The sequence below is a fragment of the Trichomycterus rosablanca genome, chromosome 10, assembly GCF_030014385.1.
Source record: "Trichomycterus rosablanca isolate fTriRos1 chromosome 10, fTriRos1.hap1, whole genome shotgun sequence".
In the NCBI taxonomy this organism is placed as follows: domain Eukaryota; kingdom Metazoa; phylum Chordata; class Actinopteri; order Siluriformes; family Trichomycteridae; genus Trichomycterus; species Trichomycterus rosablanca.
In genome coordinates this window covers 31,241,350-31,301,161 of record NC_085997.1, presented here as the reverse complement: position 1 = coordinate 31,301,161, position 59,812 = coordinate 31,241,350, and the positions used below count along the sequence as shown (strand labels likewise).

At 39.4% G+C, this 59,812-nt stretch overlaps 2 protein-coding genes across 2 annotated transcripts; both read right to left on the bottom strand.

Annotated features, from left to right (window-relative positions):
* Positions 1 to 8,022: 8,022 nt before the first annotated feature.
* mrtfba (myocardin related transcription factor Ba) lies at positions 8,023 to 39,965 on the bottom strand. The gene is made up of 16 exons (XM_063003154.1): positions 39,836 to 39,965; positions 28,056 to 28,294; positions 23,030 to 23,095; positions 22,497 to 22,552; positions 21,568 to 21,643; positions 20,177 to 20,338; positions 18,296 to 18,462; positions 18,073 to 18,210; positions 17,727 to 17,977; positions 16,277 to 16,436; positions 13,580 to 14,335; positions 12,446 to 12,565; positions 10,452 to 10,619; positions 10,216 to 10,350; positions 10,071 to 10,131; positions 8,023 to 8,893 (listed from the first exon to the last, which is right to left on the bottom strand). Exons 2-16 carry the CDS (start codon positions 28,189 to 28,191, stop codon positions 8,400 to 8,402), a joined length of 2,946 nt encoding a protein of 981 aa, XP_062859224.1. The 5' UTR covers positions 28,192 to 28,294; positions 39,836 to 39,965; the 3' UTR covers positions 8,023 to 8,399.
* Positions 39,966 to 42,575: 2,610 nt separating this feature from the next.
* On the bottom strand, positions 42,576 to 55,313 carry ercc4 (excision repair cross-complementation group 4). Its single transcript, XM_063003806.1, has 11 exons — positions 54,987 to 55,313; positions 51,791 to 51,971; positions 49,441 to 49,636; positions 48,641 to 48,848; positions 48,207 to 48,387; positions 47,373 to 47,495; positions 46,402 to 46,509; positions 45,741 to 46,308; positions 45,544 to 45,636; positions 45,323 to 45,435; positions 42,576 to 43,529 (listed from the first exon to the last, which is right to left on the bottom strand). The coding sequence occupies exons 1-11, from the start codon at positions 55,161 to 55,163 to the stop codon at positions 42,787 to 42,789; spliced, it is 2,691 nt and encodes an 896-aa protein (XP_062859876.1). The 5' UTR covers positions 55,164 to 55,313; the 3' UTR covers positions 42,576 to 42,786.
* Positions 55,314 to 59,812: the final 4,499 nt, after the last annotated feature.

Genomic DNA, 59,812 nt, shown 5'->3' with positions numbered 1-59,812 from the left:
AATCAATAAGTTGTGGACAAGTGGGGAATTAATGGGTGGCATAAATCATGAGAATGGGATCTTAATGCTTGACTTATACAGTTAGGCCTCTACAGTGACTGTTATGCTGTTAAGGGCATGGTTTGGGTTTTCTTTGAGTAACGAGTCAATCAAAGACATTCAGACAGATCACCTGATCAGTATGATGGAGAAGTTGTAGTCGAGCTGTTGCTTAAGGTCCCAGGACAACAATACCATCATCCACAGAACACTAAGTCTTTAATAAGTTAGAAAATGTATTAAATCTACACTTTACTTAATACCTCTGGGAGACTGTTGACTGAGAATACACGGCACTCCTTACCACCTTCATCAAAACATCAATTAAGGGAGCAGCTTTTGGAAGAATGAAATGCCATCTTCAGAGACATAAATCATGTCATGGCATAATGAAGCTGTTCTACAGGATTGTGGTGGCACAATAACACACTTCATGTGTTCAGAAAAGAAAAACATTCGCTTGTTCACAGAGGAAATATGAGAATATGTTAAATATGTCTAAATAAATGCAATTTTAAACTATCATGTTTTTCAATAATCTAAAATCATACAGTTTGATAAAAATATGATAAAATATGAAAGTGGGGCATTTAATTTGATTCAATAACAGCCGCTCAGGTGGCACAGTGGTAAAACACATACTGAACACCAGAGCTGGGATCTCGAATACATCGTATCGAATCTCAGCTCTGCCTGTCGGCTTGGCTGAGCGGCCACATAAACAACGATTGGCCAGTTGTTCAAATAGGGGAGGGATATTAAAGCCGGATAGGATCTCTCTCTCATAACTAATGCAATTACGACCTCTGCTGGCTGATTGATGCCGCCTGCACAGAGATGAGAAAAGAGTGCTGTCAGGGTGTGTCTCTCCATACACAGTGCTGATCCGCATTGCACTCGTCAAAGTGTACGTTACAAAATGCATACGGCTGCTGCCCACGTGTCGAAGGGGGCGTGGGTTAGCGTCGTTCTCCTCAATCAGAGCGGGGATAGGCATTGGTGGAGAGGAAGCGTGACACAATTGGACGCGCTAAAAGGGAGAAAAAGGGAAAATGCATAAACAAAATCTATATAATTTGAATCAATAACAGCAAGAAGATGAAACGTGGCACCAGACAAAGTGTATATTTGGAGAAGTATTATAAATAGGCTGAACCCAGCATTAATAAAGAGTTTTCATCATTTGCAACTTCATTAAACTTACCAAATATTCTTGATAATCTGCAACCTAGAGGAATAAAATTATGATTATTGGTCAATACAAAATAATAAACTGCATTTATGTTTTCATAATCTTTGTAAGACATGTCTCAAGTCCAGCTTTTAGTAACAAGCTAAAAAGCTTGGGTACAATTTTAGTTCTAGTGGTTACAAAGTGAATTACAGCAGCAGTAAAATTATGTTTACACCCTGTATACATGTTCCAACCTCAGTTCCTTTATCCTTGAAATCCGAACTTGTACGGTACAAAAGATTAACAGTGGCCCTAATACAAATCCCTGCTTTGTGTTTTTATTGTTATTCACTTACTGTCCCAACTTTTTTTCTTTGAGATGATTTTTATTTAGCAAGGCATTTTGCCATGTTTTCATATGTGAGCAGCAAAAATTAGGGTAAAAATGAAAAGCTGTAAAGGAATGTTTTAAGTTCAGCTCTGTGTTTTTTTTTTAGCTTTTTTAATGCATGCACCATGTTACACTGATTTTTCCACCTTATTTGTAACAGTAAGCGCGGTGACATTTTGACCAGTGCCTCTTTAACAACTGATATGTTTGGGCATTGCACTTCATTTTTTTTATATGTTATTAAAAAACATAAGTAAAGTGAAAACTGTAACATATTTTTATGTTTATATGTGATTATAGGTTTATGTTTTTTACTTTTTATTATTTTTGAGCATAATTCACTGCATGACTGAAATTATGTCAACACCTTTACTAATTATTGGGTTTGGCTTGTTGGATACACCCATCACTAAGAGTTACATAAGAACAATAATACAACCATGGAAATATCATAGACAAACACTACGAGTGGTTGGTGCTTTTAATGATGTTAAATGTGGCACTGTCATAGTAGAATGCTGCAGTTACTACAGACTGTACAAGGAAACCATCTATGTGTGTTTAATAAAGTGGCCAGTAATTCTATGCAGTGTTTAAAAATGCCAGTAACACTACCGCACCCGACACACACACACACAGGTCAGAGGTGCTTCTAAGGTAGTCCTGTTTCATTCACTGACCTAGGAGAAAACCAAACCGTACATAGCAACAGATGGGCTATGGTCAGTAATTGTACACCTGCTTATACTGCACCTAGTAAAATGCCTGTAAGTAGTAGTGTTTGTGTTGCACACTACTACTGGACATTCCAGTAAAGAGCAAGTTTAGCGGTTTTAGTAAACATGAATTGCTTTAAGTAGAGGTGCTAAACTTAAGGATACAGCAATGTCACCTTTATAAACAATCACTAAATGGGTCACACTGAATGTGACTGACCTCCAATGTGACACTGTCATAACACAACCTGTCCAGCATCAGTAGGCTTTTACAAGCTTACAAAACAGAAATAGTGTGTGTACTGTATATAATTGTTGATAGTTGCCCTCACTGTTTGCTTTACAATGTTTTGTTGTAATGTACATGTATTTACACGTTTACTGATTAAATAAATCATGTTGCATTCTTTACTGAGCTGTAAACAAATATTTGATGACGAAACAATAAAACTCATAGACTTTTCCAGTTTTCATGTCATTCATCAGGTATATTTAAGAGATTCTGAAACATCCTCTACAACAGTATGTTTACAATACAGCAAAGTAAACTTACACATAACAGCGTATGTTTAGTCATATTTTTAAAACTATTCACAAAATAGAGCTCGTGGATGCGCTAAACATGTATAAAAATATGTATTACATCCATTCAAATATATACACAATGTGCAAAACGTATGGCATTACATATGATGAGTGCTCCTTCATTCGAAGGATGTAAAGAAAGTGGTAGCCAACAAGAGGTTTAATCCCCTAGTTTTATCACCACTGACACTTTACACTTACAATGTTGCTAAAAAGTTTTACATTTGAAAATCAAGTCCAGCAGTATAAAATGGGACCAGCCGAATGGTCAAATGAGATCAACAAACCATTGAGCAAAACAACGAGATTACTATAACACGGAATAATAGGTTGGCTCCACAAGACCACTTGATTAAAAGAAAAAAAATGTGAATCTTCACTTCTCTGTTTAAAAATTTTCAAATAGAATCGATCGGTCAGCTGCCTAGTTACTGAGCTCCATACAGATTTACCGCCATGTGCTTCCACTGCTCAGTCTAGCAGAACGAGTGTTAATGCAAACAGTTACAAGATAAAACCAAGTCAGTTTACTAAGATTTAGCACAAACAGTATGCAGTACAGTACTGTAATAGCGTTAAAGGTTGTACTTATTGCTTTGCCCTTCCTGTGTCTACATTCCAATCTAAATTGTACTGACACGCTTTCAAAGCAAACTTTTATATACAGCACACGTTGTTCAGTTCTAGCATACTGCATATTCTAAGTTTATTTTTTCAACCAGCCAACAAGTCTCGAATGGCATTGCTCATTATTTATTTGGCTTCTTTGGTAAATATTTTATTAAGTTGCAATTTGCTCTAAATGTGACGTCAGAGAAGCATATAGTCAGAAATTTCATGGTAGCCTATTTCTAAACTGCAAACTATTTGTGTAAATATGACAACATACTGGGGCTGTCATGGTAGTGATTTTCTATGATTCTAGTAAACCATAAAAATGACTATAAAATCAAAACCGTATTCAGTTTAGCGTCTGTTTGAAGCAGTTTTACTTTTTGTATGCACTTACAAACTGACAGTGAATTCTTATAATTCTTCTAAGTTACATCACCAAAAGAAAATGGAATATAGTGGAAGCAGCATCTTATTTGTTTTATTGCACCTGTGTTTAGACAAAAAGCAGTACATGATCATCTTTGTTCTTACTGGTCGGTAAACCAGTTTCCATTTTCCTTGATGTAGCACTGAATTATTTTATTTCCTGCCATGTGTGCATGTAAATGTGTGTATGTGTGAGAGCATCGTGAGTGTGTGCATGCAGCACGGAAAAGGGCAAAAAAACTACACCTTGTCCACATACTGATTATCACGGTTCAAGTGTTCTGTGTTCATGAGTATTTTTGCCGTTGATACGAACCGCTCTTTGCTTGAATAAGCAATACAGTAGAAAATGAATAATAGGGTAAAAATCCTACTGACTGTTATGAAAATATAACTGTTGGTTACCATGACAGCCCGATAAAACAGTACAGTAGACCCTTAACTTACGAACATTTTAACTTAAGAACAGCCCTTCGGAAGCAATTAAATTCGTAAGTTAAACCTATTTTTTTTCCTTAAGAAATAATGTAAATAGAATTAATCTGTGCCAGACCTTTAAAACAACCCCCGTACCTAACCTTTTTAATGACTTAAATGGTCTTAAATGGTACATTTTCCATTAAATCTTAAATTATAGAATAGAGTAGAATTTTGTAAAGGTTTTGCAATACAAATGTGAATATTTGTCATGCTAATAAAGCACTTTTGAATTGAATTGAATAGACATTACTGTAATAAAGAATAATAAACAATAATACACAGTAGTACTGTACATAAAAACACACATAACATTTCCATACAGTACGTGTGCTGTACCATACACCATAATAAATGTTCTTCTTTTTGTTCTAAAATGTATTTTGTTCGCGTGCGAATTTTGGTTCGTAATCCGAAATTTGTTTGTACACTAAGTTGAAAAAAAAAATTGCTCGTAACCCAAAATGTTCGTATGGTAAACGGTTCGTTAGTCAAGGGTCTACTGTACTTTAATTTTCCAATTATTCTACTCAACATATTCTTAAAAAAAGGTGTTTCCAGATCTACTACCTACAGTCTACGTGATGAGACCTGTATTTGGCATCATTTATTCATTAAAGAAACCACAACATGTTTAGTACAGACAACAGTACAAAGCCCTGAAGCAGGAGTAAACCAAAACCTTGGGTATATGTCACTTTGTTCAGAGATCAGATACAGAGACAATAACCACTAATAAAATCCTACTTCTATATACCATGCATCTGTGAAGGTGCTCAGTTAAAAAATGATTGTTTTGCCATGATGAAACGTTCATCACTGCAGCAAAAAGTGCCATACATACACGATAAAATCAATCAATCAAATGCACATACAGAGATATTTAAAGCAAATTCAGACAGGTTGTCGAGTCAGTGGTCAAATGATTGCCTCTTATGACGGAGGTTGACAATATGTGATTCATTCGAACACGATGTAATAAAGGCAACTTTTCTATCAGAGATACAGAAACCAAGTTATAAACCAGCATTTTTGTACAAGCCACTTAATAATCAGCACAACTCTACAATCAGTTTTAAAATATTCTGGATAAATGCTTGAAAAGCCAGTGCAAGTTACACGTGAACTACAATCAATCAAACAGTTTAATTAAAATCCTTTAAGCCAATGAACACCGCATGCTTCCTTTTTTCAACTGCATGCGGATTTCACCTAGGCTGCCATTTTAGCTTTTGGGTTTCTTTTTTTTTTGCTCTTTGTACTGTGCAGGGCTGTACAAGGGCGGGGCACAGTAACACATCAACAAACAGAAACACAAAGACGTTCAAATTCACACTCACATTCAAACACACCCAAACAATAACGTGCCACAGACAAAACGACAGAGAGACGTCATTAAAAAGTGCAGACAGAAGGGTGGAACTCACGCTCACTACTGAGGGTCATAAAGGAACAGAGACGTGAACCCATACTACTGCGGAGAAACATGAACAATCCAGAACTGAACCTCTGCTCTCCGACTGAACTGATATGAAGCTGCCAACAACTGTTCGACATGCAGTGCCTTTACCGATAGCAAAACGTGAAGCTAAATTATTTTAACAGCCTGAAAAAAGAAAGACGGCAGATCTCCTGGTCCACTTAGAAACGCATGAGCAAAGTGTTCATACAGGAACATCTCGGAAACTCAGAAACAATTATTAAAGAAGGAATAATCTATACAACAAAACCTTTAACGGTAAAAGAAACAAGACGTCTATACACATTATAGTGCCCTGTTTGGCAGAATGAAGGTGCACTGTTTTCTGTTGATTCCCTATAAGATTGACATCAAGACTCCAGCTTCTGATCCACAGCACTGAGTTTGGCAGTACTGTTATTTACCACACCCGATTTAACACCTAAACTGACACCTAAACGGGCTTAAGGTGGCCCATGTGGAAAAACAAACTTCTGTAGTGCATCAGCACCAGAGTCTGACACCCCACCCTATAAGCACTAGGTCCTATAAAGGGTTCTTTCATACCCCCAAGAAATATGTACACTTGGCATCAGTTCTATCTATCTATATAGTTCTATCTATATGACCTTCTGTCAATATATAGTACATTTAAGCCCTGTGAGTTCTGGTGTGACCGATTAACCAGCTTTTCCTAAATGTACTCACTGATGTCAGGTGCTTTACACACTCACACACACACTCATGCACAGTAATACTTGCATTAAAAACAAAGTTTGGTTTAAAAAGAGCCAGAACGTTGGGCTTAGGAAAAAGTCCACCCTAAAACTTTCAATATGTTTATATGGATTTTTTTATGTTATTTTGATGTTTAATGCTGTGAGAAGTTAGCAGTCATGTGCTGCTGTTACTTAAAGGCAAACGTTACTAGAACAGGCAACTATCAGCTAATACATTGTCATGCATTATTTTTTATCCAAACATATTAATTCAGAAATGTGAAGTGTGTTAAGATCACGTTATGAGTGCAAAGTGTATGTCTTAAAAACAATTATAATGTTAGGTTGCAACTAATCATATGTTGGAGAAATTGGAAAATTGAAAAAATGCTGGAATTTTATCCAACATCAGGTAGCAGTAGTGTGTTTATACAAAAAAAAAAAAAAAACAATAGTATTCCAAACTAAATGTAAAGTTATTTATCTTCATTAGCTGTTTTATTCCAATTAGCGTCATGGTGGGTCCAAATCATCTTGGAAAAACTAAATACAAGATGCCACAAATAACTGCAGCATATCATACACCAACCCATCTAATCACCTAAGTGCAATTTAGAGGAGCCACTGCACTTACTGTCATCATGTTGTAAGATGGGAGGAAAGTGGAAGCCCAGATGAAACCCAGTAGGATTACCCAGAGGCCAAAACCAAACCCAGTAGGTCAGGATCCTAGTACTGTGCAGCATCAGCTTTAATTGGTATGCCACAGTGGCACTTGGAACAGGAACTAATACAGCAGCTATGATGAAATCTACGTCAGTTTTCATACTTCCAGGTGTTCAAATGTCTAACTTAGAATTCCAGCACAGGGGGAAACATGATTTTTTAAGGTTTAGTCATGAATGGCATTGTGGGTAAAAGGATACATTTAACAAATAAAAATAGATCATCTAAATAAAGGTAAAATACCAATAAACTAATGAAGTCGGGTTAATTTGAGGTGTTAAACTTGTAAAGATAATATTGTAAAAGAAACTACATTAGGGTGGATTTTTTCTTGAATGGTAGCTAAAACTACCTTTTTTGATTAATAAAATTTAAAGATCTGCTCACTGATGAGTTTATGGGGAAAAGTAAGAAATTCTGGTGTCCTTGCACCAATATTGTGCAAACAAAGCTAACATTTGACTACCTAATCGGGAGCCAGGATGTCCTGAATAGAACGTCCGACAATGTTTCCTGACCCTAAAACGATATGTTCCTTATAAGCAGAAAATACATTTGCAGACAGAACCTTTCCATTTTAAAGGTCATGATTTGAACTAAATAATTGGCCACTTTGCTATTTCAAGATCAAAAGAGTGCACAGAACTGAGTTAATGGCACACAACCATAAAGAGAGGTACATCGAATTTGTGCTATTAAATAGAATTTCCTCTTCTAAATGGCACAGAAAACAGAACACAGCCTGCATTGCATTTATAAGCAACCTATTTAAGGTTCTTTGTTCTGATAGCACCATACTAGGCCATAAACCTGATGATGAATAACAGCTCCAGCTAGGTACAGCAAAAAAAAAAAAGCACTCACGTCTTCTTTTGAGTGATAATGTGATGTTGGAATGGGAAAAATAAAGGCTGCATCTTTCCTGTGCAGTCTTCAGACAAGACAGTCTGAAAACTATGCGATCCCATATCTACACTTCACCAGGATCAAACCAGTCCATTCACACTCCCAGAAACCCATTAACTGTGTGAGCAGTAACACACACAGTAAAAAACGAGTGTGTACAGTGCTCTCAGTCCCAGTGCAGCTGCAGGTCATGTGTGTCGAGGAAATCCGTGGCCATGCCTAGCGGGTTGAGGGGACCGATAGGCCCTGGTATGGTCAGGTCCAGCCACTCCATGGTTTCCAGGGGTGTGTCCTGCAGGCTAAAGGAGGACGAGGAAGAGGAAGCCACAGGTGGCTCGTTGAAGCCCAGATCAGACGTGTCCATGGGGGAGTGAGGCTGGTCCAGCAGCTGGTTGTGAAGCTCTTGCAAAAGCCTTAGAGTCCTCTGCTCAGGCTCAGCCTCGTTCACCAGTGTACCTTCTAGTAGAGCCTCCAGCTGGTTGTCTGTGGCCAGTGAGGCCAGACTGGGCATGGGCTCCACCATCAGTGCAGGTGGGGGTGCCATCTGCACCTGGGCAGGTGGCCGAGAGAGGGCTGTGTTGACAGGTAAAGTGGTAATGCTAGCAGTGACTGGCATCATCTTGGGCACAGCAGGCTCTGGTTGAGTGAATGGAGTAATCTCTGCAGGGGCAAATGAGATTTAAAAAAAAGGACAAATACACTGATGACTAATAAACACTTTAACAGTAAATCTCACTACTCAATATCATGAAAAAGCAGAACAGGGTTAGATTTTTTGTAGCCCAAAGTTACTATGGGTTAGATATTGTAGTTTACATGAATACACTAATATGTATTGGTAAAAGAGCAAACCATTTAGAAAGGACCAAAATCAGTGCTCGGCTTGAGCGGTGTGGTAAAACGTCATGCAAACATGAGACAAATCTGCATTTGTGGAATAACAAATTCAGATTCTCTCTGAAAGCTCCACATCTCCTGTTTCACTTTTAAAGTTGTGTTATAGCTCGAGGTTCTGAGAAATTGTAAGAATCAGCTTTTGAGAAAGTCTAAAACGCTTATCATTAAATAAATAATGTAACTATGTATTCAAAGAACAACATAGAAACACCAAACGTTCTCTCCACTAATTAAGAAGCATAGGGAAACAATAAAGCAGGTAAAGTGCAGGTTTTATTGTATTTTTGATTGATTTCTGCCTGTTTTTAATTGTATTTCAGTGTTTTTATATTATATTTGTGTTATTTTCAGTCTATAAGTGTCAACAACAACCCCATTATTTAACATTAGCCTTAAATATATGCAGTTCTAAGGGACCATGGAACGCATTAACAGGTTTTCCAAACATCCTTATGGGAAAAAATACCTTAAAACTCAACACCACTCTCAGAACCAATTAACGTTGAGTTTTAAGGTACCACTGTATTTATACACTGGTAACCAAGTGAAAAAACTTTCAAGAGCCTACTAAATTGTGGGTTATTTAAACCTGTTGGTTCAAGTGTTTTGTTAGAGGTACACAAAAAAGGTAATGACATAGTACTTTGTACTCAAGTACTTTGAACTGACAGGATGTTTGGCTTTTGTAAAATATTTTTCTGTTCTTTTATGTTATGGAAAATAAAAGTTTCAATTCCAGATTGGGAATTGTCTGCCGCTTACACAACCCCTGATCTGATCAAGGAGAGCCAGATCATCACCCCCCCCCCCCCCCCCCCCAACATGTGTCCAATTTGCAGACGCTTCTTATAACCTGCCAGTTTTGGGTTCCCACACAGATCAGATACTTAGAAATTATTAAATTGATTACGTGTTTTAACGTGACACAAAAAGGCCTCACCTCCACTTTCAATAAGAATATCAAACAGATCGTCCATCTGCTGACTGGACGTTGATGGAACCTGAAACACAATTAAATCAAGCGTCAGTGTCAGTAACAGCAACAGATGGACACTAAAGCATGTAAAGAAGGTATGAAAGAAGACCTGTGTAGTGGCAGAAGCCTGCAGAATGCGGGCCTGTTTAACAGCATCCTCGTATGGCGGTGGCTCTCGGCTCTTGGGTGCATGATTATATGGAGAAGACTGCAGAATAAAGGCTGGTGGGACCTGGGTGGGAGACTTAGACAAAAACCAGAATTTTAGGCACAATGCATGAGAAAACGACAGAAAAAAGACAGCAAAGCCAGGGCATGTCACGTTCGAAAAGCTATTTCTTTTACCTTGTTCAGAGGGCCGTTGGTGAGTGAGGATGCGATGGGTGCGGTCTGTGTACAAAGCTTGTCCTCTGGGGAACTGCCCACAAAACAGTGAGGAATTTCAAGGCCTCCCTGCTTTTCACTGGCACCGTACTGAAACCCAGCCCCAGCAGTGCTACTCATAGACATAGTCTGCAAAAAAACAGTCAGTTATCATATATTACAAATACAAAGAGAATATCTTAAAAAGTTACAGACAGGGTTTTTGTAATTTAGGTACTCATCTGTCCCTTAATTGACATGCCTAAAACCGAAATCAAATATCTTTCATCTTTAAGATGAGCCAGTTTAACAGCAACATTAAAGGGTTCTCTATAAAGCTGGCTCATCTTAAAGATGAAAGATATTTGATTTCAGTTTTAGGCATGTCAATCAAGGGACAGATGAGTCCCTAAATTACATGAATGAAATGCACAAATTGGAACTGCACAAAGTGGAACTGCACAACATGGAACCGGCAAAATGTTTAAAGTATTAAGGGCCATCAGCATTCATTTTCTCTATATTATTTTTCAGTCTAACCAGTTTTCTACACTAATTTTTCCAGGTTTACACCAGGTTCCTATCAAAGTTTACCAGGATTAACTGGGTGCTAGAAAACATATGCAAACAAACAAACTCTAATGCAAGAATTTTACAAAGTACAACTGTCAAACTACTTGTTTCATTTCATTACAATTTAAGCATGATGTATTGAATTTTTATATATTTTGCATGGGTTGTTACTAAAAGCATCACTGGCCTGTTACTAAAAGCATCACTGGCCTGTTATTTCTTCAAGCTCCAGTTACACACACAGCTGAGAAACAGACTCATGCCAAGAGCAGGGCTTAACTTGCTCTCTGTGCTCCAGCACCAGCACTCTCCTCCTGATATTACTCGGGTAATCCTAGCTCAGTAGCCGAGGCCAAGATGAGCCAGCTACACCAGACACCAAGCACTATGTGGAACAGAAGCATCATCAGCTGTCTATCTACTGTAGCCAGACCAGGACAGTGATCCTGAAACCACCAGGTGCCTTATTGTCTTGATTGCTTTTTTGACACTAAGCCACTTGCATTTACAACCTTACTTTCCATTTGGTTAATCAATACTGACACTTACTTAATAGAGGTGTTCAAAGCATTCAAAAATATTCAAAAATAAGATGTTTTACTCCTTGGGGTGATTCCAATCAGCCCCTTTCCATACTCAAAACACAAGTTAATACTGGGATGCCTTAAGTAATGACATACATTGTCTTCATGCCAACCAGTGGCAGATTACTAAAGAGTGCTCTTACATACAAAGAAACACACTATGTTAATAGTATTCCAACACTATATGTATCTGCATCAGACAGACAATGGGAGATACTGCTGCAGCAGCAAAAAGGTAAGTCCCCCTCACACCTTCCTAAATCCACTACCTGGCTGGTGGCACCGCTGACACTCAACATTTACATTTTAGGCACTTAACAGGAACCTTTATCCAAAATGACTTACAGTACTCTGACAGTATACAGTCTGAGCAAATGAGGGTTAAGGCCCTTGCTCAAGGGCCCAACAGCAGCAACCTGGCAGTGGTGGGGCTTGAACCAGCTACCTTCTGATTACTAGTCCTGTTCTTTAACTGCTAGGCTAAACTGCCCTTTGGTTCTTCGGTCTCTTCAAATATGTGCATGAAAGTTTTAACTATGCACCTAAAATCATGTGATTATGATAATATGTGATATGTCAGCATCAGACATTACAAAAAATAGGATTAAAAAGTTGAATTCAGTTTAATGATAAAAGCCTATGACTGTGTGTACAAACATAGAGCAGCAATGTGTGTTCTTAAATTGTACTGTGCAATTTTATCCATTTGTTCCCAAAATTAATTTAAACTTTAAAAAGCCAGTTACACCGATTTAGAATCAAGATGAAGAGTTTACATTATACATATGTATTCATATATTTGTATACATATAAACACACCTGCACTATATGGTTGTGATTGATGAGTTGTGATGAGGAGTTTTCTGCTTTGGCAGGCTGCAGCTGAGGGGTCGGGATTAATCCTTGGCCTTGAGGAGAGACAGCTGCCTGAAAGACTGGCTGTCAAACAGAAATCAGATATAAGTAACACACAGAGAGAGAGAGAGAGAGAGAGAGAGAGAGAGAAAAAACCTCTGAACAATCCCTAGCCAGGTATCCTTTTCAGAACAGCATTCTGTTTCATGATGGGAAGGTCAGCGTGTTAACAATATGGACAACAAGCCAGGTCAAAGTAAAAACAAAACAAAATAACACATACAAATACAGAAGTCGAGTGTCCTCTGAATCAGCATAAGTGACACAGCTACTGTCATGTCAAGACAAGGGTTGACTGTTCAAAGTTAACCGACTGCAGTGCTTCATGAACTGCATGTTTATAATGAAACTTAGGGATCAAGGGGGTCAAGCATTTGTCCAAATGTTTGTGCGGAAAGTATTAGCCGCATAGCTCTTTTTAGTCCAAATGTTTTACTCATACCGTTGGAAAGTTATTCTGCAACTCCGAGTGGCTACTGAACTCTCTTTGAACTTCCTAACCACTCGTCTCACAGCACATCTTGTACGCACACACGTTCAAAAACTTAGTTTCATAAACCTTCCACTCACAGATTATTAAACCAATTGCATTTCCTCACTTGAGTTTTCTCCTTGTTTGTTTAATTTATGTGTTTTAGCATTCAGGTGGCACAGAAGTCCAGCGCAGCCCTGAGGTTCTCAGGAGAATGTTCAAAGCCGTTTTTGAGGAAGGGAAGTTCTGATTTGCATTTCTTCCCTGTGGCAGTGGATTCGCAATTGTGAATTTCTACATGACAAGATTACTAGACTAGATAAGATAAACTAGAAACTTCTGCTTTGTTTGTAGCGTTAGCAACATTTCACAGGAAGACGACATGCGTTACATTTTAATATATGTTTAAGTATGTTTCCCAACACTGGACAGAGCTAACTAGAAACTGTAAACACAAACACTCACAACAGTGACACAACAGTGTTATAAAACACAGATGGTTTTTCGTTCATACGTAAGACAACTAATAAATATGGACACAGAAGCACATTTGGAATTCAGACTACCTGTAGTTTGACGTTAGTATTGGTAAATTGGATGGTAGTGGCATTATTGGGCAAGGACACGGGCAGGAAGATCTGCGTGCCAGCGTGCTGTGCGGTGAGGAGGGTCTGTTGCTGCCTGATGACCTGCGGCATGCCCTGGTTACTGAATATGAACTGTGCCAGAGGGGCGGCAGTCACTGAAGCAGTAGGGCTCTTCAGTAAAGAAGTGCTATTTGACGTCACTTTGCAGTTGGGCGTGACCATGCTCTCAGTCTTTACAGTTGACAGCAGGGTAGATTGACTGGTGCTGCTGGGATTTTCCACAGTCAGAGAACTATGTGCACTCCTCTTCTCTACCTGCAGCTGCATCTTTAGCTTCTCTACCAGCCGTTGCTCTTGCTCCAGCTTTTTCAGTAGCTCTGCAATTTGACGCTCTTTTTCGTGCAACCTTCTGTCTTGCTCTTCTGGACCGGTCATCAGCTGAACAAAGCTAAGTCCTCGGACTTCTGACTGACTGTCCATGGTGGTCTCATCTCGGATTTGGACCTCTGAGGGCTTAGGGGAGACAGGCGGTGTTGAGCTCTGGGTGTCTGAGGGCTGTTGCATCGGGGAAATGGATGAGGTTGTGCTGGATACCTCCATAGGTCCACTACAGGTCTGTGAGTTCGGGATGAAAGTCGAGTTCTCGTGGTAAGGCTTCAGCCGCTCAATCAAATCTGTTTTGGTTCCAGACACAGGAAGCCCACGCAGCTTCAGCTCCATTTTTAGCTCAGCCACCTAAAAGTGGAAACAAGAGCCTGATTAAAAAATAACCTGGTAAACAATGTTATTTAATTTATTTAAGAAGAGTAACAATGTGCTGATGTTTGTTTATTTGGATTTTTAACATTATGTTTTACACCCTTCAGTTACATCCATGACAGGAACGGTAGTTACTGGTTACACAAGATTCATCATTTCACAAAGTTATATCGAACACAGTCCTGGACAATTTTGTACCTCCAATTCACCTCACCTGCATGTCTTTGGACTGTGGGAGGAAACTGGAGCTCCTGGAGTAAACCCACGCAGACACGTTGAAAACATTGAAACTACACACAGAAAGGTCCCGGACCACCCCACCTGGGGATCGAACCCAAGACCTTCTTGCTGTGAGGCAAAAGTGCCGCCGTAACGTGCTGATTACGGCGGCACTTTCGCCCCACCTTAATTTGACCATTTGGTTGTGTGCAAAAGGTGCAAGTGCAAAAGTGCAAGTGCAAAAGATTGGGCTGTCAAGGTGGGTGTGATATTGGTAATACCTTCACAACTGCCAGTGTGGTTGTTGCCAGTCATTATTCCACTATCACTAATCTAACTGTGTAAACAAAAACAACCAAATGGGGCAAAATACGACCACAGTAACATGGAAAACTGTGCAAACTATGGTATGAGGACACACTTCCTAATTCTTGACTTCAGGTGTTTCAGTGATACCCAACAATCAATTGCTTTACTGCAAAAGTTTAAGAAAGGCCAGCATGAATAGACTCCTATTCGGGAAATAATTTGCAGACAGCCCTGACCTCAACCCCACTGAATAACTTGGGGATAAATTGCAATGTTGAAAAATCCAGGGAACGAAAAAACTTTTGCTTTGTTTGTAGTGTTAGCTACATTTCACAGAAAGATGACACAGGCTACATTTTAGTAGAGTAATCTTTAGATTACTACATTTTACAGTACTTTGACCAACACCGGGCAGAGCAAACTAGAACCTAAACACAACAGTGACACAGCAGTGTTATAAAACACAGATGGTACTGATTAAAATGGGCCTAGAAGCACTCTTGGAAACTAGACTACTTGTGATCTGACCTTAGTTTTGGTAAATTGAATGGTAGTGACAGGGACATGGCCAGGTCAGCCCCAACTGATGTCAACCCCACTGAATAACTCTGGGATCAATCGGAAAGATTGCAAGCCATGATCTTTATTGGCCAACATCAGTGCCTGATGGGGCGAAAGCCACATAAATACCATCAAATTTACCAATACTAATGTTAGACCACAGGTAGTCTAGTTTCCAAATGTGCTTCTAGGCCCATTTTAATCAGTACCTTCTGTGTGTTATAACACTGCTGTGTCACTGTTGTGAGTGTTTGTGTTTACAGTTTCTAGTTTGCTCTGCCCAGTGTTCGGTAAGATACTTTAAAATGTAGTAATCTAAAGATTACTCTACTAAAATGTAGCTTGTGTCGTCTTTCTGTGAAATGTAGCTAACACTACAAACAAACATCATCATACTTAGCAAAGATAAAACCTGAACACAAACAGGCTGATATAAATGCACAATTGTAAATTAGTTATAACAACATAAAATAAAATGAATCTTGCTTAAAAAAATCTGTTAAATCTTGGAGTTCATGATCTAAAAATGTATACAATTAATGTGGAATGGTAAGGGTTGATTTTGAGTTTACAACAATGCAGCCTGAAAACACAAATTTGGAAAACAATTACAAACGGTGGCTGCTAAGATACAAAGTTAATTTTTCTATGGTTCCACAGTCACTATTAATAATGCTTTCATTTCTTCATAGTTTATCACAAAAGCTACCTCTCCTGTAAGATTGGCCTCTTTTGCACTCATGTTTATAGTACCTGAGGCTTTAACATAATAATGGACTGCATTATTTAGACAACACCAGACAGCACCAAGCACACTGAGCTGATCACCTTCATCTCTTCCAGGTTGGCAGGCAGGGTGCCCGCTTTGCGGTTGGACAGGGTATTGTTAGGGCGCAAGGAAGCAGCTGTAGGCAGAGACAACACAATGGAAGCAGGACGACTCTGGGTGCTGTTGATGGCGACTGTAGTATTGCTGTTCTGTCCTGTTCTGATGGGTGGGTAAGGGGAGGGGCAGGAGAGGAAAATATGTTAACAACATGGCGGAAATAATTTCCTTTAGACTCTTCATTCACAATAAACACACCTGGTTGTGAACAATGCACGTCAAGCAGGCTTAAGTAAAACAGGCCGGGTTAAATAAATCTGGCACATTTTCGGCATGAGATGAAAAAGGAAGCTGGGAGGATTGACATTGACTTCCTGCCATTGATAAGTATTACCAAACAGGATTTGTTATTGGAAACTAGGTAATGGGCCTGAAACCTGCTGGCTTTCACAGTAAACGTTCCAAGACCTCCTGAAAACAAAAAGCATTTGTCTACACATCAAACTTTTTAAACAAATACTTTATTTATTTTACTAACTGTTTTATCCTGATCAGGGCTGGGTTAGGTCATGAGATGCTCTACATGTAGACCATCCAGAGCATTCTCTCTGGATTTTCCCTTTTATTTCTCCCAATCTAGTCATTTTAAATTCCCAATTGTGATTCTTCTGACACTTGCACAACCCTTGACCTAGGCAAGAAGAGTCAGATCACCACATGCTCCCTCCAACACGTTGTTTCTCCACCAGCTCCATGGGACCAGGCCTCTCGGCAATCTTCTCATTGAGGTCATCAGCTAGCCAAGCTTTCTTCAACTTTAGCTGTGTAGCCTGTAGTTATGGCTCTGCCACAGTTTCTGCCAAAATTCAACCAGCAAGATTCAATTAGCATATTACACCAAATATCCCCAGCAACAAGTAACTGTTTTATCCTGATCAGGGCTGGGTCAGGTCATGAGATGCTCTACATGTAGACCATCCAGAGCCTTTTCTCTGGATTTTCCCTTTTATTTCTCCCAATCTAGTCATTTTAAATTCCCAGTTGTGATTCTTCTGACACTTGCACAACCCTTGACCTGAGCAAGGAGAGTCAGATCACCACACGCTAGCTCCAACATGTTGGATTGCATATAGCACCAACAGCATGCAGAAACCCTGTCTGAACTTCTGATGTGGATGCCTGACCAGTTTAGTGGTTCTGCTGCGATTATACAGGTGAATTGAAACACTAGACTTAGACTAGACCACTGTGACAGCAGTGCACCCCTTGTGAGACCATAGTGAATGATGAATTGTTCATTGTAAGTTTTCCTATAATCAGAAGAAAACTAAATGCAAGTGTGAGAGACCCAGTGATTTAAAAGTTTTAAAAGTTGATTATAATTACTACAGAAGTACAATACAAATAAAATTAGATTTAAACAATGGTGGACAGGATGTGAGCAGAGCATACTTGAGTGGAGCAGGCAGAATGGTTTGGTAGTTGTAGTGCTGCTGTTGCTGCTGGCTGAGGATCTGTAGCTGAAGGAAGAGCTGCTGCTGCTGCAGTAACCTGGCGTAGGAGGAGTCCATCAGTGCTTCACTTTGTTCTTGTTTCTGATCTGGAGGAATGTACTGATGATACTTCAGCTTTTTTACTCTGGGTTTGGCATCTTTGCTCTTTTTACTTCGACTCCTATCACCAGGGATCTTGGGCTGGCTTTGCTGTAAAAAAACAACAACATCCCACCCCAAATAAACCAATTAATATTCATGCATGGCTGTGTAAAGAAATAAACTGTTCAATTAGACTGGCTTACCTTGACAAGTGTGGGTCCAGGTTTGGAGGGAGGGGCAGTGATCTGCTGAGGCTGTGGAGCAGGGGGGCTGACAGACAGTTCATTAGTGGAATAAGGCTTGAGAAAATCCCCCGTAGCCTGGACGAAGGGAAGGCAGTGCTGCAAAGAGCAAGCAGGGATTGAAAAATTAAGCCCATGTGAATCATATATTCGCAAAGAATCAAAAGAAGAAATAAACAAACACCTGTATTAAGTTGTTGGGCAGTGGTAAGGTGGATTCCATGGCCTTGGGCTCCCCAGGAGAGGCTGCAGAACCATGGGACTCCTGACTGCCTGGCTGCTCTGGTGAAAACGCATCGCCGCTGTCTTCATCAAACATATCCATTGTTTTGGGGAACTGCATCTGGCCATCTTAATCAACAAACAAAAATCTTTTAAATTCCAAGCAGCCATATAGGAAAAAGCATTTAAGCGATGAGCATTAGGACCACCATCCAAAATGTGCATGACAATGCTTAATTTGAAACATGTGTGCATGTCACATTCAGGAATACATTAAATGTTGGTTTGATAGGTAATAGTAGTTCACGTATGAAACGTAGCAGATATGATCAGCATAAAAACCTGAGTAACTCTGATAGACAACTGGGTGGCCAAGAATGTTGTCAGAGGACATGAAGACTGTGGCGTCTGGTATGGATCAACAGAAAGGCTACTGTGACTCAAATTGCAGATCATGTTAATACTGGTGATGAGGTGAATGTGTCAGCACACAATGCATCGAACCCTTCTGTGTATGGGGCTGCGCAGTCACAGGCCTGTTATAGTGTCCATGTTTTGCTGGGGTAGAGCAGTGGCCTAATGCACAAACCCACCACCAATGAGATTAGAGTTTTGAATCTCAGCTGTGCTATCAACCAACCGGCCAGGTGCCTACACGGATACGACTGGCTGTGTCTGTTGGTAGGGATGGTCAAAGAGATTCCTTCCTACTGCTGCCTCTGCTGGCGCCTGCACAGTGAATAAAGGACAGCAGTGCGTGATTCTCCATACTGCTCTCTGTGTTAACCCACGCCAAGTGACCATGCTAACTCCAGATTTATCCAAGATCATGTGGACGGAGCATAAGTGCATTGTTTAGATCACCTCACAACCTACAAAAGTGGAAGACCCAGCCGGTAAAATCCTAGTAGCAGATACGACAGGATATCTGTAGATGTCTTGACAGGTCAGAGCAGATCATGTTGGGCCCTAATGTTGGTCCTAATGTTTCGGCTCATCTTTCTTACCTGAGTTTTGACATGAGGTTCCATGAGACCTTGAGTTTGTTGGTTTGTACGATTCCTAATGCCATGTCAGCTGCTGTGGCTATTATCAAGGCTGAATAAAAGGTTCTATCTCTAAAAAGTCAAAGCTTGTTTCTTTATAGGTATTCATGCATAGACTTTATATGGATTAAGGTGTTGTTTGATTAACTGTGACCCCCACAGTTACTCAAACAACACCTTAATCCATATAAAGTCTATTCAGACTTTAAAGTTCAGTTGATTATTTTTTCATATCTTATATGGTCCTATTGCTTCTAAGAATTTAAGCAGTTTTTGGGGCGACCGAGGTGAAGATTTCTTTGTAGATGTTTGTATTGTAAAATTTTGTTCTGTAGTCGTTAATTTTTTTGGCATGCATAAAGAATGCTTTTAACAGAGGTTCTTGCTCCACAGAGGGAGCAAGTGGGCGCCTGGTCTCCCTTTAGCAGGTAGGTAAAAGTAAGTTTGGTGTGTCCTATACGGCGTCTTGTGTAAATAATTTGTTAACATTGTTTTTTGGGGTATTTAATTCTTTCTGTTTTTATAGTAGGATGGATCTCCCAGAGTTTATTGGTGATAAACGTTTCCCATACTTTTTCACAAACCTCTGTGGTGTATGCTTTTATGGCTGGTCTGAGATCAGATGGTGGGTAAAGACATTGTTGTAATTAGGATGTTATGCTTGCTTTGATGTCAAGTCCGAGACTTAATTTATAACTAGGACTATAAAAACACACTTTTAATGCATTTTTGACTAAAAAACTAAAGGTGGTAAACAAAGTCAAAAACACCTTTATTATATCATAGTTGTAATTTACCAATGATTGCTTCTTTGACACTTGAAGCCACGGGCAGGATGTTCTTCTCCACCAGCTCCATGGGACCAGGCCGCTGGGCGATCTTCTCGTTGAGGTCATCAGCTAGCCGAGCTCTCTTCAACTTTAGCTGTGTAGCCTGTAGTGATGGCTCTGCCACAGTTTCTGCCAAAATTCAACCAGCGAGATTTAATATGCATATTACACCAAATATACAGTCATCAGCAACCAGTAAAACAGTGAATCTTAACATAAACAACTATAAAAAAACAACACTGTGCATTTGCAGCCTATTTACTGTGAGGCTCGGCGCATATTGTCACTTACCGTAGCGTTTAAGCCTTTTAAATGATACGTGACAAAACTGACTATATACATACTGACTGACAGTGGTAATAGTTTATTCACATGTAGTTTCGCATGAAGTGTATTTGTGTTAATCCAAGTGTGACTTAAATTATATAGAAGAGCTACGGAAAAGTGATTCCAGGATGAGGAAACCTGCTATCTAAAACGCAAACCCAGTCTCCACATTTCAGAACTGGCGGCACGGTGGCTCAAAGCACTGTCGCCTCACAGCTAAAAGGTCCTGGGTTCGATTTCCAGGTGGAGCAGTCTGGGTCCTTTCTGTGTGGAGTTTGCTTGTTCTCCCCGTGTCTGCATGAGTTTTCTCCGGGAGCTCCGGTTTCCTCTCACAGTCCAAAGACATGCAGGTGAGGTGAACTGGAGATACTAAATTGTCCATGACTGTGTTTGACATTAAACTTGTGTACTAATGAATCTTGTATAACGAGTAACAAGCTGTCCTGTAATGAATGTAACCAAAGTGTGTAAAACATGATGTTAAAATCCTAATAAATAAATAAACATTTTACAGCTCACTATTCGCCATGCTGCATTTTCCCCCTCACAATGTCATGGTTCTAATTGAAAGTGGAACCCATCAGTTTTTTTGTGAAACAGTGAGAATTAGTTGTTTTCTTTGCCGTGTCTGGCCTTCACTTCTGTTTACTTCATATAAACAATTTACATCTGTTTTTTGCATTTCTTTTATCCAATTTCTTACTACAATTCCTCTGCAGTCTAAAAAAACTCCTACGCCAGTCAAAGAAGGCCAGAGACTAGCACCCACCCCCTCAGATGTGTGTAAAATCTGTTACACCGGCCAGACAGCAGGGGACGCTGTTACAACATGACCAAGAAACCTAATACCTTTCCTCCCTCAGACAGAGCCAATCGTGTCTATTGAGTTTAAGTTATATGTGTTTACTCATAATAATTCAATATCAAACTTAAGTTTAACGAGTTCGCATAAACTCTGTAGTTTTCTGTTAGACTACAAAATATCCCAAACAGGAAATATGATTGAACAATATGATTTGAAAAACTCTTACCTTGCAAGATGTGCATGCGGACTAGCTCAGCCCTTTCTGGGCGGCTCCGGATCTTGTGCTTTAGGAAATTCTCAGTCTGTGGAGACAGATACATTCATATTGACTTTATATTCTATATTCACTATATTCACTTTCGCTCCCCGAGTCAGCTTAGTTGCTATGGTAACAACATAGGTGTGCCTAGGATAAATAATGTGGAGGAGCTTGCTACCAATATGGATATTCCTGAATGAATTGTGTTTTTCAAGTGAACAGTGTACTGGACTATTAATCAAAAGGTCACTGGTTCTGCGCCCAGGTGGCGCAGCGGAATATTCCACTAACACACCAGTGCCGAGATTCTGAACTCCTTGGTTCGAAACTCAGCGTTGCCACCAGTCGGCTGAATGCCATCTAGCAGGCATAATTGGCAGCAGACAAGTTTCTGCTAGGGAGGGATGACCAGACTATGTGGGTGGGGTCTTCAAATGCTGTGTAAGGACCCTGATTAGCAGGCAGAGAGGCGCCTGTGCAGAAAGCAAGGGTAAAAAAGGGTTCCACTAAGGGCTGAGCAATATGCCCACCTCAACTGCAACTGGGGATCCCCCAGCAGCATAAGACAAATTGACTACACTAAACTGGGGCAAAAATTTGAGAAAATGCATAAATAAAATTGAAAAAGGTCACTGCCAGGCTGCCACTGTTGGGCCCTTGAGCAAGACCCTTAAACCTTAATTGCTTAGACAGCATACTGTCACAGTACAGTCGCTTTGGATAAAAGCATCTGCTAAATGCTGAAAATGAAATGAAAATAAGCTGCATGTTTAAGCATCTAGCCGCTCCATGTGACTGATTCATACAAGAAGCCCTAGAACCCTGTTTAAGATAAAAGGGTTGAAGAAGTTAAGAGGCTCATCATAGGGAGTATTGTAAAATAATGCTGCTCTTACCCTGGCTCTCTCCAGGCTCCGAATCTGCTCATGAAATGCCGCTGGGCTCTTGAGAGCTGTAGAAAGTGTAACAGAGAGGTACTGAGAGATTTTACCAGTTTCACCAAAGCAGAAACACAAACAGGTAAGACTGAGGCATTATGATTAGTGGTGGATTAAAAACACTTCAGAATTAAAACAGTTGTGCATTAGGGCAGATATTTAAAGTGTGTGTATTTTTGAAAACTTTTGAGTGGATTTATAAAAGCCTGAAATAAAATTAATGTAACATGATAGATGCTAAATTAGTGCACATCAGCTTTTTGTAGTGATGATAAAGAGATGATAAAGAGATCAAATCGGAGCACTTTAAAGGAAAGGACTGCCGATAAAAGGAACAAATGCTCATTAATTCTTCCAATTCTTTTTAAAACAATAAAGGTGACATTTTAACAATGAACACGTTGCATAATCTACTCTGACATTCCAACACATTTAGCAGCATGCAGTTCAGTAGGCAAGCAGTATGGCTTAAGGGTACAGGCAGTACTCACGTGGCATGATGCCCTGGTCAACGAGCTGCTCACGGGTGCGCCGCTGCTGCAGCCGCAACTGAAGAACTGTTAGAGAGAGAAACAGAAGTTATTCTTCTTAACAACAACCTGCCATATTCATTACATCCATATCATACACTCCAAACATTACGAATAATCAAGCTTTTCACCTGGACACTTTCTTTCTTTCACGTGTCCATGCGTGCACACACACACACACGCACACGCACACAAGCAGGGGAAAATCCAACCTACCAAAACAAACCCCACAAACTTCCCTCTTTACAAAACCACTGATGCATTGCTGTAAAACTCCCAGTTAAATACAATGTAGTATTGTATTTAATGTATTTCTGTTTTAGTTTAGCCATTTTCAATTCCCCTGATTGTTATGCCTCCGCTGCTTTCACCACCTCCAACCCCCATCAACATGAGTCGGCCGCTGCTTTTCACCTGCCAGTCACACGGATAGCCATATAGGACATGGAAAGATATGGTATGCTGCTCTGTGATTTTCCCACCCCTTGTGCAGGCGTTTTGAGCAGTCAGCAGAGGTCATATTTGTAGCAGTAATAAAAAAAAAAAACCAGTCAACCTGTACAACCTTCCTCAGGCACAGCCAACTGTCTGCCCCGCCAAGTTGATAGCACAAAATGGTACTATAGGCCAGCAAGACTGGATTGGATTCGCTACTGCTGGCTATTGCTGATATTGAAAGGCTAAAATTCTGCGATGGAGCAGAATCCAATATGACTGTGACCAGGAAAAAGCAGTTGAAAATGTGCTTCCGTGCGCTAAATTATGACCATATAGTACTGTTTACTACTACTGACTAAAGGGTCCGGACCATTAATTAGTGATTCGTGTTAATGAAAAATAAATGCCAACCCAATAATCAAACAGAGACAAGCAGGTACGGACTATCAAGTTCATTTGTTAGGGCCAATGAGATAATAATTACGCTGTTAATTTGGTAAACACCGTTTTATCTCCCATTGATTAACCAAATAGAAAAAAATATTTTCACTGACTTCAACTGCTAATCATAATTAATGAAGAACATGACTATTAATATTTTATTGTATATATTGATATTAAAAATCTACAAAACCAATGCATGAATCAAGTCAAGTCAAGTCAAATGTATTTATATAGCGCTTTTTACAATGAACATTGTCTCAAAGCAACTTTACAGAATCCAGGACTAACAAACCAAAAAAAAAAAAACCTATTGGGCAAGCCGAGGGTGACAGTGGCAAGACAAAAACTCCCGTAAAAACACAGGAAGAAACCTTAAGAGGAACCCGACTCAGCAGGGACCCCCATCCTCTTTGGGTGGCCTGGAGGGTACTTTAAATAAATAGGATTTACACAAATCATACAAATACATTGAACTGAAAGTTGTAACTAGGTGTAATTAAGTACAATCAATTTTACAGTATGATTTGCTGTGATATAGTAACATTGTACAGTCATACTTTCTCTGGCATGTTAATAAAAGGAAATACATGGTACCATTACAAACCAGCATGAAAACCCAAAAGAAACCAAACAGAAACTTCCAAAAGCACACCTTACTCTTGAGAGTATTCTCATAACATAAAGGTCATAATCAGGCTAAGAAAAGAGCAGCACCTGAGTTAAAAACGTTCCTGCAGGCTGCATGGTGCTCCACTTCCAGACAAGCCATGCCGCAATGGAGCGTGCCAAACTCTCAGGTCGAAACTTCAGCCTCCTAAGGACCAAGGCTTATCGAAGAACCTCAGGGCATTACATTCCAGGTCTTTCCAATCCACTGCCTGCTCGTTCTCTCACAGTACTGAGCAAACCAGACTGACTAACATTACACTCCATTATGAAGCTAAGAGGAGGGAAATGCACCTAAAACACTCCCACTCATTGTACCTCAGCTCAACTAACCTCTGCCAACCTAAATGCCCTTCTGAGGAGCGCTGTTTGTTTTTGTATTCAGAAAAAAAAACAAGCAAATAGAAAAAAAACTTTTTGGGCAATTTGGCATTTGAGTGATCAAATCAGCCTTAAGCCTGACAACAGCAACAAAAAACATCTGGATACAGAAACATCTCAGTCTGAAGGGTCTGGGTTTCATTTTAGATGCACACAGCATACCAACCTTAGATCCTGAGGCGCGAGCGGAAAAAAGTGCATTTAAATAAGAAACAGAGAAACTAAGAAAGCAGAGGCAGTGACATTCATAACACAAGTGAGTGGCATAAACAGCATCCTGGGAAAACTCACAGTGACCTCAGAGGAGCAAGTGGTCACACAGCATCATTCCGACACTATCCTGAAAACAGTCAATCACACCAAGCTGTGAGCTGCTGCATGTGCTCAAAACACTGCTGTAACTTTTCACATGCCAATCAAATGCCAAACAAGACACTGCTGTAATATCAGAGCTGACGATTCACCATGTGTCTCAGAGATGGTGAGGAATTCCTCTGTGATCGCCAAAAACTGAAGTGATAAATATTTTTCAGGACCCGTAACATCTGGTCGTAGTTAATGAATACGTTAATGCATACAATGTATTTTTATTTCTATATTTTTTGCACTAGAAATGAAACAAGTTGGCTATTTTGGCTTTTTGGATTTATTTCTAAGTCAACAAGTTTGAGGTTAACTTCTTATTAGGGATGTAACGATGCACCACAAGACAGTTAAAAATCGGTGCACAGGTGCCACGATTCGAATCGGTTATTCATTTAAGATGAATCGATATTCACTTTGAACAGCAGAGGGCACTGGCACTATTCACCTCACCTGGTTGACAGCACTTCACAAAGTTGCCAGGTAGAGGGATTTTCCAGCCAAATTTATTAATGTGAGGATACTTTCTTTATTTGTATTATTCATTTATTTATATAATGTTGGACTTGTTTTGAAATTTCATTTTTTTACACAATAAGCATTATTTGGCACAGTTTGTACTTACCTCAGAAATGAAAGGGCATTCATTATTTAGACAAATAAAAGATAAGCACAAATACAGTATTTTATTTTTTAAGAGCAATAATAAAATAAAAATAAAAAAGGAAATAATTTGTCTTCAATTTCATGTTGTTTAAAAAAAAAAAAAAAAAAGGGGAAAGATCGTCTGGTGAACCCAGTATCCTGAATCGCATTGCTACATCCCTACTTCTTATTAGTAAACATTTAGATAAAACTCCAGACATGATCATGAGGCTTAAGAAAAACGCCCATTTGCAGAAAAGAATTATACAATGCAATAAAAAGAAGAATATGTCATTTGTTCATTCTCTTGAACTTTTAATTAACTGACAAAAGTACAAAGAAAAAAAACAGCGACCACTGATCAACAACCACAAACTCATGTCTTTCTAAAATCCAGATATACACATCTGTGCCAATATTACATTCACATACAAGCAAGTCACCCATGCTCTAGGCATACTAAGACAGATGTTGGCTTTTGCACCTTTCACTAATAACAGTCTGGATGATCCTTTTGTCCTTGGCAAAGAGAACTCAGCAAATGTTTTGCCTGAAAACAAGCTGAAACTTGGAATTATCTGACCACACTGTTTCCACTGTCTTTTCACTGGACCCATAGGACTCTGGAGAAGTCTCCGAAGTACTGCCAAGCCCATGTGGCTATATTAATCAAAGAAACATGACGGTTTCTTACGCAATGCTGTCTGAGGACTCAAAAGTCATGCATATTCAACAGTGGATTCCAGTATTGCCATAGACTGCAGATTTCTCTGAATCCCTGAAACCTTTTACAAAATCTTATATGGAAGATGCTGCAATACTCATTTATTTTGCAATTTTACATTAAAAAAATGCTTTTTAAACCAGCATAGATCTTCCTTTTTCTACACAATCATAACTCTCTCAACTGTTACTAATTCACCTGCTTATATTGGAATGTTTTACACTGTCAAACTTGAATATACTGTAAACTTTTCACTCTTATTTAGCCTTTATCCCAAATTTTTTTTGTGAGGGTGTCACAGCCATCAAATTCAAAACTGGTTTATATTTGTGAATACAGTCAAGCTGGTCAGTAAAATCATTAAAAGCCAGTTCTTGCTCCTTTTGTCAGTTAGGTAAACATTCAAGAGAATTAAAAATGCACAAGGTCTTATTTGTATTCCATATTATAAAAACAGGGTTTGTATATGAAATTCAAAAACCCAAAAGTACCCAAAAGTAGATTTAGGAAAAGAAAAATCCCTAACTATAATGTATAGTTTATAAAAGGCATAAAAAAACAATCTTTTCACCTAATTCAAACGTGACAGTGTATAATGGTTTGCACTTGTGCCTGCCTGTTAGGCGTAAACAAGCCATCATTAGTGGTGAAGAGTTTAGGAGCAACCCGGCAACATTTGCTGCTAGTCAAAAGCCCAGGAGATATATTCTGTACATACTTTTACAGGGTGGAAATCAGGATAAAATTGCTGCTTGCGTGCACTTGATTGCTGCTGTAACTGGTTCGGAAGGCTATAAGGATAAATATAGGATTGTGTTGCATGTGTTGCCACTAAGGCACAGAACCTATGTGGTTAGCGCTTCTAGTTCAAAATAAGCTTTAATGTACTTTTACTTAATGATCCTTTACATTGATGCCATTACATCTGCTACAGGCTCGTTAACTTGAGACCTCGCCATAAGTGCACTAGGCATAGCGCTCTAGGCTTAATGCTGAACTTTGCAATTATCTTGATATAAACCAGCCACTATTAGCATTCCATTGCTTCAAAAGAAGAAATACGTATGATTATATCTGTGTCTATATACACACGGCATACAAACTATGCAAATTAAAAAGAATAAAACAAAAAAAGATCCAGTTAAACCATTAAACCCCATTAAAGTACAGTTAGCAAGTTAGCTATGATTTAGCATTTTAAACGTGGCTAAAGTACAGTTTAATATATTTTTGTTATTTTTTACAAGATGGACTGAAATCAAGTGCTGTGTATATCCACAGTTACACTCATCAACCCTGTGCTGTACGAGTGTGGCATGGACTCACCATTCTTGCGCTCGTTGAGAGGTGGCAGGTTCTGGCTGGGCTGCAGGGATAGTTCACGCAGCTCGTGGGTCACAGCCTCGCTCTGTGGGCTGGATGCCAACAGCCCCGCTGCGCCAGCTTCTCCCTGGGCATTCATGTCTCCTCTGGGAGGAGTCAGGGGACTCTACGGAGATCCACACAAAATGGCAGGCTCACAACACACCCCTTCTCTCTCGGTTAACAAAAGGGAACTGGGACCTCTGTAAAAATGGAGAAAATATTTGATTATTCTACAATATAAAACAACAATTAAAGAAATACTTTGCTTACTGGTGCAGTAAATCTGGAAATAATACTTAAATACTTGGCAGGTATTTAGGCCAAGGTACTGGGGGGGACACAACACAGCTAACATGGGTTACTAGTGTGGATCACCTCACCAATGATAAACCCAATATGCAGGATGATTAACCAGGGAAGAACAACACTGTTAAAAATCCACAATCAAAAAGGCTAATAGGAAAATAAAAAGTGATGGACAAAGAAAAGAAACAGTGTAACCAATGAAAAACACAAAAACTTCTGCAGCTCGTGATAGAAAGTGTGGATAGAAATTAGAGAGCAAAAATAAAAACTGGTTGTCGCAACATGAAAAGCTCCACGGATCATCTGTGACAACAAAAGTTCTCAAAAAAGATAAAAGAAAAAAAACTCCAAAACAAGTCAGGGACAGAAATGCACATGCAGCAGTCAGCCCCAGCCCGCCAAATGTCCAGCCAATGCCCAGTGTGGGACCAAAGTGGAACCTGCTCGGGAAACAGGCTGTCATTCCATCTCTGGACCAGCTCACTCATTCAGGGTGTTTCCCTTGTGATGCTGAAAAGGGTCACAACCACTGATGGTCTGTAACGCGTAACGAGTAATCTAACGCGTTACTATTTCCAATCCAGTAATCAGATTAAAGTTACTTATCCAAGTTACTGTGCGTTACTACTTTTGTCATTTTCCTTAGTGAAAAGATATTTTTGCTTTCTTCTTGGCAGGGGCGGAGCCAGGGGGTGGCCAGTGGTTGCCATGGCCACCATAAAGTAATCTTCGGCCACCCCCCTGGCCCCCCCACCACCGCTTTGCCGGCAATTTTTTTGCGGAAGCATTTCTGCACGCAGGAGCAGCGCACCTCAGATGAGTAGTTCTTCACCAAAACAGTGCAGTAACACACTCAACATAAATGTCAACCACCAACACCATTACAGAAGTACAGTAGTACTATTTAGTATTATTCGTGGCGCGCTACGAGTAAAAGCGCCAGTTGGCTCTGCGCATTCCAGTGTTGCCAGATTGGGCGATTATCCGCCAAATTGGGCGGATTTTGTTGGAAAACAATTTAATAGCAGGTAAATAACACTTCTATTTAAAAGAAAATCTTCTGTTTTAAGAAGCTCCAGCATTGTAGAAGGCTATTAAAAGTAAAGTCAATTTTCAATGCTGATTTAGCGTAATAGTGTTGGTCAGTCTGTATCGTATTCTTGAAAGAGAATTAAAATTTGTTTTCCATGCATTCACACTGGCATGTTCTGGGATTCAATTGAGTCTCATCAGTACATACAAGTTGGCAGCCAAATGATAAAGTATTGCAAAGGAATATCTTTGAAATATTCCGCATTATATAACTAATAAAGTAACTTGTAATCTAACTTAGTTACTTTTAAAATCAAGTAATCCATAAAGTAACTAAGTTACTTTTTAAAGGAGTAATCAGTAATCAGTAATCAGATTACTTTTTCAAGGTAACTATGCCATCACTGGTCACAACACTGATGAAGTTGTCAGGAGACAAAGTGTGTTGGCAGGTTTCCCAACAAAGGAGATGGCAAATCTGTAAGGAAGAAACTGTGATAAATGGAAACACTTTCACCTGGAGCAAATTAACACTCAATAAGGCACTGGTGACAGGTGTGTTTAATCATGTGCACCTCAATGCCCTCTCTGAAAGGCAAATTTTGCAGGGCAGAAGGACATGATTTTATAACTAGGGTCCAACCACTTCATGATATTACATATACTCACTCGTCCATCATTTGTTACTTAAAACTGCTGCATGAGTAATTTAATGATGGTAATTTCGTAAAAAAAGGAATTATTTACACTCAAGTATGAGGATTAATTATTTCACACTGTGGTAGATGAAGCAGTGGTAAAAAAACATTTTTATCTGATTGTGTGGCTGGATCCAACTGTTGTATAAGCATTTGAAGCAAGCCAAGCAAAGCGGGCCTAAAAAAATCTTAACTGTTAGATAACGATGAACTTTTTTTTGCATATTTTAGAATCTATAATTCCATAAAAGTTTCTTTAGCTGCAGGACCAAAATAGCCAACACATGGCATTATACAGATGTTTATACTGGTAAATAAACTGGAATGCCAGCTGGTTTTGCCAGAAAATCAGTAATTAGAGGCACAACCCAAAATCATGGATTTACTAAATCTCTTGTCTACTGATCTAATCAAGATAACAGAAGTGCAACTGGAGATAGTTAAGGTTTTATCAACAGCAGAAAACAAAAAGACTTGACCTGAATCAAAGGTAAAACCATATACAGCAAATTTTCAGAAGTTTAACTGCTATAGCACAGACAGCGTCCTTAAGTCACAGCTGGTGAGAGTAGGTACAGTGCATCACATACATCTTACTACCAATTCAGTCAGTTTAGCAATAGTTTACAGCTGTGAACCACCCAAGCGGGCACTGATAATTGTGTAGGATATATTTGGTGGCAGTTGAGCAAAAGGATTAATAGCAGTATGCTAGCAGAACTACAATGTTTCTAGACTTTTTTTAATGCATTTTCTCCCCATTTTCCTCCCAATTTAGTGCACTCATTTTGTCTTCCGCTACAGATACGGTGGCCAATAAGTATCTGCTGCAGGCACTGCCAACTGTGCCCGCCAGATGGCACCCAGCCGACTGGTGGCAACGGCAAGTTTCGAACAGAGGAGTTCAACATCTTGACGTTGGTGTGCTAGCGGAATATTCCGCTGCGCCACCTGGGCGCCCGTTTCTTGACTTTTTGACATCAGTTGCTTAACCCCATTAAAGTAGAATATTGGTAGCTTTAAAATAAAACCTTTTTGAGATCATGATCAATCTTTGCTTTAGTTTCTTAAAACAATGTATTTTATCTTGTATTTTATATTTTATCTCATGCATAATGATGTCTAAAAGCAAGGAACTTACAATGTCACATCTATTGGCCAAAAAAAAAACCCACATAATAACTGTCCTGCCAATGTGGTTAAAATAAACAAACTAAATTAGTTTGTAGTTAGAACTAAAATGCACACCATGCAAAAAAATTAAATTATTATTCTTCATCATTTTGCCATGCAAACAACATTGGATGAAACAATAGAGCATGGCTGACTGAAACTTCCTGTTTTGTGGGGGGGGGGGGGGGGGTGAACTACCTGATTTTCTTTGCAATGTAATTAGATCAGCTGCATACAGACGACTTCTTTTACTACTTATGGAATGAAATCAACAGTGGTGGTATAAAATGCCAGGCCTAAGTGCGACTTTAGGAGGAACCCGGTTAAAGAATAAACCAATGCAAAAGCAAACACTGGATCTGCTTTACAGAACAATGTAGGACATGTTACCTGTGTTGCCCACACTTCATAATCTATCAGGTATCATTGATCAGCACCAGCAGTTGGTCACATTTTAAATAAATAATAAAGCAGACAACCCAGCACTGCTCAAACATGTCAAACATGAAATTCTGGAGGGTTTGTAGCCCTCTGGCAGATTCTACTGCAGTTGTTTTTTTTTTTACTTTCAGTTCTTTACAATTCTTAGTGTTGATAGAACAAAGCTGCACCAGATTCCTTGAATTCATTTGCATTCGTGTTTTCAAAAAGAAGGTAGTTTAGCCCGTACTGACTTTTACACTAGCAATCAAGAGCCAAACTATCAAAGACTGTGGCTTTTAATATTTTAGTCAACGCATTACTATCAGATTTTTCATGCAGGCTTGGGACTGGTACAGAGAGCACAGCGGCACAAGTGCACCTCCTAATGGCTAGGCTGTTTAGTTTGCAGACCGAAGATTGCGTCAGGATAGGCATTTGGCTTAAGAATGGTGCCAAATTGAATATGCGGTCGAATAAAACAATCTGGTGACTTGCTGTTCTGACATACAACCATAGCTAATTAAACTAATTGTACAGAAAATGTCTTTTAACTATGGTGACAAAAACAACAGTGGATCAATAGAAAATGCATCAGATTGTGTCAAGTTGACAGGATCACAATAACACACGGCTTTCTCTGGACCATCCAGTCAACAGTGGGTTGAAACTTTTACCCATCCAGCTTTAGACTGCAATGTCTTGCACAGGATTTTTTTCAGACTTGAGCAATTCATCTGCATGACCTGCCATTAGAAAGTTTAACGTTACATAACTTACACACCACAGGAGTGTTACTCTCTGGATCAGAAACTTGTATTTGGATCAGCCAAATGTATTTTGTTAATAAAATGTAACAAATACAAATACACTGAACAGCCATAACATTAAAACCACCTCCTTGTTTCTACACTCAGTGTCCATTTTATCAACTCCACTTACCATATAGGAGCACTTTGTAGTTCTACAATTACTGACTGTAGTCCATCTGTTTCTCTGCATGCTTTGTTAGTCCCCCATGCTGTTCTTCAATGGTCAGGACTCTCCCAGGACCACTACAGAGCAGGTATTATTTGGGTGGTGGGTCATTCTCAGCACTGCAGTGACACTGACATGGTGGTGGTGTGTTAGTGTGTGTTGTGCTGGTACGAGTGGATAAGACACAGCAGCACTGGTGGAGTTTTTAAACACCTCACTGTCAGTGCTGGACTGAAAATAGTCCGCCAACCAAAAACATTAAGCCAACAGCGCCCTGTGGGCAGCGTCCTGTGACCCCTGATGAAGGTCTAGAAGATGACCAACTCAAAGAGCAGCAATAGATAAGAGATTGTCTCTGACTTTACATCTACAAGGTGGACCAACTAGGTGAGAGGACATCGGATTTAAAAACTCCAGCAGCACTGCTGTGTCTGATTCACTCATATCAGCACAACACACTAACACACCACCACCATGTTAGTGTCACTGCAGTGCTGAGAATGATCCACCACCTAAATAATACCTGCTCTGTAGTGGTCCTGTGGGGCTCCTGACCATTGAAGAACAGAGTGAAAGCAGGCTAAAAAAAAAGGTATGTAGAGAAACAGATGGACTACAATCAGTAATTGTAGAACTACAAAGTGCTTTTATATGGTAAGTGGAGCTGATAAAATGGACAGTGAGTGTAGAAACAAGGAGGTGGTTTCAATGTTATGGCTGATCAGTGTATACTACTACAGTTTTTTTTTTAAACGTTACCTTTTGTAATGCATTAATCCCCCAACTTTCCTCTCAATCTAGTCTTATCCAATTACCCGATCACATTTAACTTCCTCTACTGCTGCTGACCTCCACACCTGACCGAGGAGAGCCGTGACTAACACACGTCCCCTCCGACACGAGTACAGCAGCCGACTGCTTCTTTTCATTTGCACTAGGCGGGTTCATATGAAGCTCAGTCTCGTGCATAAGGAGTAACGCACTGATCTCAATTATCCTGTGTTTCTGTGCAGTCTGCATAAAAGAGCCAGCCGAGATCGTAACTGGATCAGTTATAAGAAATTTCCTCTGGTATTCCCACCCTTGGAAAAGTCAATTATTGTCTGTACAAGTTAAGATTTGAACTTGCGAGTTTGCGCCACGACGGGCGACAGTTAACTGATTTTGAACCATCAGCATTAAACAGTGACTTCTTTGTTGTTTATCAGTTAAATGCTTAATCTTTAACATATCTACTTACTTATAAGCTACAACTGTATCAATACAGTGATAAACTGTTTTACCAAGTAAAAATCTGCAGCTGCTAAAAATTCTCTTCTTCTTAAAGTGTTTTTATCTCTGCACATTTAAAAACAGACAAAAAAACAGCCAAACATAAACAAGTGATACACAAGAGTTTCATTTACAGTAAAATTTTCACACACACACGATAATATCTGTGTAGCCATTATTGGCTCCAATACATACACATAAATACACATTCAGCAGAACCCATATTCTAACATTTGCATTTCAATTTTATCACAGGCAACACAGTATGATACCCACAGATGCTGAGCATCTGAGCAGCAGCCAGCTGACTGAACTAAGCAGCAGCTGCTGGTGTACAACCGATACGCTATACTGTAGTGTTGTGCTAAATCTTTTTTGGATACCCACTTGTATCTATGTTGTGTTTGATTCATCATGTCTTTGAAAGGCCAGTCTGTGTCCCCTGCTGTTTTTGTTTTTTTACTTTCAGTACATTATTCAATACATTGCATGAGATATTCAACACTTTTTATAAAATTTTAATGATTTTGCCCAACAGTAAAATAATGTGTTTAAGTTTGTTTATTAGGTATTTAACATCATGTTTTACACTTTTGATTACATTCATGACAGGAACGATAGTTACTCATACACACAAGATTCATCAGTTCACAAGGTTATATCGAACACAGTCATGGACAATTTAGTGTCTCCAATTCACCTCTCTTGCACGTCTTTGGACTGTGGGAGGAAACTGGAGCTCCCACAGGAAACCCACGCGGACATGGGGAGAACATGCAAACTCCACACAGAAAGGACCCGGACCGCCCCACCTGGGGATCGAACCCAGGATCTACTTGCTATGAGGCGACAGTGCTACCCACTTAGCCACTGTGCCGCCCGTAAGTGTTTAAGCACGTTTAAGGTAGGCAAGGCCATGACATACACACTATATAAAAAAATCCTCAGTTTGCGATACAACTTACGATACGGGTTTATCGGAATGTAACCCTATTGCAAATTGAGAAGCATCTGTATTATGTGCACGTGATGCTTCGTATTCATTTTAGTAGTTTTATATTTCCATTCTCAACCAAAATTCTTGCACCTGTGCACACGCAGACATACATCAACTCAAATGCACAGAAGCAGTGATACATTTAACAGACTAAACCAATAAGATCATCAACAACTAAAAAAGTGTGATGCCATGTTCAAAATGATTTAGCCAAACAACTCTTTTACAGTAAATCCTTGTTTTTGTAAAAATCTTAAATATTTAAATAATTTGATACATTTTGAGAGAGTTATTTAAATTACATAAATAAAAGCAAATAAAAAGTATGGCTGATGAAAAAAACAGGGGCATAAAGTATATAAACATTTTTACTTTAAATGCTAACATTTAGATTTATTTTATAATTATATTCAGGGCAGGCTCTTTTCTACACTGCCCAACCAAAATCAATCCTATAAGACTTCGAGCTAGACTTTTATAGCCAAGACTTATAGGACTGACTGAAAGGCAGTAGTGCAATTTCTCGAAAGTCCTAACCCAGGCTTGGATAAAAACACAGCCCAATTAGGTCTCCAAGCCAGGACGACTGTGGTTCTGCGCAGAAGGCAGGCAAGTATGAGGCATGACTAATTACCTTGGTAATATCAAAATTGCTCTGAATAATCTGAACAGACCAAGTCCAGATGGTAAGACATTTTCTACTGTTCTGCAAAAAACACAAGCAACAACTTCCATGTGCTCATCAAAAAGGAAAAGTCACAAAGAGGCCCAGCAGGAGCTAAATGGTTTGAATAGCACTCCTGTGCAAACTAGTAATGAGGCTGCAGTGCTTACACAACATGCAGATTTATATTTGGTTAATCTAAGCCTGCAATACACCTACTAGTTTTTAACCCCTGTAGATCTCATCCTCAAAACTGAATAGGGAACAGGTATGTTTGGCTATTGTGTAGTATGAGAATTGGCTGTGTAATGCCAGAGCATTAAACAAACAAACAAACAAATCTCAGCTAGAAGAATAAAGTATAGTTTCTATTCTACTTGCCACAGACACAAAGATATAAATGATTTCTCGCTCTATGGAAATAAATTTCTACACAGTGCATGTAGGAGGGAGGGACCATGGTGGAGTTTGGGTTTCTCATTGCTGATGCATTTAAGTTCTCTCCTGGCTGGGTAAAAATCTAAACCTTTATGACAGTACATATGACACAAGAACCTGCAGCAATAGCAGTTAGTTTCAGACTACGTCCTCCAACTGAAGCCCATTCCTGTGTAATGCCCTGTTTCATGTAAGCCATTGCATTAAACAGATAAAAGTATTACAGCAAAATGCCCCAGATGACTCCACCTTCTCAATCCCACACATGACAGAATCTCACATATCAGAGGTGTGAAATTTCAGTTACCATGTCCTTATTGAACATGCTGATACTGAATATCTTCCCACTTCTTTCTATGTATATATGCTAGTAGAGTCTGTAATCAAAAGTAACATAAACTTGCACACCTGAGCGTGTGTTGTGAATGTGTCCCTAGCACCAACTATTGCCACCATAGAGCTCACCTGGGCATTGTACAGCCCCTGGGCCACATCCGACCCTTTGGCTGTCCCCAACCGACCTGCATGAGGTCAGCGGTAATTAGAAATCAGACGTAAATAAGTAAACATCATACTTGCAATATAATAGCTTTGCTTCTATTTTGAAGGGACTGTTATTTACGTTTGTGCGTGTGTGCCAGTGTATCCAGCTTCACCGTAATGTGTCGGTAAACAGAACTGTGAGTGCGATTGATATAAAATGTATGCATTTATAACAAGACATAGACTGCTAAGTATGTATTTACTTAAGTCAGATGCAAAGCCGTGTGTTTAGTCTGTGGAGAACAGACCGCTGTATTTAAGCAGAACTGGTTTTGTTCCTGGTGTTTACAATTATCTTACTGTTCTATGTTACTGCTACATTGCACTGATTCTAATCAATGAAGCAAGTATGACCTGCTCATATAAAGCTCATTGATGTGTCTTATATTTCGATGGAAGGCTGGCTATATGCCCGTCGGTTATCTGTTAAAAAATACAGATGTTGGTTTTCTTTGTTGTTTATATTAAATTTTGTTGTAGTATGAAGATTTAAACGTTAAAGCATAGCACACAGAAATTAAAGAGATCAGAAAAATGGCAAATGCATAGTCAATTGCAAGTGTTTTGGCCATTTCATCAGGTACGCCTCCACACAGGCTGAACAGCTGCCTAAATGACACATTAAACAGACACTGATTTTAATATACTTCTCTAATTGTTTTCTAAAATAGTGAATGTGTGTATTCGGGTGGTTTAATAGCCAAGTAAACTTGTACATTGATTTATCTGACTAAACGTTAAATATGACCAAAAGTCATGTAGAGACACAGCCGCAAAACATTTCAATTGAGTTCCTAATTATATGCAAATTATGCATCATGTGATTTATAAACCAATCCTGGTTTCTGCAGTGGATCCAATGATTCAACAGTAATAAACTGTACAAGCTTTTTTATTTTTATAGTTAAAAAAAAAAAAAATATTTATAGTTATTTTTATAGTTTTATAATCATATTATAATGCTTTTAAAAGAAAGCACCACAGTATGTAAATATATGGTAAACTAGATACTTTTCGACCATGAGCTTTTCATGGTCAGTGCCTGTCCCCAAACAGCAGGAGGTGCGGCACTGTACCTGCCCACAGGAGACAAATAGTGAGCAGCAACACCAGCTTCTTGCCGGCTAGTGTGAGTACAAAGTAAAAGGAAATGAAGCAAAGCAAACAGCATTAAAAATAGACAAAAGTCAAAAATAAGTATGATCTGTTTTTTTTTTCCTTTCGACTGCTTCCGTATTTCAAGAGCTGGCACAGTTTAACAGCAGATGCCCTTCCTGCCACTGTTCAGCCATCCTCCTGACATAGACAGATATGTCTGTATAGATGCCCGACCGGCCGATCTCAGCATAAGTGGTCTAGCATGATTTACCTCTGCACCACCATACAGTAGATGCAGAATTCATTACTAGAGGATACTGAAAACATCTGCTACACTTGTGTTTTATTCTAAATATCTACCTGGGTGGTGCAGCATTCTCAGCACAGCAGTGACACTGATAAGATATTTACAGGGTTAAGTAGGTGGCATTTTATGTGTATGGTATGGCTCCACCGCTAGGCTTTCTAATCACCATTATGTCAATTTTGTTCTGGAAGGAAAAGTGTCAGCTAACCAAGCAGCTTTCTGTGTTTGGTCCTTAATCTTATCAAGTAAAAGCAAGTGTGGCTGCATGCTTCGTCACCAACCAGGCATGAGCTACACCTGATTCCTCTTGATAAATGTGTTTGATCTTCAAATCATTTATCAGATGAACTGTGTAAACATCCTGTCTGGGTGGTATGAAATTCTGCAGCAGTGACGGTCAATTGTGGGTAAGACTGAGTATCAACGAGCTTAAAATGATTGAAACAAACTGTGCATTTCAGTACCAGGTGTACCAACAAGGTAGCGGGTGGCACATCTTGTTCACACTACCTATATATTATCGACTTACTGGCTATTCTAGGAACTGAGGTGGAACGTGTACCCAGCTACAGGTACATTGGAGTTCAGCTGGACAGCAAGCCGGACTGGTCCAGTGTATAAAAAGGGGCAGAGCAGACTGTACTTTTTAAGAAGGCTGAGATCTTTTAACATCAGCAGGCCCCTTTTGTGCACCTTCTATCAGTCTGTGGTGGCCAGTGCTTTTTTCTTTGCAGTGGTTTGCTGGGGTGAGAGTGCTAGAACAACGGACACAAACCGAATAAACAAACTCATTAAGAAGGCCAGCTCCATAGTGGGGTCCGAACAGGACTCAGTTCAGCAGACAGCTGTTGTATGTATGCAAGAAGTTGTTTGTTGTCTGATGTGAGCTGCTGTAACAAAGAAATTTCCTGCAAAGGATCGATCTATCCATCCATCCATCCATCCATCCATCCATCTATCTTAATGGACACACCTGTAAGGTAAGTGCTCACAATTACTGCCCGGTTTGTCTGCTTCCTCATGCGTCATCCATTACTAGAAACTGACCACACAGAGCTGTATTTTTAATACTTAACCACTCTTAGTACATCTTGTGAGCTGATACATTGGGGGGTTGCTTATAAAGTGCCTGGCACATAGTGTGTACATATTGTTTACACTTCCTGCATGATATATTTGCATTACTGCAATTTCCACAAACATCCCATGTATCAGCTCACAAGATATACTAAGATCTACTAAGAGTGGTTAAGTATTAAAAATACAGTGATCAGTGTGCCATGGGGTGGTCAGCTTCCAGTAATGGGTGGAGCACAAGTGGGCAGACAAACCGGGCAGTAACTGTATGCACTTGTCTTATAGGTGTGTCCATTAAAATAGCCAGTACGTCGACACTAAATAGGTGTACAGAATAAAACAGGAAACTGGATGTGTCTGGGGATGTCATTTAAATTCAGCAGCCAGGAACGATAACATATCGTTAAGGTGTTAAAAGTTTTGAAAACACGTTGTTGGTATTATTAATGGCCTCATATCGAACAAATGCAATTACAAAACTCTATCCATAAACAGTCAGTTGTTATTAAACTTCTTTAAACGCAACTACAAAGAAATAGACTCATTTCTAAATAATAGCCTCTGTGTGTTCGGACATCAGTCCAGCAAAGTATGTGGTAACCAGCCAGCTAGCCAAGTCAGGAAAGCCCACATACCTTATGTTTATCAATACACTGCCGGCTAGCTATGCTAACAGCTAGGCTAGCAGAGCTAAGCTAAGCCAGCGCTAATTTTGCGCAAACACGGCCGCACTCTTACCGTGTCCTTTAGTATCGTGGCGCAAATGTAAGGTTTAATTATCCATAACTGTCCATCTTTGTAACAGGAGTGAGCTGAGACAGGAGAAGTTAATGTTTTCCTCTCTGCTGAAGTTTTCCTGTGCGGATAAGATGGCCGCCGCTCGTCTGAACTCAATGACGCAATCCAGCTTCTGGCAAATCTCCTCTGGTTACGTCCGCTCGCGCATACTAGCGCACTACGCAGTATGCAAGAATGCTCCGCCACCTACTGGCGCCATGGTGAACGTGAAGTTGTGTAGTACGCACTACGTAGTACAGAAGTACGCGATTTTGGAAGAAATCTGCGCTGCGGCAAACTACACAACAACAGCAGAACATTCGAGTCTAAGTGGTTTCACTGATAACATCACTTACTTCGAGCTTGTGCCAGCAACCGTGTCATAGCTGTGATGTTATTTGTGATAAAAACATGAACTCAAATGTCCTACTGCATGTATACAACATGAATGCAAAGTAAACATAGAAGATTTATTAATTTATTAGGATTTTAACATGGTTAGCCAGCATGGTGGCTCAGTGGATAGCACTGTCGCCTCACAGCAAGAAGGTCCTGGGTTCGATCCCCAGGCGGGGCGGTCCAGGTCCTTTCTGTGCTGAGTTTGCAGGTTCGTTTCCTCCCACAGTCCAAGAACATGCAGTCATGTTAATTGGAGACACTAAATTGCCCTGTGTGTGTGTGTCTGCCCTGCGACGGACTGTCGCCCCATCCAGGGTGTTACTGTGTGCCTTGCGCCCATTGAAAAGCTGGGATAGGCTCCAGCAAAGTAACTACAGCATTGTTTACACTTTATACATTCAGTGACAATTTTACACCCACCAACAGAATCGCAATAAAGTAATGAAAGGCATAAATAAATAAATAGCTACTGGGAGGACACAATTTATGTTATAGATTGGTATGAGCGAGCAGCAATGGCATATGTATAAATATTTAGGTAGTTCCCCCCCCACGGGCCAGCCATTCAGGCCGCAAGACTGCAGCGACATTTCGGGTCGAGCTAGCACAGCTTGCTATGAGATAAGAACAGGTTAATAAACATGTCTTCATCATGGCAATTTTTATCTGGCAGAAATGCAGTTCCACCACAAGTGGCACCACACCGCACAATCCAGAATGGAATGCTGATTAGTTTTACCTTTTGGTTTTGATTTTCCTGGCTTGTACAGATAGGTCAGCATTCTCCAGTGCTTTCTGTCTCGTGTCATTTGTAGAAGCCCCTGGTTATGCAATCCACAATCTGATGTTGTTAATCCAGCTTATTCTTGAGCTGCGTCCGAAATTGCATACTTCCATACTGAACAGTACGCGAAAGCAGTATGCAAGAGCGGTTAGTATGTCCGAATACGTAGTATACATTAACAAGTACGCGAAAAGTACCCTGAAGACCTACTGCCTGGGCAGCCATTTTTGAGTATGCAAATGATGCACACTTAGTTACATTAGGGGATAATCTATCCCCTAATGCAACTGGAGCTGCAAAGGCATTTGTAGCGAAGAAGAAAGATGGTGGAAAGCGGAGTAAGATAAACATTTCAAATGTTACGATTAAGTACAACCTTGAAAAACGTTATGAGTAGCTTTGTAAGGAACGACAAAATTAATTTTGTTTTATTTTAAAATTGTTATAACTGTGGCGATGAGACGCCATGCATCACGTGACATTGGTAAGATGGCGGACGTAGTACGTACGAGGTTGCGTGCATACTGCACACTTGCATACTGAAAGAGCTTACAGCTTTAACGCCCAAGCAGTGCACGCTGCCTCAAATCTAGTACGTACTGATTAAATATGCGATTTCGGATGCAGCCCTTGTCTTCCTCATGGTCTGATTCCTTCCACAAGTCCTGGTGACAACACTCCAACTAGCATATTAGACCACGGCTGGTTACTCAATCAACTAGTTCGTTAAATTTAATTGATAAGCCAATGTAGTTAATTAAACACAGCAGTGCTTGATTTATGTCAGTTTTGTAGAATAGAAATCTCACACATTGTTAACCTTACCATCAAAGTCACCTCTAGGTTTTTAGCTAAAACAAAATGATTTTGCTAACCGCTATCCAAAAGAAAAAGCAGTGCCTGTCTGACATTTAAAAAATGCACAGAAATATTCCCGAAAAGTTCAAGGACAATGTTCTATCAGCAGACAGATTAAAAATAGAACATTTTTTAAAAAGGAGCTGTATCCAGTAAAAATAAACAGCATTTTATGATAAGAACACCACACCAACAGTCAAACATGGAAGTTACAGTGTGATGGTGTGGAAGTGCTTTGCTATGTCTGGTCCCAATTGCCTTTCTATATTAAGGGAAAGATAAATGTCGTTCTTTGTCAAAATGTAGGATGTAAGATTACCTGTCTATTAGCTGAAGCTGATGTTTAATTGGGTTATGTAGCAAACAATAATTCACAATTTAAAAAGCAGTGCCATGTCGGAATGGCAGAAAATGGGTGACACTACAGTAAAATGTGGGTTACTTGGTTAGTTAGACTTTGGATCAACTGTAGCTGCCTAACATAACATAACTTAACATATTATATTATATTACATTATGAAACTTAACAGTCTAACATAAGACGTCCCCCCTGCCACCTGTTCTATAGTCATATTCATACGTTCAGTACATAAATTACAACAGGATGAACATAAGAGAAAAGGCAAAAATAGTTTGATATAAATATGGATTTACTGTTAAGGCCAGGATGTACATTATCAGCAATACATTTTATTATTTTAATGTAGACTAAAATTTTAAAAACCTCACACACTCGTTACAAAATCCCTGATGTACAAAACATTCAAAATTCATGGACTGCATGTTATATAAATTTACATATTTCAATCTAAATCAAAACACATATCGAAGGCATCACACACATTTGAGTTTGTCTGTTAATCTTTGTTTACTACTTTGAAGTCTGTCTGTTTTTCTGAACAGAAGCCACGTCCATTGTATTGTGCAGGAATTCATAGAGCTGTTTTGCATTACTTGCACTGCCCAGAATTTCCTTCAGCGTGTCCTGGCTTTGGGTGAGCAGATCGGCCACGCTGGCAGCGTGTTTAATCAGCGCCCTGACATTTTTGACGTTTACTCCAGGCATACGAAGCAGGAAGTCATAGGGTCCGGGGTTGTACAGATCTACGGATTCCTCTACAGTGTCCGATTCGGCTGTGATGGCCTGGGCAGTGGCAGCATCTGGCTCCTTCCGACCACGCTTAAGTTCCTCGAAAAGCTCAGCAGTGGCGTGGGGTGATGGGCACCAGAGCAGCCTCAGCCGGGAAAAATGGAGGGTCAGGAGAGTCAGTTTTGAGGAGATGTCATTGGCAGAGATCTCTTGGCGCATGTCGCTACGGGCCACAAGTGAGAACGGTTTGGCTGGGTCGAATTCAATGAGCAGGACAGGACGACGGTAGAAGCGGCTCATGGAGAGGCACTGAGTGTACAGGCGGCCGCTCTGCAGTGAGCCGATCAGATCGCTTACACTCTTGCGCTCTACACAGATTTCAGGTGTTAGGATGTAGTCTCCCACCTCCAGAGTTACAGGTTCGATGTCTAGTCCTCGCCGGTGCAGCAACGAAGGAAGCTCGCTGCGGAACTCTCGCATGTCAACAATAACACAAGACGGCTCTTTCACTTCCTCCTGTCCACCTAAAAAATAAATAATATATACACCAATCAGGCATAACATTATGACCACCTCCTTATTTCTACACTCACTGTCCATTTTATCAGCTCCACTTACCATATAGAAGCACTTCGTAGTTCTACAATTACTGACTGTAGTCCATCTGTTTCTCTACATACTTTTTTAGCCTGCTTTCACCCTGTTCTTTAATGGTCAGGACCCCCACAGGACCACTACAGAGCAGGTATTATTTGGGTGGTGGATCATTCTCAGCACTACAGTGACACTGACATGGTGGTGGTGTGTTAGTGTGTGTTGTGCTGGTATGAGTGGATAAAGACAGGCCATAATGTTATGGCTGATCGGTGTAAATATCATGTTATTCTATATACACTATATGGCCAAAATTATGAGGACAAATAATTGAATTATTAAGTTATTATTATTTTTCTATTTTCCCAATTTAGCGTAGTCAGTTTGTCTCCCGCTGCTGGAGATCCTTGATTGCAGTCAAGGCGGGTATATTGCTGCTCACGCCTCCTGTGACCCGCACACAGCCCTTTTCATCTATGCACTCTGCACAGGCGCCTCTCTATCTGCCAATCAGGGTCCTTACACAGTATTTGAATAGCCCACCCACATAGACTGGTCATCCCGCCCTAGCAGAACCGTGTCTGCTGCAGGCACTGCTAATTATGTCTGCTAGATGGCGCCCAGTCTACTGGTGGCAACACAGAGTTTCAAACCAAGGAGTTCAGAATCTCAGCACTGGTGTGCTAGCGGAATATCCCGCTGCGCCACCTGGGTGCTATTAAGTTATTATTAAATAATAATAGTTTAAAAATAGTAATGCTACCAGGCGTATAAAATCACAGGAGTAAAAAAATTTGCTATTAAATGTATGGCAACAGTAAGACTGTTTCTGTGTAAACAAAGCAGCGTCCAATAAAACATGGTTTGATGTGGGGCTAGCCCAGAGCCCTGACCTCAACCTCACTAAATACCTTTAAGATAAATTGGAATGTTCATTGCAAGCCAGTCCTTCTGGTCAAACAAAAGTGTCTGACCTCATGACTGCTTGTTTGAGGACTCTGCACCCGATACACTCATATCATAAAAACAAACACTAGTATTTTATAACCAATGCAGTGTCAACACAGTGCTGAGAATGGTCCATATCCCAAATAACTACTGATCAGGAGGGGTCCCTTTCAGCTGATACACTTTTAAGGGGTTGGGGTGGGGGGTTTGACAGTGTGCAGAGCAACATTTGGGTGTGTGGTAATAATATGGTTGTTTGTGTTGTTTTGGTCAGTCATTGTATACCCACAATGTACATCTGTATGGTATGTGTATCTTATAAAATGCAATGTGTGTATATAAATGGTAGAGATATATAGCAGGCAATGGTTGCCAGAGTACACATGGAAATTTAGCATATAACTGGGTGCAAAGAAGGGCGCAGTGCAGTTGGCAGAGGTTGCTAGGAAAATTAAGCAAACTGGGTCAAAGGGGGGAAGGGGTCAAAAAGGGTCACATAAAAAAAATATATCTGTTGGTGGGACAGCCAGAGCCCAGTTTGGGACAGCAGTAGCGGTAATGGGTAGTGCTTTGGGCTATCAATCAGAAGATTGTCGGTTCAAATCCAGGCTTTGTTCTGCAGCTACTGTTGGGTCCTTGAGCAAGACCCTTTTAATCCTGTCTGCTCCAGGGGCGCCGTACAATTGCTGACCCTGCCCTCTGACCCCAGCTTCCAAACAAGCATACGTATATACATGTAAGACTAATAAAGGTGTTATTATATTATTATTATTACCTGCTTTGCGAGAGTTGGTAGTAGCATTAGCTGGTTCCTGACTTCGGGTCAGGTCCTGGTTCGTATCTGCTCGGCCTTCTCTTTCTTCTGGCACTACCATGCTGGCTTTTTCTCTGTGTGCAATGCAAATAACGCATGAAATTATGAGTAATTGTGGGTCATTTATATATACTCAAAGAAAGCTTTTGGTTACATTTGGTTGAAATGTGTAAAGCTCAGACCTTATCAGATGTTCAAATGCTTGTTTCTCTTTATTCAGAGCTGTGAGATACCTCTGCTCCTCTGTCGAGCCACCATAGATGAGAAAATAAACCCTATAATGCACAAAATGTGTGTTTGTACTAAATTTATATAAAAATAATGAGATGTAAGTTATCCTTGGTGTTGAAAGAAACATGGAGTGTATAGAAGATTCTACCTGAGAGGTACGCCTGGCCTGCTGGCTTTGTAAACCTCCAACTGGCGCACAAAGCTCAGTTCAGCATCGTACAGCACCACAAACATGGGCTTGACCTCTTCCAACACTCGGGTCAGACTGTATGGGTCAGTGCATCCTTTCAGTGGATGAATGACAGTTAATGGTTCATTAAGAATACCATAGTAAGAATCTGAGGAGAGATTGAAAACTTTTTCTTCCTCTGTCTTTACATTTTCAGCCTGTTCTTCATCATCTCCGCTGCTGCCCATCTGTTCTAGCACAGCTTCTTTCTCCTGTCCCACCATCTGGGTGAGAGTCAGTGAAGGTCGCTGCTTCTTTCTGCGTGGTTTGGTATTTTTGTGTTGAGCCTTTTTGTCTTTAGACGTCTTTGCCACATCTTTTCCGGGGCAGCCGCTACCTTGTTTAGGTTTATCAGGCACTGGTACGGCCTCGTGTTTTCCAATAGTGCGTGAGTAAAGGCGGGTGAGAAGAGAGTCTGCACCTTGCTGGATGTAGTTCTTTAGCTGAGCACACGTCCTGTCATCGCTGGCACAGATCAGCACGTTACCTGGATCACAAATATCCTTACACATTACATTAGCTCTCCAAACTGGTCTCATTAAAATAGTGTGAAATTATTTTCTATGTATAATGGCTTTACCTGGTTCATGCTCAGAGCTGCTATTTTCCTTCTCAATCTCCTGCAGAACCTCTGTCAGAGCCTCCCACTTTGGATTATTTTCTAGCACCAGCTCTTTTTTCAACAGGGCTACACATACACACATGCAGATTAGTTATACAGAAGTTATTTGGTACTGGTCGAAGGTTTAACAGCACTGTGGAATCTACAAGTACTCAATGGTTTGTATTTTAATCATGACCAAAACATCACTGGCAGTTATACTGGTCAGGAATGAGCATTTGAACTATTTCTGCTCAACCTACAGGAAGAGTTTTGAATCTGACAATAAAAATAAATCATTTTGTTGATAGTAATGATTGAAAACGTCTAACATTTAGCATCCATTAATTAGTGGCAGCAGTAGCAATATTGTAACCATTTGTTGAGAAACCAAATTTATAGAACAAATAATTAGCCCTGGGTAGTAACACGCTACAATTCTGCAGTCTTCAGCCTTTTCACCCCAGTTTTTTTTTCCACTTAGACAATACCAGTGTCCATTTACTGAGTCTTTACATCTTTATATCACGTCACAGCCACCAGTCCAGGAGGGTGAGGGAGACACATGAGGCCAGCCACTGCCTTAATGCAATCTCACTGGGCGATCTTGAAACAAAGAAATAACTGCTCTTGCTTATAACCATGAGCACAGAGACACCCTGGACTGGTCAGCAAAGCTTGATTGAGAAGAGAGAAAGAGATACCATAAGCCATCTGTGGGAGGGCAAACTTACAACCAAAAGCAATCTGTTGGAGGGTAAACTATATACACAGTGGTGCTATAGGCTGGTAAGGTTTTTACATACAGATGTGGGGTTTTAGGCCCTGCGATGGATTAGTGTCCTGTTTATGGTGTGCTACTGCATTGCTATATAGCTGGATAAAGCGGTGGTAAAACATGAAAATGAATGAAGGAATGAATGAACTGTATGTGCATGTATGTGTTATACCAGTTGAACTTGGTTTTTGGTCCACTTCTCCCACTTTGAGCTTCTTTTTTGACTCAGGAATGCGGTACACACGGCTACGGGCATTCACAAACATAGATGTGCTCGAATCCAGGAAGAGCCAGCCTGAAGAGACACAGGAAATTCAGAACTTTACACATATTCAGTTAAAGGTAATACTGAAAAACAACACAGACATTCATGTAATTCACTTGAGGTTTGTCTTGGTTTTCCTGTGATCTTTGTAATCATGACACTTTAACTGTTCCGAGTTGGAGCTTTAGCGCAGCATAAAAGTACATCATGTGTGGCTGCAGACAAAGTAAAGCTCACTTTCTGATGGCATATTTTGTGACATGCTGGGAAAATACTGCACCCAAAGTAACATGGGTAGGGGTCCTGCTCTGTAACTGGTCTTGGTATGAGCCAATAAACATAGGATTGAACAAATCACAAAAACAATGTGTGCACTCCAGTATCCGCTGGGCACATGGGCCAGTTATTTTTACAAACACTACATGAGAAAAAGCAAGTTGGCCCAGTGTTCTCTTAAAACAGCTTTCGAAAACATTGCCACTGGCCTGTCTGGGCGCAAAAGCTAGGTGGCGACTCCAGCTGTCTGGTTGAGATGATAGCACAAGTGGCAAAGAATGCATGGAGAATAGTGTAGTACTCTGTTCGCAGTACATTTTTCTGTAAAATTCTGTCATGGGCTGATGTAAAGATGCGGCCTGCAGCTTCATGAGTACTGGAGCAGACGTGTGTTAGCCTGTGGCCCATCTTGGCCAGTAAGATGGGTAATTAAGTATGTCCAGTTTGGAAGAAAGCAAAAAGTACCTGAATTACTGCCAAAGTTTTTCTGACTGGAGCGCAGGGATTCCAGCAGGTTGAGGAAGGTGACACAGTCATATTGGGTGAGGTAGAGCAGCAGGGTTCGTAATATCTTAAGGTCCTGCACTAGAGATTTCGTCTTAGCTCCCAGCTGATGCCACAAGGGGTCAAGGTAATGCCGAATGGTCTACAAAAACAAAGGTCACATTTGAGCAAAAATGTAAAGGTGTGGTCACATTTTATTAATACACTGCAGCCTTTTCATAGGTGAACAAGTGCATTATACAGGCACATAAAGCTCCTAGTAGACAATTAATGACAGCATTATTTAATAGCATAATAAACATTACATTAGATTAAATACATGAAATAACTGTTTGTATGTCTTTCTTACAAAGTAATACAAGGTCATTACTAATACTTATGCAGGATTCTCTCACTTTCTCAAAGGCGTTGCCAAGTGTATTCTCCAGAGACAGGTCCTCTGCCTCCAAAGTGGGGTTATAGCGCTTGAGCTCCTTTAAACAGGCGTTCATGATGTCCAAAACTGAGCTCTGGATCGCCCGCATGGTGGGAGTTAGCGGTACATGCAGCTCTACTACATCAGGCTTGTGTCTCTCCAGTACAGTGTTCACTGAGGCTTGAAACCTGCCATTGGCCAAAAACAACCAAGCAAAGCATTTAATGTAAATAAACCATAAATACATTCATGTTTATTTTCTAATAATTAGGAATCAATAATAATAAATAATCAATTAGGGAACTCATTTAGGTGTAATATTACATCATCAACTGCTTTATCCTGGTCTTGGTTTTACAACAGGTTTGGTTACACCAAGACACACTGGGGCATAAGGCAGGAATACTTTGCACAGGGCTGCAATCCATTGCAAGACCATACTGCCTCCCATATATAGCTGATCATGTCTACATAGATACCTGGCCGGACAATAACACTAATGAGATTCAAAACTAAATCTAGGTGGGCCAGCGTAATAGACCAGCGCAAGAATAAGAATCATAAAGATCAATAACAACAACAAATAATAAATAAAAATAACAATAAAGCCCTGCAGTAGACTGGTGCCCTGTCCAGGGTATTCCTACCTTGCATATACTGTTTCCCAGTGAAACCAAACCCATCACAATTGTCACCAGCGCAGTTAATGAAATTAAAACGAAATAAATAAATGAAATCAAATCATAAGCTGAGTGTATTGTCCCACCCTAATGTTTATACCTGGGCCAGAGAAAAAGCTTCTTCACAAAAAGGTTTCTCATAACTCGTTCAACTTGACAAAAACCAGTGGAGAAAGCAGTGGCTTTGTCTGTGAAGGCTTTGATGAATCCAGTCTTGTTCTTCTGCCTGTACAGTCTCAAAATAAAGGCCTCCTGGCAGGACTCGATGATCTTATGTGCACGGTAAACAAGGATTCCTGCAACAGTTTCCAGAACATGATTCACTTTATTTGACAGAAGCGTACTACAGTAAATATGTAGAGCAGTTCTTAGGTCGTTTTAATTGTATTGTAATGTAAAACAAAATCTGTTTCTTTTTCAGTGGAAAAACACCAACTGTGTCCAACACACCCTACAGTAAGAAATGTAAACCTGAACATTTGTGAAACAAAATCAACTCTTCATTAAAGATGTCCCAAAAGAGAAACAAATTCCACAGGTCAATAACCTTTCTTTCACATGGAGAGAAAGAAACACAAATCAACGTTCAGACCATGGATATACAATTTTTTGATTTTAAATAAGATTTAAAACAACAACAAGACCAGGGTTCAGGTCCCAGGTGGAGCAGTCCAGGTCCTTTCTGTGTGGAGTTTGCATGTTCTCCTTATGTCTGGAATTGACACGGTCAATTTCACAAATGTACCCACTGGTTTCCAGTACTGCCAAATTCTAGGAAATTCTGACATTCATGTTTCTTTTTTTCCATGCACCCTGTGCAAAAGCATCCAGCAAGCATTAGTCCTAGTTTGTAGTAGGGATGGGCATGTTTATTTGGATAAACAAATACTCAAAAGGATCCCAGCATTTGTTTGTTTCAATCAAGTAGGCAAACCAGCAAAATTCTTATTCAAATTACAACTCAAAATATAGTAAGTATATATCAATATTCAACCAGCCAAAAAAAATAAGAAAAGGAAATAGCTTTAAACTTTTCTGCAGAGCTAGATTTTGCATAAAGTCTTTCTCAGTTGAATGATAATGCGAAGTTATGGTGTATTGCAAACTACATCTGGTAATTAAGAATAAAGATGAAAATAGATATATTTCTTAATCTGATTTTTAAAATTCAGTATTTAATTTTTTTTTATATATTTTCTTTATGCATTTTCTCCCTTTTCTCCCTTTTAGCGCGTCCAATTGCCTGATTGCGTCATGCTTCCTCTTCACCAATGCCGATCCCTGCTCTGATTGAGGAGAACGAAGCTAACCCACGCCCCCTCCGACACGTGGGCAGCATGTCATATGCATTTTATCACCTGCACTTTGACGAGTGCAGTGCAGCTCAGCGTTGTGTATGGAGAGACACACCCTGACAGCACTCTTTTCTCATCTCTGTGCAGGCGCCATCAATCAGCCAGCAGAGGTCGTAATTGCACCAGTCATGAGAGAGATACTCCATCCGGCTTAGTCCCGCCCAAATCTGAACAACAGGCCAATCGTTGTTCATGTGGCCGCTCATCCTTAGCCGGTAGGCAGAGCTGAGATTCGATAGGATGTATTCGAGATCCCAGCTCTGGTGCGGCCCCATTCAGTATTTAATTTGACATGATCACCTACTCATAAAATGTGCAATGAACAGTTAACCCTCACAAAATACTAATACTTGACAATTTAACACTTTTTATTAAAATATTTGAATACAATTTAATTATTTAACTAAATCGTTTTCCAAATAGTGGCTTGTCTTTGATACACCTCCGAGAAAGCATAATACATGTACAGTCTTAACAGTGGACATACTGGGAATACAAATCTATTTGTATAGTTGTACAGTTACTTGATTAAATATTAGAATAATAATTTATATATATGAACAGATTTGGATAAATATTACATAAAAGATTATTGATTTCTTATCATAATTATTTGGTGTTAAAATGATGCACACAGTGTACATTTTTAAACAGTGGTTATAAACATATGAACGATTAAGTCACTGTATACTAGAGATGCAAGTTTTAACTGATAACCAACAAGCTTATAGCGTCCCATCAAAATATAAAATAAAACAGTTTCATTCAGTTCTTTATGCTTTACTGGATTAGAGCAGTAAGATGTTCAAAACACTGAGACCATTTCAGCATCATGGATGTAGATTTTATGCAGAATCAGTAGCAAACAGTGCTAATAAAACATGCTAATCAAATAATATAAATGTAGACAATACATTAAAGTTCTTTAGTGAATCATTTAATGGTAACATTAATGTAGTTGATATTAGATGAAAAGCAGAGTTCTAACTTTATACTGAATGAAGATGCAAAATATCCAAATCAGTTTCTCTATTCTGATGCAAAACAACTTCTCTAGAGGGCATTTTTGTTGTAATACAAATGTAAAGAGCTGACCTGAGATAAGGTGAGCAGGGATTTTGTCTGTGAGGAAGTCCACCACCAGGATGCGGCTAGTCACAAACAGGACTCCCCCCTGAGTGTACACATTATATCGCTCATTGCTCTGTACATCACTGGTGATGGTGCGGGGAAGGTGGCTCACTCCTTCTGCTTTCAGCTGCGCAGTGAAGAACTCCTGTAATGCAGCACATCATCAGATACCACAAACACATATGCTTTCCTGACATTTATCCGAATACCTATTTCATCAGCAGTCTGTCTTAATTTTTTATAACAAACATTAATCATTGCAGTAATGTCAATAATTAGCCGATACCAGATTAAGAAGTCATTATTTGATTAAAGCTGATTATTATAAATGTTGTTTAAATTCATTTACAACAGCTGTCGCTTAATTCCTATAGCCTGTACAGAGTAAGAACACTAAGTACAGATTTGAAACACTTTTACCCACCCTCAGTGTGCATGAGTCAGCTCTGTGCACAAGCTGCATTCAAAGATTGTAATAAAAGCTTTTAGTGCATTTAGTTTTTATTTTAAATTCATATTATTCTATACTGTTTTATTCACATTTACATTTGAGTCCAAAACACAACATATATCTGTGTGAATTATGGAAGCTGTGTTCCAGACAATGATGTTGCAATAAAATGCTTAGAAAAGTTATATCTAAAGTGGCCAGGTTTGTGGTTTCCCAGCCAAATTAAGCTTTTTTAAAAGCTCACTGGTGAAAATTCTAATGTTGCAAAGTGTGATTGTTTTTTGGGCTACTTTCAAAAAGCCTAGTCAAAAAGAATGTAAATAGATCCTAATTAAAACTCAAATCAAAATAAAGTTGCACAGCATGGCAGTAAAACAAAGAGTTTGGAAAGGAGTCCTGAAAAGTCATGACAGCAGAAAATAAAGCAGATGTAAATGACAGACCAAAAGTTCAAACAGTTCTTCACGTCACCTGAAATTCTAATTGGAAATCATAAGCAAATGAAAAGACTAAACTGTTATCAGACAAAGAGGATTGAGGGGAGAAGAGAATGCAGGAGAGGAAAGAACAGAAAAGAGTAAGTACTAGTCAAATTCAGTTTTTTTTGTGTTGTGTTACTATTACATTTTCTTGACTAGGATCTGAAATTATTATTAGATAATAATAATAATAAAACAAATACTAATCAAATAAAAATTCTTTCAAAATTCTTTCTTACAAAAAGTATACATTAGAATAAGATAAAAAAAAGTAAGATTAACAGAAGATATAATAGTACACTCTTAGTTCCTTTGCCATTTGCCCGTTTTCTTCAAACATTTGTGACACCTTAAAGATTAGGGGGTAGTTTCAGCTTATTAGGGGAGGGTGGTAGACATACTTTGGGATGCATATTTGTGCTGGACCTGGCAACGCTGGCTATATAAGCTGTAGGACAGAACTTCAGTCAAACACAAAAATAGCTTAAGTATGGTATAAGCACCCCCTTAAAAAGGCACAAAGTGTGTAAGATAGAATTATTACTAGATAACCTGTGTAAGATAGAAGTATTACTAGATAACCTGTGTATAATAAAATTATTACTAGATAACCTGTGTATGATAAAATTATTACTAGATAACCTGTGTAAGATGGAAGTATTACTAGATAACCTGTGTATAATAAAATTATTACTAGATAACCTGTGTATGATAAAATTATTACTAGATAACCTGTGTAAGATAGAATTATTACTAGATAACCTGTGTAAGATAGAATTATTACTAGATAACATGTGTAAGATAGAATTATTACTAGATAACCTGTGTAAGATAGAAGTAATACTAGATAACCTGTGTAAGATAGAATTATTACTAGATAACCTGTGTAAGATAGAATTATTACTAGATAACCTGTGTAAGATAGAATTATTACTAGATAACCTGTGTAAGATAGAAGTAATACTAGATAACCTGTGTATAATAAAATTATTACTAGATAACCTGTGTAAGATAGAATTATTACTAGATAACCTGTGTAAGATAGAATTATTACTAGATAACCTGTGTAAGATTGAAGTAATACTAGATAACCTGTGTATAATAAAATTATTACTAGATAACCTGTGTAAGATAGAATTATTACTGGATAACCTGTGTAAGATAGAATTATTACTAGATAACCTGTGTAAGATAGAATTATTACTGGATAACCTGTGTAAGATAGAATTATTACTAGATAACCTGTGTAAGATAGAATTATTACTAGATAACCTGTGTAAGATAGAATTATTACTAGATAACCTGTGTAAGATAGAATTATTACTGGATAACCTGTGTAAGATAGAATTATTACTAGATAACCTGTGTAAGATAGAATTATTACTAGATAACCTGTGTAAGATAGAATTATTACTGGATAACCTGTGTAAGATAGAATTATTACTGGATAACCTGTGTAAGATAGAATTATTACTGGATAACCTGTGTAAGATAGAATTATTACTAGATAACCTGTGTAAGATAGAATTATTACTAGATAACCTGTGTAAGATAGAATTATTACTAGATAACCTGTGTAAGATAGAATTATTACTAGATAACCTGTGTAAGATAGAATTATTACTGGATAACCTGTGTAAGATAGAATTATTACTAGATAACCTGTGTAAGATAGAATTATTACTAGATAACCTGTGTAAGATAGAATTATTACTGGATAACCTGTGTAAGATAGAATTATTACTGGATAACCTGTGTAAGATAGAATTATTACTGGATAACCTGTGTAAGATAGTGTATATAATGAAATGTGCATTGACCACTTTTTTGTTGTAGATTATTAATTTTCTTTCAGCTCTCACTGGTTTTCTGTATCCCACTAAGCTGGCTTTAAAGTTAAACAAGAAATACACTATGGACCATTGGTCAGGTCTCAGTCCATCACTGTGAAGGAGGAGAACGCCACACCGCGACCCTGTTTCTGGGCTTCACGGTTTCCTGCTTAGAGTAACGGTGTTCCGTTCAGCCGGCCAGTCAACAAGTATCGGCGTTTGTTTCGCACTGAAAAGGTCAAACCGAACAAGTGAGGGTTTAAAATGCAGTTCGGACCATGTCCGAGCTTTCAGGGTCGTTGGTCTTGTGTCTCTCTGGCTACATTGACGTGTGGTCGCAAAAAAGTGTGTGGAGTGTGTATGAAGTGTACGGAACACTGTTCTTACTGCACTGTTACCTGTTCTGGTGTGGTGGTGTTCAGCAGCAGCACCAGACTTCCTTCTTCAGAATAAATCTTCATAAAATGTAATAAAATCCTGTCAATACCGAGTCCTTCTGCTGTGATCAACAAGCCATCCGTGCTGAAGAGGCTTAAGAACATTTCTGTTTCATATTCCAGCAACGGTCCTGCCATCCTCTCTGTTAGGTTTAGCCTGAAAGCTACAAACTTCTTCACCCTAAATACTGCACCACTTAGCAGCTGAAAACATTCATCTTAAAGCTTTAGTTCAGAGTGTAACTCCACCGTCGCTCATTACATTTACTAAAAACTATATTAAACATAAATGTAACTAAATAACCGGTGACAGACTTCACAATAAAGCGGTAAACATGCCTGCTGTCACGTGACATCACAAAGCCGTGAAACGACTTGACAAGTCTGCGCATGCGCCATCTAGTGCACTGGAGTCATCCGGCAGCTTCAACCTGAACTCTGCGACAGTCCTTCATTTCTGTCCATTACCTCTGACTGACCTGTAACATACAGTATGTGTCCAGGAGAAAAAGACAACTTTTTAAGCTTAGGTTGTTTTAAATGTTTATCATGGGTAATGAGTTAAAAAATGTTATTTATGGCTTATTCTAGGGGGACAGTGGTACATTTACATTTTCGGCATTTAGCAGACGCCTGTATCCAAAGCGACTTACATAACAGTATACAGTCTGAGCAACTAAGGGTAAAGGGCCTTGCTCAAGGGCCCAACAGAAGCAACCTAGCAGTGGTGGGGCTTGAACCAGCAACCTTTGGATTACCAGTCCTGTGCCCTAACCACTAGGCTACAGCTTGCCCTGACCAGTGGCAGCCTAGTACATTTAAATTTTTTTTTCATTTAGCAGACACTTTTATCCAAAGTGACACACAGTATATTGTCCAAGCAATTAAGGGTTAAGGGCCTTGCTCATGGGCCCAACAGTGGCAACCTGGCAGTAATGGGGCTTGAACCAGCGACCTTTCGGGCACTGGTCCAGTACCTTGACAGCTAGGCAACAACTGTCCTGTAGTGCAGGGTTTTTCAAACTTTTTATAAAACAACCCACATTTTGTCCATGATTTTTTACAAGACCCAGGCAACACAAGCAATGCATCTTACTCTCTGTGGTTTACAAGATGTAACATAAAGCCTCCACAAGGTGGCATTCGCGTACAAGTTTATTTATTTATTTATTTTTTTCGACTTGCGACCCAGGGTTTAAAAACCCCGGCCTAGTGAGTAGATCTGTGGGTTAACAACTAAAAGGTTGTGAATTAATCATGACTTTAATAAGTCAGAGATAAAAGCCAGAAAAAAGCAAACGTGATTCAATACAATTCACAATGACTTTTAATCCCACCATCTGTGTTCATGAGCTCTAAATCCCCTGTCCATTTATGGTCTTCAGTACTGCCTGTAATAATTGCACACACACACACACACACACACACAAACACACACACACACACACACACACACACTGCTATGCAAAATTGGGACACACTTGGATATTGGGAAAAACTTGGATTTTTGCATGTATAAAATATATGGCCTAGTTTAGACTTAATGTATGTATATTTATAATATTGTTCAATTTATAGAAAATGAAATTTTACCCTAAAATAGCTGAAAATGCCAAAAACTAGTGCTAACTTAATTTCAATCAACAAAATCACAACAAAATAGCCGCTCAGGTGGCGCAGCGGTAAAATACGCTAGCGCACCAGAGTTGGGGTTTCGAATACATCGTATCGAATCTCAGCTCTGCCTTTCCGACTGGGCTGGGCGGCAGCATGAACAACGATTGGCTGTTGCTCAGGGTTAGAGGGTAAAAAAGTCAGCTCATAGGTCCTCATAAGTGGTACAACTGCGGCCCCTGCTGGCTGACTGATGGCGCCTGCACAGGGCTGAGGAATAATGCTGATGGGGGTGTGGCCCTCCGTACACAGTGCCCGTCAAGTGTATGAACTCGACTCGTGCAGGTGAAAAATGCAGTCTGTGCTGACTGTACGTGCTGGAGGGGGCATATGTCAGTTGAGAGGCATCCTCAGTCAGCGGTGAAGGGTCGAATCAGTATAGAGGACACATAATTGGACAAGACTAGATTAGGGGGGAAAAATTTGGGAAAAAAAAAATCACAACAAAACACTTAACAAGAGGTGTCTAAACTGTGGCATGAGACTGTATTAGATAGTACTAACACATTTTACCTTAAAACTGTAAAAAAGGTGTGACCTTAATTAACCTTTACATTATTATGTTTTGTGTCTTTTGTTTGTTATTTCCTTTTCATTATTTTGACCACCTCCATCACAGCCCTCCCCATCCAGTCAAAGAACACACCACAGGACTGAGAAAGACTGTGCACATACGTACACACACTATGCTTTACATGGGGACTATGCAGCATTTGCACAAATATTGAGCACAGTATTTAATATTTATAAATGCACATGTACATTACCTTTGCAGAGTGTACATTTCTTAAATTTTAAATTTTTTTAAATTTTTAATATTTTTTGGTGATTTTTACTGCTACTATTTTTTTTTTACTGCTGCTACTACCTCTATTGGAGAGATGCCATACAAAATTTAATTGTACCTGTGTATAGTGACAGTAAAGATTCTATTCTATTTTCCCATAAATCCTTTTGTTAGTGGCTTTTTTACACAGTATTCCACCTTGGTTAAGCATCCTGCACACTGGGTTCATTTTACATTCTTGTACATTTTTTGTGCAGAAGTCAGCACAACACTAAAACTAAACTGACTTTATGCCGAAGATGTGTTGGTATCACTTTAATACTAATAGAACGTTTTACAGTGCACTCTAAATGCTTTCTCACCCCTTTATTCACATAAAACGTCATTTACATTTGAATTACATTTACGTTTTCAGCATTTAGCAGATGCTTTTATCCAGAGAAACTTATAGAAGTGCTTCCACAGTCAACTTTATCTTACTCAGTTCAAGTAGACAGCAGTCCAAGGATACAAATCTGCTAAACCTCGGTAGAACAAACGTATAGGTAGAAGATTAAAAAAAAAAAATAGTATAGAAGATTAGTAAGTGTATGGTAGTTACTAATCCAGTACAGCGGTACCTTAAAACTCAACGTCAGTTGGTTGATGTTGAATTTAAAAGGCGTTGAGTTTCAAGGTATTTTTTCCCATAAGGATGTATGGGAAACCTGTTAATGTGCTCCATGGTCCTGTGGACTTGCATATATTTTAGGCTTATGTAAACTAATGGGGTTGTTTTTGACACTTATACACTGAAAATAGCACAAATATAATATAAACAATAAAAACTAAAAATATTACAATTACAATTACAATTTCTCAGAACCCCGAGCTGTAACACAAGTTTAAAAGTGAAACAGTGAAGAAAATCCAGATAAACACAGATACATGTGGAGCTTTCAGAGTGAATCTGATGGTTATTCCACACAAATGCAGTTTCAACTCATATGCACACTTTGATGATGTTTTACGGCACCGCTCAGGCTGAGCGCTGAACAAAGTGACTGTTCACTGTTAAGTTAAAATTAAATACGTTTTTAAAAAACAAACTGAACACGTTGTGTTTAAGGGAAACATTGAGGTACAAATCTCTCGACAAAGGGCGTTGAGTTTCAAAGATTTTGAGTTTAGGGACGTTGAGTTACAAGGTACCACTGTATCTTAATTGCTAGGTTACCACTGGCCCATTTATAAATTATGTAACTCACTGCTCATTTGCTAATGTTCATCTTCCAGACTAGATGCACTACTACAGAAATGACTTTAGAGAGCAGCAGAGCTCTTCTGAGTGTATTAGGTCTTCCTGCTATTAATAGAGAAATACACCATTACAAAGCTCCAGTAAATTGGCTGAAAACATGCAGCTTAACCCACTCAGCAGTTGTGGATGTACAGGAGACTGTAATGACCAAATCCTTAATAAGATTTCAATATAGTAGCTAATTACGAAGACTTCATAACATAAACGCCTACTGTAGATTACATTATGCAGTGCAGCAGCACCTACAGTATTAAAATAAACATCTGAATAAGCAGAACAGGAGAAGCAAAATGCATGAATAGACACAAAATTATGAACGAGATGAAGAAAACTGGATGTAGGTGGAGCCCTTGAGGACAAAGGTGGATAATCAAGTAGTTACTGAGGTAAGCAGAAAGAAAGCTAGATGACACAGAACAGAAACTGCCGGAACAGGACTATTAATGTGAGAAATACGTGTTTTAATAATTGCACTTTTATGAGAAAAGTTGTGAAGCAGGTAGGCAGGTCATACACTGATCAGCCATACCATTAAAACCACCTCCTTGTTTCTACACTTACTGTCCATTTTATCAGCTCCACTTACCATAGAGAAGCACTTTGTAGTTCTACAATTACTGACTGTAGTCTGTCTTTTCTCTACATATTTTTTAGCCTGCTTTCACCCTGTTCTTCAATAGTCAGGACCCCCACAGAGCAGGTATTATTTAGGTGGTGGATAATTCTCAGCTCTGCAGTGACACTGACATGGTGGTGGTGTGTTAGTGTGTGTTGTGCTGGTATGAGTAGATCAGACACAGCAGTGCTGCTGAAGTTTTTAAATACTGTGTCCACTCACTGTCCACTCCTGCCTAGTTGGTCCACCTTGTAGATGTAAAGTCAGAGACGTTTGCTCATCTATTGCTGCTGTTTGAGTTGGTCATCTTCTAGACCTTCATCAGTGGTCACAGGATGCTCCCCACAGGGCGCTGTTGGCTAGATGTTTTAGATTGGTGGACTATTCTTAGTACAGCAGTGACAGTTAGG

Bases quoted from the DNA above. Each gene is read 5' to 3' on its own strand.
- mrtfba (XM_063003154.1), bottom strand. From the start codon at position 28,191: ATGAATGCCCAGGGAGAAGCTGGCGCAGCGGGGCTGTTGGCATCCAGC. The intron at 17,978-18,072 runs GTAAGCCAGTCT...GTTTTTTTACAG, and splicing joins CTGGACCCACACTTGTCAAG to CAAAGCCAGCCCAAGATCCC. The intron at 10,132-10,215 runs GTCTTCTTTCAT...ATTGTGTTTCAG, and splicing joins AGGCTTCTGCCACTACACAG to GTTCCATCAACGTCCAGTCA.
- ercc4 (XM_063003806.1), bottom strand. From the start codon at position 55,163: ATGGCAGGACCGTTGCTGGAATATGAAACAGAAATGTTCTTAAGCCTC. The intron at 48,388-48,640 runs GTGAGAGAATCC...TTGTTTTTGTAG, and splicing joins TTGGCAACGCCTTTGAGAAA to ACCATTCGGCATTACCTTGA. The intron at 46,309-46,401 runs GTAAAGCCATTA...TTTGTGATCCAG, and splicing joins CAGCTCTGAGCATGAACCAG to GTAACGTGCTGATCTGTGCC.